Source organism: Cetorhinus maximus, chromosome 18 (genome assembly GCF_964194155.1).
Source record: "Cetorhinus maximus chromosome 18, sCetMax3.hap1.1, whole genome shotgun sequence".
Lineage (NCBI taxonomy): Eukaryota > Metazoa > Chordata > Chondrichthyes > Lamniformes > Cetorhinidae > Cetorhinus > Cetorhinus maximus.
The window spans coordinates 86,111,851-86,172,798 of record NC_135896.1 but is presented as its reverse complement, the minus strand read 5'-3'; the positions used below and the strand labels follow the sequence as shown (position 1 = coordinate 86,172,798).

At 44.8% G+C, this 60,948-nt stretch overlaps 1 protein-coding gene across 1 annotated transcript; it reads right to left on the bottom strand.

Moving 5' to 3' along the window:
• Positions 1 to 256: 256 nt before the first annotated feature.
• On the bottom strand, positions 257 to 43,486 carry ppp1r14d (protein phosphatase 1 regulatory inhibitor subunit 14D). The gene is made up of 4 exons (XM_078563115.1): positions 43,125 to 43,486; positions 6,689 to 6,769; positions 5,115 to 5,147; positions 257 to 1,487 (listed from the first exon to the last, which is right to left on the bottom strand). The coding sequence occupies exons 1-4, from the start codon at positions 43,302 to 43,304 to the stop codon at positions 1,419 to 1,421; spliced, it is 363 nt and encodes a 120-aa protein (XP_078419241.1). The 5' UTR covers positions 43,305 to 43,486; the 3' UTR covers positions 257 to 1,418.
• Between the last annotated feature and the right edge of the window lie 17,462 nt (positions 43,487 to 60,948).

Sequence of the window (60,948 nt, the reverse complement as noted above, 5' to 3'; positions counted from 1 at the left end):
AGGTCATCCAACTTGAGTGTGCACGATATGGGGACAGGAGCAGGACATTCTGCTCAGTCAGGAACTTGGCAGCTGGTGGGACTGAGTATGGGGAGGTAGGGGACAGCAGTGGGCTGGGTCACTGAGTAATGATCAGGAGGGAAAACTTTGGCATTTTTTTTTAATGCCTCAAGGAATGCTGAGAGCCAGGCACAGAGCTAACCATCCATCCCAAATCAGATCCACTCCCACAGTCGCGGGGCAGGAATCCCCAACTCAGTCCTGTATCCAGTGGAATATTCGATTTATTGACTACCAGTGCCCATGGGAGGAGGAACAACCCTGTGGCAATCCTCTCGAGCTAACGTGTGTTCACTGCCTTCTTATGTGACCTCCAAATAGTCGTTTGGTAGCACAGAACTTGAGTGTTGCTGAAAAAAGATGTTTTGTCGAAGCTTTTGGTCTTGCACTCATCAGGACAATCGCAAAAATACCAATGTCGGGGGTGAGCAACAACTTTACACTGTACGAGAGTGCTGATTGGTTGGCAAGTGAACGAGTCTTTTTTAGCAGTACTATGTGATCTCCGTTTCATTCAGTCAGCCTCTCAGATCTCCCTGTTCCAGAATTTTCTATATTTATCCCTCATATAGCTTTGGGTTTCACTCATCAGTTAAATAATGAAAGATCTTGAATTTCTGTCATGCCTTTCATGACTTCAAGATATCCCAAAGGGCTTTACAGCCAGTGAAGTATTACTGAAGTGTAGTCACTGTTATAACACAGGATACACAGCAGCCAATTTGTACAGCGAGCCCCCACCAACATTAGTTTGATTAGTTTTTTTTAGTTGTTTGATTAGGGGATAAACATTGGCCAGGACACCGGGGATGACTCCCCCTGCTTTTTTATTCAGAAGAGTGCCATGGGATCTTTTAACATCCACTTGAGAGGGTAGACCGGGTCTCTGTTTAAAGTCTCGCATGAAAGACGGCACCTCTGACAGTGCAGCGCTCCCTCAGTACTGCACTGGGAGTGTCAGCCTGGATTGTGCGCTCAAACCCCTGGAGTGGGACTTGAATCTCTGACCTTATGACTCAGATTCCATCAAAGGAGAGGCATACATTTTGAGAAACACCAAATACCAGAGGTTTAAAGCCCACTTCGCTTGAGCAGCAGCAGAACAGAAACTACACTTACACATCATATTTTATTAACATTTTAACCAAAAAAAAAATCCATAAATAGCCACAGACATATCCTGTTTGTTGTCTGATTTTGCTTTAAAAATCCGTGAATTTGACCCACAGCCTGACAGATATTTCAGTCCTGCGATTGGTCCCTTTTTAACCAAAACAAGGTCAGGGCAAGCCTTGTCTGACCACATGCTCATCAACTCAGTCCCGGCAATTCCATTCCATTGATGGTGGTACTCCGTGTCACTTCTTTTGAGAGACCGTCATTTTTCGAAGGCCTTTTATTCTAATTAGCAGCTCGTTAATAAAATCCTAGACCAGGGTGGGGTAAACAAAGGAAACAAGTTTTATTCTCAGAGCTTTTCGTTCTCAATGGGAACCATCAATGTTTATACTGCTGCGCAGTATGTGGACGAGAGAGGATAGCGAAGTGTTCAAGATTGTAAAAGATATGAATAAGTTGACCTTAATTCTCTGCTCCCTATGAATTCAAACTCCTGTAAAACTCTGCTGTCCAGACCCTAACTTACACCATGTCCTTGTTTGCCCATCACCCCTGTGCTTGCTGACCAAGTTGGCTCCCAAAAGCAACAACTTGATTTTAAAATGTTCATCCTTGTTTTCATATCCCTCCCTGGCTTTGCCCCTCCCCTTCTCTGTAAACCCCTCCAGCCCCACAAATCATTGCAAGGCCCGCGTTCCCCCAATTCTGGCCTCTTGACCATCCCTTCACTCCTCCATTGGTGGCTCCCAGGCCCTGAGCTCTGAAATTCCCTTCCTAAACCTTTCTACCTCTCTTTCACCCTTTAAGACTCTCTTTAAAGCCCATCTCCTTGACCAAGCTTTGAACCAGCACTCCTAATATCTCTTTCTTTGGCCTCGGTGACAACCTTAGCCTGAACATGTTGCTGTGTATTACCTCAGGATGTTTTACCACATTAAAGATGCTGTATAAATGCAGGTTGTCACTTATTATAATTATGAAGTCTGCACTCAGAGGCTACTCAGCCAGGCTCAGAATATGGAAGGCGAACAGATAGTTCTTATTTGTTTAAACAAAGGCCTGTCAATATGGGGTACTAGGGAAACGTGAAGATGGATATAGTGTTGTCAAATTCAGATTGACATTTGGGACAGAGAAGCATTGAGGCATGCGAGACAGAATATTAAATTCTTTGGTCCTTTACCTTTCTCTATTTCTCCAACAGGATAGTTACATTACACGTTTTGGCCTCACACTGATCTTGCACTGAAGCTAACAACAGAAAATACTGGAGAGAGTTAATGTTTCGAGTTCAATATGAACCCCCTTCCTAACAGCACTGTGGGTGTACCTACACCACATGGACTGCAGCAGTTCAAGAAGGCAGCTCACCACCACCTTCTCAAGGGCAACTAGGGATGGGCAATAAATGCTGGCCCAGCCAGCAACACCCACATCCCATGAATACATTTTTAAAAAACTACTCCAAAGAATACTGGACCCGAACTCTGTTTCTCTCTCCACAGATGCTGCCAGAACTGCTGAGTTTTCCAGCATTTCTTGTTTTTATTCCAGATTTCCAGTATCCGCAGTGTTTGGCTTTTATTTTAGTGCACCGGAGTTCCGAGGTTAACAATGCTTTGCATTTTAACGAGTGGTGGCAGGGTGCCTCCAGGGGGCAATCTTGCATCATTTGAGCCTCACACATTGCACTGCATCTGCAGCAGTTTCCGTTGGTTTTGTACATAGAATTATATAGCATTTACAGTACAGAAACAGGCCATTCAGCTAAACACAACCTACCTCCCATGTTACTTCACCTTACCAGATCAGCATATTCTTCTAATCCTTTCTTCCTCGTGTTTATTGAACTCCCCCTTAAATACATCTGTGCCATTCACCTCAACCCAATCCATGGGGCAACCAGTTCCACATTCTAACCATTCTGAGTAAAGAAGTTTCTCCTGAATTCCTTACTTGATTTTTCAGTAACTACTTTATTAAACTGATGCCCACCGCCCCGGTTTTGTACTCCCCACACGTAAAACATCCACCCTATCAAACCCTTTCATAATTCTAAAGACCTCTATTAGGCTATCCCTCAACCTCTTTTCTAGAAAAAAGAGCCCCATCCTGCTTCGTCTTCCCTATTAATTGTACCATCTCAGTTCTGATGTTATCCTTGTCAATCCTTTTTGCATCTTACCCAGTACCTCTTTATCCTTTTTATAATGCGGAGACCAGAACTGTACATAGTGCCCCGAGTATGTTATAACCAAGGTCCCATACAAGTGTAACATAATCTCTCTGATTCTGATAATACACTATCCCTCTAGTCTATAAAAGCAGTGATCCATCTCCTTGACAACAGAGAGACATGAAGCCAAACTTCCCTCCTTACTGTCAAAATAATAACATTACTGTGATGATTGTTGTAGTCAAGCTGAATTGATTGAGTGGCAAGGGTGGAATGATAACCATTTGTTGGGAGGAGGCTATCACTCCTACCCTGCAGCACAGTGAACATGAAAGGAGACAGTGGTCTCTGTATCTCTATCCCAACAACAGGTAGGTTGGTAATTAACCATTGTCCATGAAGGACTATTGACATCTCTCTCCCCATTAGAAAGAGAAAGACAATTGGTTATATAGCTTGAGGTGCACCTCTCCACATCAAGTGTGGGGCAAGCTAAGGAGACAGGCCTCCATGAACTACCACAGCCTGTATGGGGATTGAACCCATGCTGCTGACATTCTGCACCGCACTCTAGCCAACTAAGCTAATCGATTCCCCCTACCCCAACAAGATGGGCTTAAAGAAATAAAGGCTTGGATTTATCTATCAACTTTCTCAGCCTTGGGCTGCCCTGAAGCGCTTCACAGCTAGGGACATATTTATCAAGTGCTGTCACTGTCGCATTGTCAGAAACCCAGCAGCCAATTTCCACTCAAGTTCCCACCAGCAGCAAAGAGATAAATGACCAGGTCGTCTACTTTTGGTTGAGGGATAAATATTTGCCACGGGCTCCCCAGGTCTTCACATGGTGCCACTGAACATTTTTGCCCATCTCATGGGCAGACCAGGCTTTGGCTTAACATCTGATCCGAAAGGCGGCATCTCCAACAGTGCAGCACTTGCTCAGTACTGCACTGGAGGTGTCAGCGTAGACCATGTACTCAAGCCTCTGGAGAGGGGCTCAGACACACAAGTTTCTGACGAAGAGATACCACCTCAAGAACCTTCACTTCATTGCGTGAGATTTCTAGTCTGTGCTAAGTTAGGATAGTTTGTGTTGTTCACGCTAAGACGTTTAAAAAATTCATTCTCAGGGTGTGGGCATCACCAGCAAGGCTGGCATTTCTTGCCTATCCCTGGCTGTCCTTGAGAAAGTGAATCAAAGTGGTTTGACACAACTGAGTGGCTTTGCTGGGTTCACTTCAGAGGGCAGCTAAGAGTCAGCCATGTTGATGTAGGACTTGAGTCACATGGAGGCCCAAACCAGGTAAGAACAGCAGGTTTCCTTCCCTAAAGGCCATTAGTGAACCAGATGTGCATTTATGAGACTTTGACAGATTCGTCGTCATGTTGACTGATATCAGTAATTCTCAAAATCCTACAGTGAGATTTGAACTCTCATTCTCTGGATGACTAGACAATTAATAACCACTACATCATTGCTGTACTGCGCAAACTCATTTTGCTTCGAGCTTCTGCAGCCAGCCGACAAAGAGCTTCTTCATTGCACTAGAGTGACCCTGGCAAAATTCCTGTCAGACCGCCGAAACCGCCCCGGCCCACTCGCCGAAACCGCCCCGGCCCACTCGCCGAAACCGCCCCGGCCCACTCGCCGAAACCGCCCCGGCCCACTGAACCATCCAGCAAACCCTCCCTTCTGCTATTCCTCCAAGTGAAGTCATCATGAGGGAGAGGTCACCGAGCAGAAGGTTTCACTTACGTCTGTGGGTTTACAACATTCATGTAACATCTCCTGTGAGGGAAAAAAAAACTGTCAGTTTAAAGCATAGACATAAAAGATGCATTAAAAAGATCAGGCCATGTTCAGTGCCATGGTTCTGATCTTCCCTATAACCCACTTTCCTTCTTGCAGCCTTACTGAGAGGGCCAGACTGCCAAGAATCATTACAACATCAAAATAAAAGGAAAGTCCCCCTTTTGCCAAGATTTAATAGTGTCAAGGAGAAGACAGGATAAATCAGGATATTGGTGAAGTGTAACATGCTCTTTATTTTGTACAACTAAGCCAAGGTTCTGAATGATGTAAATTAAATGAGCCTAAGTACTAACTACAATACTGCATGTTCATCTCATGGAGAAATAAAGCAGCTCATTGATTTGTTGCTGGCCTCATCTCATCAATTACTCTCTCAGTCTGCGATCAGGGAAGTTTAAGACATTCACATAATTGATTGCCATCAAGACACACCATTTGCTACAACCCCCTCACTATGGTGCAGTTAGATACAGGGCTCTGTGATTCAATGCTCACCAAAACTAATAAGACCCCTGACTGGAACCAGTAGCATTGCTGAACCCTAGAAGGGGCCTCGGGCAAATCCAAATTTGGTACGGGGCCTGCATGGTGCCAGTGAGACTCTGGGCTGGATCTTCGTCACAGAGGCAGGGGACAAGAGCCGAGTTTGTTTTCAGGTCAGAAACCCGCCTCCAGTGAGGGTGGGGTGGGGAAGCTGGTTAAAGTTAAGATTTCCAGGTGGCCGCACCCTTCATGGGCATGGTGTCATCTTTCCTGTCCAATGAAGGGTGACAGACAGGCTCTCGAAGCCGGGGTGGGGGGGCCAATCAGAGGCCTTCCAGCTTCATAAGAGCTCCCTCAAGCAGTAAAAGGCAAGTAACTGGGAGGGTGTCTGGACAGGGAAGTGTCCTCTCATCCAGCTTAAATTTTTAATTAAAAAAAAACACACAGGAAAAGCAGCTTAGCCACCAGGAGAGGGGTGAGAGCTCCCTCTACAGAGTCATCTTTGGCTATACTCCCTCTTGCCCAAGCAGGCAGGGAGGGCCTGCAAGTCCTGCCTGAAACATTGGCTCCCCCCCCATAACCTGCTGCTGGGTACTCATCTCCAGGCAGTTGATTGCACCGCTCCAACGCATTAGGAAACCGGAGGTCAGCTGGAAAATCCTAGTTGACCTCTTAAACTTCCCGGGCCCTGAGCACGCCTCTCCCAAAATGTCTGCTGCTGAGGACAGCATCTCCAGCCTGAAACACAGGCCCCCTCCAACCTCCCCCCACCCCGCCTCCTTGGAGACCCGAAAATTAAAGCGCTCAACCTTTACTGTGGTCTTGGTAGGGAAATTCCGGTCAATGGGGTCATCATGGGAGCACTCACTATAATGCAGTCCTTAATGTGATTATAGTGTGGACACTATCTCTTTAACAGGGTCTCGGTGCAGAGACTCCCTACATAGAATGATTGAAACAAATGGAATGACGGAATTGGTTTGAAGCCAGGATGTTATCAAGTGGAAAATGGAATTCCAACAGTGAGCGGTTACCTGGAGTTTGGAACGCTGGTCTTCATCCGAGATTTCTAGCAGTTCATCAATGTCGATCTCAAGTTCCGGGATTTCTTCCTCCTTCAGAAATAAGGAAAGTATTTATGGAAAACCTCATTGCAGATCTAGGAACAGACAACTGGGGACAATGTGAGGATTGGAATCCAGTACCGGACGAGCAATGGATCCCATATAGATTGTTACGGCCAGTCCTCGGGTGAGGTCCCCCAATTTGTTATGATCCCGGACGAGATACCCCAAATTGTTAACCTCCCAAACGGGACCCCAATCTTGTTATGCTGTCGGGTGAGGAGGAATTAGCCGGCTCCCCTTCTTTATTCAACCCCCTCAGTTGGTCGCAACAAGGTTAATTTAAAAGGGATCCCTTCCCTCGTGGATACCTTTTCCCGGTCCAAATGTATTTATGTTTTAGAAGGAACCAATTTAACCAGGCTTTCTTCAGTCAAAGAAAGAGTAAAGTGTATTAAGTACTAATAGTCTGAGAAAAAAAATAATAAAAACCCAACACACATACACACAGATCAAAAAGGTGAAGTTGAGCCCAAAAAGCAAAGTTAAAAAAGATATACAAATCAGTCTTTGGCTTGTCCGTGAGGCGTAGATGGTGAAACTTTGTGGCCGTTAAGTTGGGTGATTCTGGTAGAGCTGACTTTGGCAGTTTAGTGGTTGATTTGGAGTCATTTGATTCTGCAGGTTAATTGAAGAAGCTGTCCTATTTCATTTTTGATTATGGCATTGCTGATTTGTCTCCAGCAACAGAGAGGGAAAAAAAACCTTCACCTGGTCTTCTGCTGTGACTCTCACAGCACACACTAGCACACCAGAACTAGAACACACATATCAGGTCTGTGGCCAGCTTTTTAACCCCTTTCCTTGTGTATTCCTGGAAGGGAAAAAACAAACATGTGTCTTTCGTCCAGAGTCTTTTTTTCCTTTTACTCAGGTCATTTCCACACTCTGAGATATAACTCAACAGGAGATGGTTTCTGCTGAGATGTAGCAATCAGTCTCCATTTCTCCACAATCACAGGAGATTAAATTCAGTCTTTTGCATTTCATCTCTCCCTCTCAAGTGTCTCTGCCTGAAGTGGGCCTTGACACATTTTTAGGTGTGACATCCCATGGTCTTTCTGGACTAGTCAACCAAGTATAATCCACAGAGGAATTTTCCAGAAAGTGGTTACTTTACATTCTCAGCCAGCTTTTGCTTGTGTATCTCTTTTAAAACAAAAAGTCTTACTTAAAAGTGCAATATACCCGTAAGTAATTTGGGGCTGCAATCCACTGTCATAACAAGGTTTGTGATGCTCAGCACCCATATCCTTGAGAGTGGGAATGTATTTCATTCTACCATATTGAGCCACACAAACCTGGGGCCCACGGTAGCCATTGAATGGCCATTGCTCAGCCTAGGCTGTTCTGCAGTGTCATGCTGGATTGTTATTAGTGCTGTAAAGAAGCACGATTGGTCCGACATCCACTCATACATCCTGGATTAGCTCCAGGTTAGCTTTGTGCACGGTGTGTAAAAAAAAATTAACAGGTTACTTTATGATTACACAGTGCACAGGGGAAAGGCTTCCCTTGCTGTAAGGGCTCAAACCTTTGGTTAATAAGGCAGCTCATGTGCTTAATTGGGACTGCAGCGATGTACTCTCTCCATGAGTCACCACCCACACTATCACACACAGGTACAAACACAGAAACACCAATTTCTATTGATCCTTTGGCTTCAGTTCAGGCCACTGACTAATTCCCAAGCCAAAGTCAACAACATAAACAGCTAACAGTTCACAATTGAAAAGTCTCTCCTTCGTAAACAACTCCAAGAGGGTGACCCTTGACCCCAATAACTTTGTACTGTCATGGGCGTCAACGACCTTGATTACAGCCCACGGAGATTACGGAACGCGGAGTGTGCTTCCTTGTCACTCTTGTGCTCTCATTTAAATATTGAAAATGACAGGTTATCTCAGTCTTTAATTTCAGTCTACGCTTGAATTCAAAACCAGCAGACCGCTGGTGGAGCACAGTCTTTCTTTTAAAGTGGTGATGAGGGTTTTGTCAATAGTAAGGATTTTTTGATTATTTTGCCATGGGAAGGAAAGTAGGAACAGAAGGAGGCCATTCAGTCCCTCAGGACTGCTCTGTTATCCAGTTCAATCCATGCCTCAATTCCATTTGGCAGCCTTTGTCCCACCCCCCTCTTTAGACTCATCCTTAACAAAAACCTATCATTCTGTCTTGAAAGTTCCAATTGTCACTCAGCATCCATAGCCTTTTGAGGCAGAAAGTTCCAGATTTCTTTCACACCATCGGTGTGAGAAAAGGCTTCCTGATGCCCCTCCTAAAGGGTTTGGTTCTAATTTTAAGCTTATGCCTCCTTGTTCTTGATTTCACACCAAGGGAAAGAGTTTCTCTGTATCTCCCGACAGAATCCTTTTAAAATGTTAAGCAGCCCGACCTCAGAATCATAGAAATGATTACAGCAGTGAGGGAGGCCATTCGGCCCATCGTTACTGTACCGGCTCTCTGCAAGAGCAACTCACCCAGTGTCACTCCCACGCCTTTTGCCCATTTCCTGGCAAATCTTTTCCCTTCAGGTGATGATCAGATTCCCCCTCAACCCTTAATACTCGAGGGAATAAAATGTGCAACCTGTCCTTGCGATTTAACCCCTCTAGCCCGGGCATCATTCTGGTGAATCTGTGCTGTGCCTCCAAGGCTAAGGGAACCTTCCTGTGCTGCCAAGACCTGAGCTAAGAGGTAAAGATGGAGCCTAACCAGAACTCAGTACAACTGAAGCTGGATGAGTAATCCAGAGACCCAGGGTAATGCTCTGGGGTCCTGGGTTTGAATCCCACCACGGCAGATGGTGGAATTTGAGTTCAATAACAATTTGGAATTAAAGTCTGATGATGACCATGAAACCATTGTCGATTGTTGTAAAAACCCATCTGGTTCCCTAATGACCTTTAGGGAAGGAAATCTGCCGCCCTTACCTGGTCTGGCCTACACATGACTCCAGATGCACAGCAATGTGGTTGACTCTAAACACCCTCTGAAATGGCCTAGCCAGCCACTCAGTTGTATCAATCTGTTACAAAGTCTCAAAAAAGGAATGAAACCAGATGGACCACCAGGCATCAACCTAGGCACTGGAAATTAAAACGGCAAGCTCAGGCCTGTCGAACTTGCAAAGTCCTCCTTACTAACGTCTGAGGGCTAGTGCCAAAAGTGGGCGAACTGTCTCACAGACTAGTCAAGCAACAGCTTGACATAGTCATCCTCACAGAATCATATCTTATAAATAATGTCCTTGACACCACCATCACCAGGAAAGGCCCAGCAGAGGTGGCGGCACAATGGTACGTAGTCGGGAGGGAGTTGCCCTGGGAGTCCTCAACATCGACTCCAGAACCCATGAAGTTTCATGGCATCAGGTCAAACACGGGCAAGGAAACCTCCTGCTGATTACCACATACCGCCCTCCATTAACTGATGAATCAGTGCTTCTCCATGTTGAACATCACTTGGAGGAAGCACTGAGGGTGAAAAGGGCGCAGAATGTACTCTGGGTGGGGGACTTCAATGTCCATCACCAAGAGTGGCTCAGTAGCAGCACTACTGACCGAGCTGACCGATACCTAAAGGACATAACTGCTAGGCTGGGTCTGTGGCAGGTGGTGAAGGAACCAACAAGAAGGAAAAATATACTTGACCTCATCTTCACCAACCTGCCTGCTACAGATGCATCTGTCCATGACAGTATCAGTAGGAGTGACCACCCCACAGTCATTGTGGAGCCGAAGTCCAGCCGTCATATTGAGGATATCCTCCATCATGCTGTGTAGCACCACCACCATGCTAAATGGGATAGATTTCAAACAGATCTAGCAACTCGAGACTAACCTCAGCAGCAGCAGAATTGTACTCGAACACAATCTGTAACCTCGTGGCCCGGCATATCCCCCACTCTACCATTACTGTCAAGCCAGGGGATCAACCCTGGTTCAATGAAGAGTGCAGGAGGACATGCCAGGAGCAGCACCAGGCATACCTAAAAATGAGAAGTCAACCTGGTGAAGCTATAAAACAGGACAACTTGCGTGCCAGACAGCATAAGCAGCAAGTGATAGAGCTAAACGATTCCACAACCAATGGATCAATCTAAGCTCTGCAGTCCTGCCACATCCAGTCGTGAATGGTGGTGGACAATTAAACAACTCTCTGGGTGAGGAGGCTCCACAAATATCCCCATCCTCAATGATGGAGGAGCCCAGTACATCAGTGCAAAAGATAAGGCTGAAGCATTTGCTAAAATCTTCAGCCAGAAGTGCCGAATGGATGATCCATCTCAGCCTCCTCCAGAGGTCCCCAGCATCACAGGTGCCAGTCTTCAGCTAATTCAATTCATTCCACGTGATATCAAGAAACGGCTGAAGGCACTGGATACTGCAAAGGCTATGGGCCCTGACAATATTCTGGCAATAGTACTGAAGACTTGTGCCCCAGAACTTGCCGCGCCCCTAGCCAAGTTGTTCCAGTACAGCTACAACACTGGCATTTGCCTGGCTATGTGGAAAATTGCCCAAGGATGTCCTGTACACAAAATGCAGGATAAACCCAACCCAGCCAATTACCACCCTATCAGTCTGGTCTCGATCATCAGTAAAGTAATGGAAGAGGTCATCAACAATGCTATCACTTGCTTAGCAATAACCTGCTCACTGATGCCCAGTTTGGGTTCCTCCAGGGCCAATCTGCTCCTGACCTCATTACAGCCTTAGTTCAAACATGGAGAAGAGCTGAACTCCCGAGGTGAGGTGAGAGTGACTGCCCTTGACATCAAGGTCACATTTAACTGAGTGTGTTATCAAGGAGCCGTGGCAAAACTTGAGTCAATGGGAATCAGAGGGAAAACTCTGCACTGGTTAGAGCCATACTGAGAACAAAGGAAGATAGTTGTGTTTGTTGGAAGTTAGTCATCTCAGCTCCAGGACATCACTGCAGGAGTTCCTCAGGGTAGTGTCCTCAGCCCAACCATCTTCAGCTGCTTCATCAATGACCTTTTGTCCATCATAAGGTCAGGAGTGGGGATATTCGTTGATGATTGCACAATGTTCAGCACAATTTGCAACTCCTCAGATTCTGAAGCAGTCCATGTCCAAATGCAACAAAACCTGGACAATATTCAGGCTTGGGCTGACAAGTGGCAAGTAACATTCGTGCCACACAAGTGCCAACAAATAATGACCATCTCCAACAAGAGAGAATCTAACCATCACCCCTTATCGCCCCTTGGCGTTCAATGACATTACCATCACTGAAACTGCCACTATCAACATCCTGGGGGTTACCATTGACCAGAAACTGAACTGGACTAGCCGTATAAATACTGTGGCTACATGAGCAGGTTAGACGCTAGGAACCGTGCAATGAGTAACTCAGCTCGTGACTCCCGAAAGCCTGTCCACCATCTATAAGGCAGAAGTCAGGAGTGTGATGGAATACTCTCCACTTGCCTGGATGAGTGCAGCTCCCACAACATTCAAGAAGCTTGACACCATCCAGGGCAAATCAGCCCACTTGATTGGAACCACATCGACTAGTTTTGACATTCAATCCCTCCATCACTGACCCTGCTTCCACTGCCTTTTAAGGAAGTGAGTTCCAAAGATTCACAACCCTACGAGAGAAAAAATTTCTCCTCATCTCCGTCTTAAATGAGCGACTCCTTATTTTTAAACCGTGACCCCTAATTCTAGATTCTCCGACAAGAGGAAACATCCTATAAGACCAAAAGATATAGGAGCAGAAATTAGGCCATTCGGCCCATCGAGTCTGTTCCGCCATTCAATCATGGCTGATAAGTTTCTCAACCCCATTCTCCCGCCTTCTCCCTGTAACCTTTGATCCCCTTACCAATCAAGAATCTATCTACCTCGGTCTTAAATACACTGAATGACCTGGCCTCCACAGCCTTCTGTGGCAATGAATTCCATAGATTCACCACTCTCTGGCTAAAGAAGTTTCTCCTCATCTCTGTTCTAAAAGGTCTTTCCTTTAGTCTGAGGCTGTGCCCTCGGGTCCTAGTCTCTCCTACTAATGGAAACATCTTCCCCACGTCCACTCTATCCAGGCCTCTCAGTATTCTGTAAGTTTCAATCAGATCCCCCCTCATCCTTCTAAACTCCATCGAGTATAGACCCAGAGTCCTCAAACATTCCTCTCCACATCCACCCCGTCAAGACCCCACAGGATCTTAAAGGTTTCAGTTATGTCACCTCTTACTCTTCTAAATTCCAGTGGATACAAGCCTAGCCTGTCGAACCTTTCCTCATAGACAACCTGCCCATTGCTGGGCAGTAAAGTCTAGTCTAGTAAACTTTCTCTGAACTGCTTCTAACACATTTACATCATTCTTTAAATAAGGAGACCAGTACTGTACATAATACTCCAGATGTGGTCTCACCAATGCCCTGTACAACTGAAGCATAAACTCCACACTTTTGTAATCAATCCTCTCACAATAAATGATAACATTCTATTAGCTTTTCTAATTACCTGCTGTACCTGCATACTAACCTCTTGTGATTCATTCACTAAGACACCCAGGTCCTTCTGAATCTCAGAGCTCTGCAATCTCTCACCATTTAGATAATAAGCTTCCTTTTTATTCTTCCTGCCGAAATAAACAATTTCACATTTGCCCACATTATGCTCCATTTGCGGATGATTTGAGGACGTAACTGGTAGAATAGATAATGGAGAACCAGTGGATGTGGTGTATTTGGATTTTCAGAACACTTTTGATAAAGTCCCACATAAGAGGTTAGTGTGCAACATTAAAGCACATGGGATTGGGGGTAATATATTAGAATGGATTGAGAATTGGCTAGCACACAGGAAACAGAGTGTAGGAATAAATGGGTCTTTTTTCGAGTGGCAGGCGGTGACTAGTGAAGCACTGCAGGGGTGAGTGTTTTGGCCCTAGCTATTCATAAAGATATTAATGATTTCGATGAGGGGACCAAATGTAATAGCTCCAAGTTTGCTGACGACATGAAACTTGGTGGGAATGTGAGTGGTGAAGAAGATTTTAAGAGGCTTCAATGTGATTTAGACAGTTTGAGTGAGTGGACTTATACATGGCATATGCAGTATAATGTGGATTAGTGTGAAGTTATCCACTTTGGTAGGAAAAACAGAATGGCAGAGTATTATTTAAATGGTGATAGATTGAGAAATGTTGATGTACAAAGGAACCTGCGTGTCCTTATACACCAATCACTGATAGCAAGCATGTAGGTGCAGCAGGTAGTTAAGGAGGCAAATGGTATGTTGGCCTTCGTTGCGAGAGGACTTGAATATAGGAGCAAGGATGTCTTACTGCAGCTATACAGGGCCTTGGTGAGACTACACCTGGAGTATTGTGTGAAGTTTTGGTCTCTTTACTTAAGAAAGGATATACTTGCCATAGAAGTAGTACAGCCAAGATTCGCCAGACTGATTCCAAGGATGGCAGGATTGCCCTTTGAAGATAGATTGAGTTGACTAGGCTTGTATTCACTGGAGTTTAGAAGAGTGAGGGGAGATCTCATTGAAACGTATAAAATTCTGACATGGCTGGAAAGACGGGATGCAGGGATGATGTTTCCTCTGGATGAGGAGTCTAGAACAAGGGGTAACAGTCTCAGGATACAGGGTAGGCCATCTAGAACTGAAATGAGGAGAAACTTCTTCACTCAGAGGGTGGTGAACCTATGGAATTCTCTACCACAGAGGACTGTGGAGGGCAATCACTGAATACATTTAAGAAGGAAATAGATAGATTTCTAGACTCTAAAGGTGTCAAGGGGTTTGGGGACAGAGTGGGAGTATGGCGTTGAATGGCGGAGCAGGCTCGAAAGGCCAAATTCCCTACTCCTGCTCCTATTTCCTATGGGCAGAATTTTGCCATCGGCGTGCAGGGGTGGGCCCGACATGCCGACACCTAAAATGACGTGCGATGACGTTGGGGGTGCGTCCCAATGTCATCGTGCATCATTTCGATATTTTGTTCCGCGGGCGCACGCCTACCGAACTGTCAACAGCCTATCAAGGCCATTAAAACGCTGTTAAGCTTGTTAAGAACGCTGCCCATCCAACCTTAATGTTGACAGGCAGGCGAAGAGCCCAGGCGGCCTTCGCGTTTTTCAGGAAACCTCATCCACGGGCGGGATGAGGTTTCCTGATGGTTTTATAAAATAATTAAATAAATGTTCCTAAATTCACAAACACATCCCAGCTCATACGGCACTGTCATCTTTAAATAAATTTTAACTTTATTTATTAAAAAGTTTTGTAACCCATTCAAATCTCCTTGAGGCAGCTCCATGCCTCAGGGAGATTGCTGCGCTTTTTAGCGTGCCTGCACGAAAGAGCGCAGGCCCCGACTCTCCCTCCTCCCCATGCCCATACAGGTAGCGCTGAGCGCTACTGGTCGCACGTTACGCTGGATGGGCCTTAATTGGCCCACCCGCATAAAATGGCGGCGCGCAGCCGATCGTGGGCAGTGATCGGCTCCACGCCCACCCCTTCCCGCTCCCGCCCAGCCCGCCCACCATAGGAAAAGTTCTCTCCTATGTTTCCCCATCTAGTGCATCCAGTAAGCCATATATTGCAGCTTAAAGTGTGTCCTGATTCTCAATTGGCTCAAATTAATTTGCCTCTTACCAAAAGCAAGATCTGCCATGAGCCAGCATTTATATATATATATATTTAATTTTGCTTTTAAAAATAGCCCTTGATCTAATAAAGAGTGAGTAAATTTGTGCAGTTCAGTTGCCAAAGCAAAAATTGGACCAATCGCAAAAATAAACATTTTTAATCAAAAATGTCTATCCACCAACTGTGTGCAATAGTTTTTAATTACTGAACTGCCTTTTAAAAATTATACAAAGCCATTTCCTAGTTAGATTGGGGTCCAGTAATCAGTACCTTAGAAAGTTACAACAGAAATTATTCACAACCTTTCAAATTGTACCTATTAGTGTCCTTGTTGCCAAAGCTCCAGCTTAATTTTTGAAGCCTCCTCAGGGTTACAAACAAGCACGATTGGTAGAAACTCCCAAACATAATTAATTCTGCTTGGCGGGAATGTGACCGATTTTGTAGAGTGGATTTGTTTCTAGTGCGATGATTTTTAAAGTGGCGCAAGAGATCACGGAAGCCTGAGTTGCACTGAACGCAAATTTGTGCCTAAAATTCCATGATTCTTTGAACTGGTTATTCGCAAAGAGGGCAACTGAGTGAAGCTCCTGGCACTTGCTTTGGTCAAGTCAAAGAAGCACTGATATGGGGTGGGGTGGCTTATTCTATATTTTGTATTGCTATGCAGAGACAAGTTGGGTTGATTGAATTAAGTGGATCCAATCATTGCTCTGACATCCGACGTGCTAATAATGCAGCTTAACAATTTGTCTCCTTGAAGGTCTGCTTTTAGAGAGATATAAACAATACACATGTAAAGGATATGAGGATCCCAGTCCTGCCCACAAGACGGTGCTTTGTCACAATGGACTGAGGAGATAAAGGGCAGAGTGAGTCAATCCCCGTGAAAGCCTTACACCACTGGAATTGAAAAGCTAGCCTCAGTAATGGTGACAATGCAACCACTGTTGATTGTTGTAAAAACCCATCTGATTCACTAATGTCCTTTAGGAAAGGAAATCTGCTGTCCTTACCTGGTCTGGCCGACATGTGACTCCAAACCCACAGTGGTTGACTCTTAACTGCCCTCTGAAATGGTCTAGCAAGCCAATCAGTTCAAGGGCAAGAAGGGATAGGCAACAAATGCTGGCCTTGCCAGCGATGCCTACACCCCATGAAAGAATAAAGAAAAAAAAGGTTATACCAGCAACTCCAAGCTCGTTGTGGTGTTTTGAACATCAACGCTGGGCCCCCTCAGTTTGGATTGCCCAGGAACCTCTGTGACAGAACAGCTTAAAGAGTCACAAAACCCCCCAACAAGAGGATATCAATTTTCGATTAATATTGGGGCGCCTTTTCCATTAAAGTCTAACTGGGTTCAAAACTTTGAACATACTAGAGTAGAGGGCCCATACAGCAGGGGTACCATTCAGCCACCTTCCTCGGGGCCAGCCATGGCTCAGTGATAGCACTCTCGACTTTAATCCAGAACAGTACAGGTTCAAGTCTATACTCCAGGGGCTTGAACGTGTAATCTAGGCTGACACTCCAGGGCAGCACTGAGGGAGTGCTGCATTGTCAGAAGTGCTATCCTTCAGATGAGCTGTTAAGTCAAAGACCCATACACCCTCTAAGGTGGATGTAGAATATCACATGGCACTGTTATAGGGGGGTGGTTTCCCCAGTGTCCCAGCCAGTATTTATCCCTCAAACCAGTATGACTAAAAAAGCAGATGACATCAAGATCCCCTAAGCTTTATAGCCAATTAACTACTTTGGAAATGTAAGGACTGTTGTAACTGAGGAACAAGGAAACCGTGTGATAGCCACATAATCTGTTTTTGGTGATCAAGAGATAATAATACCCAGAACATGAGATAGAACTCCCCTGCTCTCCTTCAAATTGTGCCATGGGATTATTTACATCCACTTGAGATGAAAGAAGGTGCCAGCAGCAATGCAACATGCCCTCAGCACTGCACTGGAGTGTATTACGACCGGTCCCTGGGCGAGGTCCCCCCAATTTGTTAATTTCCGAGTGGGACCCCAATTTTGATGTGCTCCTGGGTGAGAAGGAATGAGCTGGCTCCTCTTCTTTATTCAACCCCCTCTGTTGTTTGCAACAAGGTTAATTTAAAAGGGATCCCTTTTCCCCCATGGATACCTTTTCCTAATACAAATGCATTTATGTTTTAGAAGGAGCCAATTTAACCAGGCTTTCTTGAGTCAAAGAAAGAGTAAGTTTATTAATTACTAAAAACCTGGGAAAAAAAATCAAAACACAACACACATACACACAGATCAGAAATGAGAAGTTGAGTCTAAAAATAAAAGTTAAAAAAGATATATGAATCAGTCTTTGGCTTGTCCGTGAGGTGTAGATGGCGAAATGTTGTGGCTGTTAAGTTGGGTGATTCCAGTAGAGCTGACTTTGTCAGTTTAGCAGTTGGTTTGGAGACATTGGGTTCTGCAGGTTGGCTGAAGGAGCTGTCCTATTTCTTTTTTTGTTGTGGATTTGCTGACTTGCCCCCAGCAACAGAGAGAGGAGAGAGCCTTTGCCTACAAGCTGCAAAGGGGTGCCTAGTCCATCTTCTTCTGCTGTTTTTCTCACTAGCACGCACTAGCACAACTGAACTAGAACGCCCGTATCAGGTCAGCAGCTAGCTTTTTAATCAATTTTAACCCTGGAAGGGTTAAACATGTCCTTCACCCTTAGTTTGTTTTCTTTCAACTCAGGTCATTTCCACATTCTGAGATATAACTCAATAGGAGGTGGTTTCTGCTGAGATGGCAATCAGTCTCCATTGTCTCTACAACCACAGGAGATTAAAGTTCAGTCTTTTGCATTTTGTCTCTTCCTTTCAAGTGTCTTTGTCTGAAGTAGGCTCATAGATTCACAGACGTCTACAGCACAGAAGGAGGCCATTCAGCCCATCGCGTCCACACCGGTCAACGAAGATCTGACTACACTAATCTCATTTTCCAGCACTTGGCCCATAGCCCTGGAAGCTATGGCATGCAAGTGAACATTTAAATACTTCTTAAATGTTATGAGAGTTTCCGACTCAACCACCCTTTCAGGAAATGAGTTCCAGACTCCCATCACCCTCTGGGTGAAAAAATTTCCCCTCAACTCTCCTCTTAGCCTTCTACCTCTTACCTTAAATCCATGTTCCCTGGTTATTGGCCCCTCTGCTAATGGAAAAAGTGCCTTCCTATCCACCCTATCTATGCCCCTCATAATCTTACACACCTCTATCAGGTCTCCTCTCAACATTTGTTGCTCCAAGGAAAACAACCCCAGCCTAACCAATCTCTCCTCATAGCTCAGACCCTCCAGCCAAGGCAGCATCCTGGTAAATCTGCGCTGCACCCTCTACAGTGCAATCACATCCTTCCTTTAACGTGGTGACCAGAACTGCACGCAATACTCCAGTTGTGGCCTAACCAGCGTTTTATACAATTCCAGTATAACCTCCCTGCTCTTGAATTCTACACCTCGGCTAATAAAGTCAAGTATTCCATATGCCTTCTTGACTACCTTATGGACCTGCCCTGCTATCTTCAAGGGCCTATGGATATGCACACCAAGGTCCCTCTGATCTTCAATACTTTCCAGGGTCCTACCATTCATAGTGTAATCCCTTGCCTTCTTAGCCCTCCCCAAATGCATTACCTCACACTTTTCCGGGTTGAATTCCATTTGCCACTGCTTTGCCCACCTGACCAGTCCATTGATATCCTCCTGCAGTTTGCGGCTATCCTCCTCACTATTTACCACCCTACCAATTTTCATGTCATCTGCAAACTTCTTGATCGTACCCCCTACATTTAAGTCCAAATCATTTATGTACATCACAAACAGCAAGGGCCCCAGCACTGAACCCTGTGGAACCCCACTAGAAACAGACTTCCAGTCACAGAAACATTCCTCTATCATCAGCCTCTGCTTCCTGCCTCTCAGCCAATTTTGGATCCAATGTGCCACTTTGCCTTGGATCCCATGGGCTCTTACTTTCTTGACCAGTCTACCATGAGGGACCTTATCAAAAGCCTTGCTAAATTCCATGTAGACCACATCAAATGCATTACCCTCATCAACATTCCTGCTTACCTCCTCAAAATATTCAAACAAATTTGTCAAACACAACCTTCCTTTAACAAATCCGTGCTGACTATCCCTGATTAATCCGTGTCCCTCCAAGTGCAGATATATTCTGTCCCTCAGAATTCTTTCTAATAACTTACCCACCACCAAGGTTGGACTGACTGGCCTGTAATTTCCTGGTCTATCCCTTCCTCCCTTTTTTAATAATGGGACAATGTTAGCAGTCGTCTTGTCCTCTGGCACCTCACCTGTGGCCAGAAAGGATTTGAAAATTACTGCCAGGGCCCCTGATATCTCTTCCTTTGCCACCTTCAACAGCTTGGGATACCTCTCATCTGGGCCTGCAGATTTACCCACTTTTAAGGCCACTAAACCTGCTAGTACCTCCTCTCTCTTTGTTAATTTCCTCTAATATTTCAGGCTCCTCCACCCTGATGTCTATAGCTGTGTCGCCCTTTTCCATTGTGAAGACCAACGCAAAGTATTCATTGAGGACTGCACCTACGTCTTCTGGGTCCACACACAGGTTACCTCTATGGTCCTTAATTGGACCTACTCTTCCCCTAGTTATTCTCTTGCCCTTTAAATAAAACACCTTTGGGTTTTCCTTTATTCCATCCTCCAATGCTTTCTTGTGCACTCTCTTAGCTTTCCTAATTTGCTTTTTAAGCTCCCCTCTGCACTTTTTATACTCCTCTCAGGGCTCTGTCTCGGTATCTGCCATAAGCTTCTCTTTTTTTCTTAATCCTAACCTTTATGTCCCTTGACATCCAAGGTTCTCTGGACTTGGTCCCCCACTTTGTCTTTACAGGAACATATTTGCCCTGTACTCTTGCTATTTCCTCCTTAATGCCTCCCACTGCTCTGACACAGTTTTATCTGCAAGTAGCTGCTCCCAGTCCATTTGGGCCAAATTATATCTCATCTTAGTAAAATTAGCCTTTCCCCAATTTAAAACTTTTATTCCTGGCCCAACCTTATCCTTATCCATAATTAGCCTAAATCTAGCTGAGCTATGATCACTATCTCCAAAATGCTCCCCTGCTGACATGCCTCCCACCTGCCTGGGCTTATTTCCGAATATTAGGTCCAGAACTGCCCCATTCCTTGTTCGGTTTTCTACATACTGGCGAAAAAAGTTCTCCTGGATGCAATTTAAGAATTTTGCTCCCTCCCTACCTTGCACACTAAAACTATTCCAGTTAACATTTGGGTAGTTCAAATCCCCTACTATCACTGCCCTTTTATTCTTACAATTCTCTGAAATTTGATTACATTTTTGATATCATACTCCCACGTGCCTCTGTGCCCTCAGCTCGTCTGTCTTATTTCTCAGGCTCCTTGCATTAAAATAATTTCATTTAGCCTTGCTAAACTCACTTCTTTCTTATCTAGCCTATCTTTCCTCTGCCTTCCAGGCTCACTCACTAGCATTTTAACTTCTAATTCCATCTCAGCTTCTCTTCCCTCTTCCCTTTTCAGGATGCCATGCCCCTGCCAATTTAGTTTAAATCCACCCCGACAGCATTAGCAAACCTCCCCGTGAGGATGTTGGTCCCGTTCCTGTTCAGATGTAACCCGTCCAACTTGTACAGGTCCCACCTACCCCAGAAATGGTCCCAATGCCCCAGGAGTCTAAAGCCCTCCCTCCTGCACATTCTTTCCAGCCACACATTTAGCTGCTCTATCCTTCTGTTCCTATACTCACTACTGTGTGGCACTGGGAGTAATCCGGAGATCACTACCTTTGATAAAGTCCTGCTTTTCAATTTCCTACCTAACTCCCTAAAGTCTGCTTGCAGGACCTCATTTCTCTTTCTTTCTATGTCATTGGTCCCAACATGGACCACGACCTCTGGCTGTTCACCGTCCCCCTTCAGAATGCCCTGCAGCCATTTCGTAACATCCTTGATCCTGGCACCCAGGAGGCAACATACCAACATGGAGTCACGTCTGTAGCCACAGAAGCGCCTGTCTGCTCCCCTCACTAACAAATCCCCTGCCGCTACTGCCCTTCCACACTGCTTCCTCCCGCCCTGAGCAGCTGGATCACCCACAGCGCCATAGCCTTCGCTCTGCTTGGCCTCCACAGAGGAAGCGTCACTCTCACCGTTTTCCAAGGCCGAAAAACTGTTTGCAAACCTTGACACCTTTTTAGATGCGACATTCCATGTTCTCTCTGGAATAGTTGGTCAAGTATAATCCACATAGATATTTTCCAGAAAGTGGTTACTTTACATTCTCAGCCAGCTTTTTTTAAAAAACACGTCTTCCTTACAAGTGCAATATGCCCTTAAGTAATTTGGGGCTGTAGTCCACTGTCGTGACAAGTGTCAACCTGGATTTATTTTCTCAAGACTCTGGAGAAAGACTTAAATCCATGACACTCTAACTCAGAGGTGAGAGTGTTACCCATTGAGCTATATTGAGTGCTGCTGAAAAAGAGACATTTTTTGTCAAAGCTTTTTGTCTGCACTCATCAGCACAATATGCAAGAATACCAAATGTAAAGGGAACAACAATTTTACATTGGTATTCTTGCGAATTGTCCTGATAAGTGCAAGATGAGAAGCTTCGACTAAAAATGTCTCTTCTTTACAGCAATACTCAAGCTCTGTACCACAAAACGACTATTTGAGCTATAAAGCTAACACTGCTAATACAGATTCAGCAGCTAGCGTAGGATTGCCAAGCTTTCAGGATTGTCCTGGACCCTGCAGTTTAACTGAAGTTCAAACTCCAGGGCACTGCTGTGAGCAATCCTGGAGAAAATAATCATAGGGCCAATAAATAAACTGTGATTATTTTAATCCTTTGTTAGAAAAATATTGGAGGTGGAACATAGGCTATTTGACTGACAGCCAAGAAACATCCAATCAGGTAATAGGGGTCCGTTTGTTTCCCAATTGTCCACAGGAAGGCAGGGCGCCACAAGGGTGGACATGCTGAATGACCAATGGCAGAGCCTAGGGGAGAGGCAGGTGGTGGTGGGCAGTCAGGTGACAAAATCTCCAGGACTACCTCCAACCAGAATTGACATTCCTACACAAAGATAAAATAGGCGACTTTCCAGCTCTTTCGCTTGACCAGACCACGACCCGCTTTTAACTGATCATTAACATGGCCCCAGTAGTATAATCGATGAACCGCACCATCTGTGATAATTAATGTGGTCAGGGCAATGGAAGCAAGAAGCACTTACCGCAAAAACAAACAAAGGGCTGAACTGCATTGAGAACATTAGTGGGAGATTATGTATCTTCTTCTATATTAGAGGTTAGTTGGAGAGACAGTAATGTACGCACCCATGGAAATCATATAGCAGTGTAGGCCTCACTGCAACTAGGAAGTAAGCAGTCAACACTCTTAAGCCACAGAAGCCACACGGGAAAAATATTGTACTCTGAGTGGCTCAGTATCAGTAAGATCCACCCTATAGTAATATCACATTTTATAATGAAAAAGAACCCAAAACATTCTCATCGCCTTCACAGTTTAAAATATAATGGATGCAGGTATGAGAAGTGTCTGCAGTTATTTAGTTGAAAGAGCTCCTAAACTGGACTAACTGTGGCATCCTTGCAGCTCAGATAAGATTCAGTGAGGCAAAATGGAAAGTCAAGTCGAGAGTGACGTGACACTAAAAGTTCTCACATGTCAAAGGACGCAGTGTTGCCCTCACCACAGCGAATCAAATCACAATTACCTTTCCAGAGGGTTGCCCAAGGGAAATCTTGTTCATCCCCCAGAGGGTTAATTATAGTGAAATGTGCTTTAATTCAGAGTATATAGATATATAGGGTGAGTTACAGACTGGAATCTAATTGGGGGGTTCAGATGGTTTATATATAGAATAATGGATACCCGGGAGTGAGTTACAGGCTGGAATCTAATCGAGGGGTTCAGATGGTTTATTTCTACAATAATGGATATTTGGAAATGAGTTGCAGACTGGAATTTAGTAATCAAGAATCTAAAACTGAGTTTGAAGTGGTGTTATTGTATTTTGATGTGCCACGGGGTCTCAACGATGAGATCTTGAGATTTGTATATTTAAACATGAACTGTTTATTGTTAACCTTTAATTATTTACAGATCCCAGGTTACTGTCATGCATGGTGCTGTTACCTCTATGCAGGCTGGTTCCAGAGTGTTCTTTCTAGACTGTTCTCTCAGTCTATTACCATGTGACTCTATACATCATATTGTGGGTAGTGCTATTCTCCAGTCCCACATTAACCCTTACTCTGCTAAGCACCTTTACACTACAATGGCATGTAGGCACAACATACAACAGATGCCAACAGAAATAGCAACTAAATGAGCAAAGGTACGTCACTGATAAAGTGACTATCCAAAGCACATCACCTGTTTCGCAAGAACAACTAAAATATAATGAACACTAGGCATAAAATCCAATACGTGTCCCATCCAAGCTTGTGATTAAATGAGTCACCTGATGTTGTGCTGGGCCAGAAAAGTGACTTGGTTCATATCTGGGTTGTGTTAGGGAGGAGAGAAACTTCCAGTGTTCAGTTTAAACACACACACACAAATGAACACACACACACACACACACACAAACACAAAGACACACGCAGAGACACACAAACACATGCCCTATCAAGATTGCACAAACATGCATATGCTGACACGCACACATTTGGGTGTAATGTCAAACACACATGCATGCACTACTAAACAGAGGCATACGCTCTCAACAAACACAGAAACAAACACACACGCACGTCCTTACAAACATGCACACACAGTCACACACATGTATTAACTCACAAACACACACTAGAACTCAAACACTACATGCATAAGCACACATGCAAAAACATACACACACATATATTTACAAATGCACAGGCACATATATGCACTCTCAAGTAATAGTCACTCAATGGTGATCAGGGACATGAACTTTGAGCCCAAATATATTCTTATCCAATGCACACGTGTACTTCCTGGAGTCACAGGACTGTCATCAGGAGTGTGGATCTTATCTGGTTCTTTTCTCTACTCCCTGCCACCCGGAGATTAAGATCAATTATATTCATATAATAATAGCAAAATACTGTGAATGCGGGAAATCTGAAATAAAAACAGAAAATGCTGCAAAAACTCAGCAGGTCAGGCAGCATCTATGGAGAGAGAAACAGAGTTAACATTTCGAGCGTGTATGACTCTTCATCAGAGCTAAAGAGAGGTAGAAATGTGACCCTTGTTCTGATATTAACACATTCTGCTATCTTATCTTTATGCCACCATTAGCACCTTCTTGAGTCTTTAACACTACCATTAACATACCCCTTGTTTTGTGTCCGTGACATCTTTGTCAAATCTCTCCTGAGCTCCCGCCTATCCCTGACCTTTTGTTTTGCTCCACCTGCTCCACTCCCTCTTAAACACTAATAAATCCATCACATTTCTACCTCTTCAGCTCTGAAGAAGAGTTATACAGATTCGAAATGTTAACTCTGTTTCTCGCTCCACAGATGCCGCCAGGCAGGCTGAGTTTTTGCAGCGTTTTCTGCTTTTATATCAATTATATTCACCTTACTTCCATCCCAGCCGAGATCAGCAGTCTCTGAACTGATTCAAACCCGAACCTGGTTTGCTTGACTCAGTACCATACCAAGTGTTATATTCATCAGCTGAGGCTAAGAGATGAAGGGAAGCATATATTTTGAATAAAGAGAGTGGTTCACTTGTCCCACCTCCAAAGATGTCCCTTGTTTCCTTGCTGTCCTGGAAGAGGGAATTACCAATACATTTCCCTGTCCATCAGATTGCTGTGGTGAGGAGGGACAGAGACCCATCAACCACCAATGCCATTCACCACAGTTAACAACAAAACAGATCTGCTTACATAGGGGGAGACAGTGGTGCAATGGTAGCGTCACTGGGCTAGTAATCCAAGTGCTAATGCTCTGGGGACGTGAGTTCAAATCCCACCATGGCAACTGGTGGAATTTAAACTCAATTAATAAAACCTGGACTAAAGTGTCAGGAAATGCAGTACCATGAAACTGTCATAAACATCTGTTAGAAAAGGAAATCTGTTGCCCTTACCTGGTCTGGCCTACATGTGAATGTGGTTAACTACTTTCCTTGTTCAAGTGGTCAACTACTTTCCTAGTTGTTTTGCGGCTTGTGTCCAGAATCCAGCATCTAAAAATATGCAAGGCTGCAGTGGTGTCGTGGTCAGGTTATTGGGCTAGCTAGCAGTCAAATCCCACCGTAGCAGTTTGGGAATTACTGAGATTAGTAAAAATGAGCATGAAGCTGGTTGAACTGTTCTAAAGGCCTCACTCATTCACTAATGCCCCAGTTCCACGGCCAGGACTCTTAAATGCCCTCTAAAGTGACCTAGCAGGTGACTGACTTGTATTAAACCTGTAGTTCAAGAAGGTGGCCCACCACCAACCTCCTCAGGGTAACCAGGGATATTTGACAAATGCTGGCCTTGCCACACCCCGAGCACGAGAGAAATACGAGGCTTCCATTGTTAACGTTCTACTTGTTGAGCTGATGTTATCAAGGCCCCACAATGTTCCATGTCGTGTCAGCCACCGCTGGCATCATCCGATGGGGAAAACTGAAGGTCGCTGTGTTCGTCCAAAAAAATAATCTCCATTCAATATCAATTTCACACAGAGCCCTTTCATTTACAATGTGAAGGAAAACATCAACATCGGAAGGCTTTGCAGAAGGAAGCTTTGTTTGAAAATTTAACCCTCTGAGGGTTTAATATTTGGATTGAGCTGGACCCTAGTCACAACCTGGCTCTGCTCTGTTTCAATGCATTGTGATGGAGTGTCAGCCTGGCTCACCCACTCTCACCTCTGAGTTAGAACATGGTGCATTCAGGCCATGCTCCAGAGAGACTTGAGCCCATAATCCAAACTGACAACACCAGTGCTGTACTATCGGAGGTGTCGTCTTTCAGGTGAGACTTTAAGCCAAGGCCACGTCGGCCCTCTTGGTTAGATGTAAAAAAAAAAAATCAAACGGCATTCATTTGAAGAAGACCACAGAAGTTCTGCCAGTATACCGGCGAATATTTGTCCCTTAACACGTGGCACTGAAATAGATTATTTGGTCATTATCCCATTTCTGTTTGGAGGACTTTACTGAAAAAAATTGCCTGCCACATTTCTTAGGGCAGGATTTTGCCCTGGTCAGGCGTGTGCGGCGGGTGGGCCCGGGAGTGGTCATGAAGCAGGCCACTGCCCGCGATCGGACCCCAACGTCGATTCACGTTGGCTGGCCAATATCCGGCCGGCCAACGCGAAACGTGCGCTACAACACTGAGCGCTGCCAAAGTGGGGGCAGGAGGAGGGCGAGCGCAGAAGTTTGCGGGTATGCGCGGGTGCGTGCGACGAAATCTCCCTGAGGCACAGAGCTGCCTCAGGGAGCTGAAGATTTTTTTTAAATCCAAAAATAAAGAACTTAAAAACGTTAAAAACATTATCCCCTCAAGTGACTGTGTCACCTGTTGTAAATGACATTTCAACATTATTTTTTATTTTTAGTTCCTGTTGGAAACCTCATCCCGTCTGTGGATGAGGTTTCATAAAAAAAAGATCCAAGGGCCGCCTGGCCAATTCGCCTGCCCGCCAACCGTACGGTTGGACGGGCAGCGAAAAATTGAATTCAGTTAATACTTTAATGACCTTAGTGAGCCTGTTAACAGTTGGCAGGCGCTGCCGACTCCTGCGCGCACCCGCCAACCGAAATACCACACGAGTGCCCGATGAGTCGGGATGCTCGCCCGACGTCTTCGAGCATCATGTTATGCTCGAGTGGGTCGGGCACGCGCCCGCCTGCTCAGCGCAAAGTTCAGCCCTCGCAGTGCAATAGTGGCTTCATAACAAAAAGTGCCACCCTTGGGCTGTAAATCCCTCTGTGGGAGGGGTCCTGAGGTTGTGACAGGCGCTATATAAATGCAAGTCTTGCTCTTTAGTGGGGAAAACCAAGGTCTAAACATGCAGCCAGCCACTGCCAGAGGGAACGGGGAAAGGCTCAGCTCCTGAATGAATGGGGTCGGATTTTATGGGAATAGAAACAGAGATTTGGGGCATTGCTCCCAAACTCTGAGGCAGGCCAAGGTGCATTGTGGTGAATCACATTGAGCTTCACATGGAGGAGCAGCACTCAGCTGAAATGATGGTGGACAATGGACAAAGCAGAGCGCTTGGAAGCAAAGGTTAATGCAACGCGAGTTGTGTTAATCTCTTAATAAGTGGAGGGACGGAACTGAGGTACGTTTGGGATCAAAGGTATAATGGGGAATGGGTTGAAGAGAAGGGCAATATTAAAGGCATTATACAAATGCAAATTGTTATTGTTTTAGTATTTATAGTGCCCTACAGCACAGTTGGAGGCCATTCAGCCCAACATGCCCTTGCCAGCTCTTTGAAAGAATTATTAGTTCCATTGCCCCCACTGTTTCTCCATAGCCCTGTAATTTTTTTCTTTTTCAAATATTAATCAAATTGTCTTTGAAAGTTACTATTGAATTTGCTTCCTCTGTCCTTTCAGGTAGGTTCTAGATTACAGCACATTGCTGCTTAAATTTTTTTCCCCCCTGTTGCCTTTGGTTATTTTCCCAATTGCAATGTCAATTCCCCACCCCTCACAGATTTTTACTCTGTGTCCTCCGGTCACTTGCCTTGTTGCTTGTGGAAACAGTTGCCCCTTATTCATTCCATCAAAACCCCTCATAATTTCATAATTCGAGGACGATCGAGGCTGGCACCCACAGCATGCCGAGGTGAATTTAGAATTAGCAACCATTTTAAGCCTTGGCTTTGTACTTAGGGGGGATCACATTTACTTGGCTTATCCTGAGATAAACCAAACCGAATCTCCGAGTATTTCAGACCACCTTGGCCCCAGCGAAAGCAGTGACCCAGACAAGATTACTTTACCAGACTGAAGTTCTGACTGGTTTGTATAATCCCGTTCTCTCTCCCCTCATTTTGAACCACATCAGGCACCCTCTTCCCCTTGGTTATGCCACAGAGAAAAGGTTATAGTGAGGGTTAAGTTGCTACAGAAAAGGAGTTGTACTGAGGGTTGTATTACAGATGGTGTTATCATGAGGTTGATGTTGGGCAGGGGTTTAAAGAGGGTTGGATAGTTTCCTTGTTAGGAAGCTATATTTGATGTGCGTCAGCGATTAGCAGCAAAGCTTTGCTTAAAGTGAGGTTACGTGAGGGAGTAAGGGGATGTAGCAAAGAGTTACTGCAGGGGAGACCTTGACAAGCTCAAATGTAGCACTGGCAAATAAGTAGTTAACCTTCACAGACAAATCTCCAGCAATTCTCTTGGACTCACTCAGGACTGTCCTGTAGTAAAATTTAACAACACCTGGGAAATGCAACCAAAAAAAGACTCGTGGAAGGCAATAATTCACTGGTTAGACTTTTGCACCTTTGTGCGGAATAACTTCATGTGGGAAGAATCCAGGGGCAGTGACTGGAACCTATATGAGAGAGAATCCAAGCTAATAACTAACTTCAGTACCTTATCTTCCTGCATGCAGGAAGTAAATTTTACATTTGAGGTTTTTTGATTTTCAGTGGACTTTGCTTCTTTCCTCGTAAAATAAATGGTCACTTTTCGGGCCTCTTGAGCACCCCTGATTTCTCTCGCCCTACCATAGGTGGCCGTCGCTTCAGCTGCTAAGGCCCCATGTTCTGCAGCTGCCCTCCTTAAATCACTCTCATCCTTTAATGTGCTCCATAAAACCTCCCTCTATGGCCAGTTTTTGGCAACCCTTTCGTGGCTTGATTGTGATAATGCACATTGGGAGGTTTTACTGCATTTAGGTTTTATACAGGTTGCTGTTCCAGCTGCAAAATCCTAGCACTGGTATCCATTTTTTTATTCACTCATGGGATGTGGGCATCACTGGCTAGGCCAGCATTTATCACCCATTTAAGAGTCAAACAGATTGCTGCCTGGAGTCACATGGAGGCCAGACCAGGTAAAGACAGCAAGTTTCCTTCCCTAAAGGGCATTGGTAAACTAGATGGGTTTTTATGACAATGGGTTCATGTTTATCATTAAATTTTTAATTCCAGATTTTTATTACACCTATCTGCCATGGTGGGATTTGAACCCCAGTCCATTACCCTGGGTCTCCAGAATACTAGTCCAGTGACAATACCACTCTGCTTCTGCCTCTCCATTCTTCACCTACTGCCTCCAACAATGAGTACAGTCAATTGTGGGGCAGTATTGCAGCCGGCCCTATCCTTACCCTCTGTCCACCTGTGCGGGAGGAATTCACCAGAAAACATCAGGTGTAGGATTCTCAGTCACTTTATTCTCTACTCCCATGGCTTAGTGAAGGCGGGGGGCTGAGGACAGTTGAAATGCCGGTTACTGAGTGAAGGGAAAGACAGCTTGATGCTGGGCAATGCCACTTTAATACCAGAGCAAGATTGTGCTGGAAATAGATGTTACACTAAAATCTAAATCCGAACCTCTGACAGTGAGCATCTTGAATTTTGACAAGGATGAAGTTCCTTTCCAAAATTCTCTGCCACCAGTATATTCATTCTATTCCCTTTTGATCAAAGGAATGTTTCTCCCCCCTTGTTCCTAGTGGGCTGTGCCACTAAATGAGGTCATAATTTGTTCTGCACCTTATGACATCATCCAGTGGACCAGTTCATATGAATAGAGGGGAGCAATATTTAGTGGGGACTGTTGCCATGGAAACTGCTGATCAAGGTGAGGACATTAGCTAACTCACTACAGACTGGGAACTTCTTGACTCAGTGACATCCCAGCCTAGTGCAATTGCTCACTCAGCCATGAAGGGCAAATGAACTAGTTCCAGTTAATATAAAAACAAAAATAAAAAAAGACAAAAAACTGCAGATGCTGGAAATCCAAAACAAAAACAAAAAAACTTCAACAGAACTTGAAGGGTCATTCAGACTCGAAATGTTAACTGTGCTCCTCTCCGCAGATGCTGCCAGACCTGCTGAGTTTTTCCGGGTATTTTTGTTTTTGTTTTAGTTCCAGTTAATATTCAGGCATCAGAATTGCTGTAATTTTTGAAAGGGATGGGAAAGAAATGAGAGGAATTGAGAGAAGGAACAGGAAGGAATTTGGGGCAGGGAGGGAATGAGAAGGAACTGGGGAAGGGAATTGAAAGAAATTGGGTGCAGGATGGGAAGGAATTGGAGGAAGAAGGGAATGGGAAGGATTGGGGAATTGGAGGGAAGGAGGGAACTGGGTGAAGGGTTTAAGATGGAGGTAGGAAATACAAGGATATTGGAACGTGGGTAGGAATCGGAAGGAATCGAAGGGAGATAGGAAATGGGAAGAATGAGGAGGGAGAATTTGAGAGGGTAGAAAAAGGAATTTTTCTGGCAGGAGGCTGAGAGTGGGGATAAGGGGGTCCTTCTCAGGATGGTGGCCGGTGACTAGTGGAGTTCCGCAGGGGTCAGTGTTAGGCACAACTTTTCACTTTATACATTAATGATCTAGATGAAGGAACTGAGGGCATCCTGGCTAAGTTTGCAGATGATAAAAAGATAGGTGGAGGGACAGGTAGTATTGAGGAGGCGGGGAGGCTGCAGAAGGATTTGGACAGGTTAGGAGAATGGGCAAAGAAGTGGCAGATGGAATACAACATGAGGAAGTGTGAGGTCATGCACTTTGGTAGGAAGAATAGAGGCATAGACTATTTTCTAAATGGGGAGAGAATTCAGAAAGCTGGAGTGCAAAGGGACTTGGGAGTCCTAGTCCAGGATTCTCTTAAGGTTAACTTGCAGGTTGACTTGGTAGTTAGGAAGGCAAATGCAATGTTGGCATTTATTTTGAGAGGATTAGAATATAAAAGCAGGGATGTGCTGCTGAGGCTTTATAAGGCTCTGGTCAGACCACATTTAGAATATTGTGAGCAATTTTGGGCCCCGTATCTCAGGAAGGATGTTCTGTCCCTGGAGAGGGTCCAGAGGAGGTTTACGAGAACGATCCCAGGAATGAAAGGCTTAACATATGAGGAACGTTTGAGGACTCTGGGTCTATACTCAATGGAGTTTAGAAGGATGAGGGGGGATCTGATTGAAACTTACAGAATACTGAGAGGCCTGGATAGAGTGGACGTGGGGAAGATGTTTCCATTAGTAGGAGAGACTAGGACCCGAGGGCACAGCCTCAGACTAAAGGAAAGACCTTTTAGAACAGAGATGAGGAGAAACTTCTTTAGCCAGAGAGTGGTGAATCTATGGAATTCATTGCCACAGAAGGCTGTGGAGGCCAGGTCATTCAGTGTATTTAAGACCGAGGTAGATAGATTCTTGATTGGTAAGGGGATCAAACGTTACAGGGAGAAGGCGGGAGAATGGGATTGAGAAATTTATCAGCCCTGATTGAATGGCGGAGCAGACTCGATGGGCCGAATGGCCTAATTTCTGCTCCTATGTCTTATGGTCTTATGTAATTGAGAGGAGAGAGTGGAAAGGAATAGGGAGGAATGAGAAGAAATTGGAAGCAGGCAGAGAATGGGGATCTTAGTTCTGGGATTATCTGGAACATACTGCTCATAAGGTTGTTTTCTGCAACTTGTAGACACCATCCTAAAGTGTAAACAATGGATTTGTAGAAATTTTGCTTTTGTTTTTTATTCAATGAATAATGAAGCTTGCCAATGTGAAGCTCAATATACAAGGACATTTATTGCATCACTCCCCATTCACACCCACCACAACAAATCCTGTGCGTTTCCATGGTGACAATCCCCACTAAACATTGTTCCCCTCTCTTCACATGGACTGGTCCACTGGATGATATCATAAGGTGAAGGGCATCTTGTGACATCATTTTGTGGTACAGTCCACTAGGAATAAGGGGCAGAAACATTCCTTTGACCGAAAGGGAATAGAATGAACGTACTGGTGTTGGGGAATTTTGGAAAGGAACCTCATCCTTGTCAAAATCCAAGATGCTCACTGTCAGTGCTTTGGATTTAAATTTTATTGTCGTGTCTGTTTCCAGCACAATCTTGCTCTGGTTTTAAAGTGGCATTGCCCAGCATTAAGCTGTCTTTCCCCTCACTCAGTGATGGTGACACATTATGGATCATAAACCCAAACTATTTGTGGTTGCAAAGAACAAAATCTAAACTCAGCATTATTTTTGGAATGTATTCGTTGTGGTGATGTTCAGAACGAGTTTATCCACCACTTATAATAATAGAATATGTACCACAATATCAATGCCATGTATTCAAATGCCCTAAAGAAGAAAAGAATTTGCATTTATCTAGCACTTTACATAACCTCACGACATTCCAAAGCAGTTTACATTCAGTGAAGTACTTTTGAAATATTGTCACTGTTATAATGCAAGAAATGCAGCAGCCAATTTGTGCACAGCAAGCTCCCACAAACAGAATATGATACTGACCAGGTAAACTGTTTTTATAGTGATTTTGGGTGAGGGATAAATATCTATTCAATTCCCTTTGGAAAGTTACTATTGAATCCGCTTCCACCACCCTTTCTGTCAGTGCATTCCAGATCACAACAACTTACTGTGTAAAATATTGCCTCCTCATCTCCTCTCTGGCTCTTTTCCCCCATTACCTTAAACCTATGCCCCAGTCACCGATTCTCTTGCCATTGGGAACAGTTTCTCCTTACTTACTCTATCAAAATCCTTCATAATTTTGAACATCGCTGTTAAATCTGATCTTAAAATGATCTGCTCTGAGGCGTCCAATCACAGCTTCTCTAGCCTCTGCACATAACTCCTTAAGCAGTGATCCACAATCTCACAAACAGGCCTTGGGACTCAATGAGTAAGGCCTAACCTTCAGCAGCGAGATCGATCCTCAACCACGGCCTCCAGCAACCACCTGATCCAGGACCCCCACCTCTTAGGAACATAGGACTATAGGAGCAGGAGTGGGCCACTTCACCCTTCGAGCCTGCTCCACCATTCAATAAGATCATGGCTGATCTGGTTGTGGTCTCAGCACCACTTTCCTGTCTGCCCCCCAGAACCCTTGACTGCCCCTCATTACCCTTGACCCCCTCTTCATCCCCCTTCATGTACTCTTGTCACAAGGTGGGTATGAGCCTTTTCCACATCCCACCCTAGCCTCAAGGACTTGGATGAAAGGACCAACGGAATGGTTTCTAAATTCACTGACGACACAAAGAAAGGTGGGAAGGTAAATTTTGAAGAGGACGTAAGGAGGCTACAAAGTGACATAGACAGGTTAAGTGAGAGGAAAAAGATCTGGTAAATGGAGTATAATGTGGGCAAATGTGAAATCGTTCATTTTGGCAGGAAGAATAAAAAAGAAGCTTATTATCTAAATGGTGAGAGATTACAGAGTTCTGAGATTTAGAAGGATCTGGGTATTTTAGTGCATGAATCACAAAAGGTTAGTATGCAGGTACAGCAGGTAATTAGGAAAGCTAATAGAATATTAGCATTTATTGTGAGGGGAATTGAATACAAAAGTAGGGAGGTTATGCTTCAATTGTACAGGGCATTGGTGAGACCACATCTGGAGTATTGTGTACAGTACTGGTCTCCTTATTTGAAGAAAGACGTAAATGCGTTAGAAGCAGTTCAGAGAAGGTTTACTAGACTAATTCCTGGAATGGGTGGGTTGTCTTATGAGGAAAGGCTGGACAGGTTAGGCTTGTATTCACTGGAATTTAGAAGAGTAAGAGGTGACTTAACTGAAACCTTTAAGATCCTGAGGGGTCTTAACAGGATGGATGTGGAGAGGATGTGGGGGAATCTAGAACTAGGGGTCACTGTTTAAAAATAAGGGGTCGCTCATTTAAGACAGAGATGAGGAGAAATTTTTTCTCTCAAAGGGTTATGAGTCTTTCGAACTGCCTTCCTCAAAAGGTGGTGGAAACAGAGTCTTTGAATATTTTTAAGGCAGAACTAGATAGATTCCTGATTAACAAGGGGGTGAAAGGTTTTCGGGGGTAGGCAGGAACGTGGGATTGAGGTTACATTCAGTTCAGCCATGATCTTATTGAATGGCAGAGCAGGCTTGAGGGGCCCGAGTGGCCTATTCCTGCTCCTAATTCGTACGTTTCCATGTCCCTTGCACCCACTTCCTGTAAGGAATCTATTCCAGTTTCTTTGCTTTCATCGCATCTGTTTGGACAATTCAACCTTCCATATGAGCACTTCTGATACATTTTCCTTTTTCTTCTACTGATGATTCCCCCCGTGTGGTTGATAGGGCCCCACTGTGTCTGTTCTATTTCATCCCATCCCCTCCTTTCCAGAGCCACAATAGTGTTCCCCGTGTCCTCAGCTTCCACCCCAGCAGCTTCCGTATTCAATAGATCATTGTCTGCCATTTCTGCCACCTCCAGTGTGATGCCACCACCAAAGACACCCTCTCCTGCCCTCACCGTTCAGCATTCAGAAAGAACTGTTCCTTCCTCTACACCCTGGTTCACTCCTCAGTCATCCCCAACACCCCCGCACTTTCTCACATCACCTTACCATGCAAGCACAGGGGATGGAATATCTGCCCTTTTACCTCCTACCTTCTCATCATCCGAGGCCCCATACACTCCTTCCAAGTAGAACAGCGATTTAGTTCTACCTCTTTCAATTTAGAATACTGTATTTACTGATCACATTGCCATTTCCTCTACATTGGAGAGATCAAATGCAGACTGAGTGCTTTGCGAAATACCTCTGTTCAGTCCACAATTGACCCTGAGCTTCCTGTCGCTTGTCCTTTCAATTCTCCACCTTGCTCCCACTCTGAGTACTTTCTGTGCTTGGCCTGCTGCAGCGTTTGATTGGAATGCAACACAAGCTCGGGGAACAGCAGATCACCTTTTGACTCGGCACTTACATCCTTCTGGGCTAGACGCTGAGTTCAACAGCTTTAGATCATAGCCTGCTATCCAGCCATTCACACCTCACCTAGTTACGTCTTTTGGCTCTTTACTTTATCCATCCCCACTCCTGTCGGCTTTTGTGCCACGAAGCCTTTTGTCATTTAATCTCTCCTGCGCTCCACCCTATCGCAGACTTTTCTGTTTGTTTTACCTACCCTCCCGGATGCTTTAAAGCTATTCATTTCCATTCTTCCTTCGATGAGAAGGGTCATCGGCCTGAAACGTTAACCCTGTTTCTCTCTCCACAGATGCTGCCTGACCTGTTGAGTATTTCCAGCCTTTTGATTTCAGATTTCCAACATCAGTGTTTTGCTCTTGTCCTGGGGTGCAGTTCTAAGTTATTTTATCTCGCACACAAAGCACATCCAGCCTCCTCTTCTTCCCTCTCGTTGCTTGGGCAGCAACAACAAGGTGACGGTAAAGCCTTGTGCTGGCTCACCTGTATTTCCCTTACCCTTCTTCAGCCTCTATCAGGTCATAATAATAGGGAGAAACTCCCAATGTCCAGAAATCAAAAGCTCCCTTCAAGCCATCAGTAGTGCAGTTCACACCCGCCTTTTCAGGAAAAAGTCAAAACGTTTTATTCCTCACTCTTCCCTCCTGGCCTACACCCCTGTGCTTGCTGACCTACATTGTTACCCCTGCTGGCAATGCCTCAATTTTAAAATTCTCATCTTGTTTTCCAATCTCTCCACGGCTTCACCGCTCCCTAACTCTGTAATCTCCTCCAGCCCTATGATCTGCCAGGACCTCTGCACAACACCCCCCCTATGTTGGCCTCTTATGCATAGCTGATTTTAATTGCTCCGCCACTGGAGATGGTGCCTTTCAGCCATCTGGGCCCTAAGCTCTAGAACCCCCTCCTTAAACCTAAATTCAAAAGCAAAATACCGTGGATGCTGGAAATCTGAAAACAGAATGCTGGAACTACTCAGCTGGTCAGACAGTGTCCGTGGAGGGAAACAGAGTTGACGTTTCAAGTCGAGTTAATTCGGCTTCTCCCCACAGATGATGCCTTACCTGTTGAGTATTCCCTCCCTAAACCTCTCTGCTTCTCTAAGTCTCCTCCTTTAAGATGCCCCTTTAAAAGCTACTCCCTTGACCAAGCTTTTGGTCATTTGACCTGATAGCTCCTTATGTCTCTTGGTGCCAAATTTTGTCTTATGACACTGCTATGAAGTGCCTTGTAGCCTATTACTATGTTAAAAATGTAATATAAATGTAAGATTTGTTCTTTGATGTTTCTTGGGTCTTTGTGACATTTCCCCCTCGAGACTGAAAGGCTGTTTCAGCTTTCACTTCCTCCTTTTTCTTTTCGTATCTTAGCTTCTTCAACTCAAACTACAGTTTTGTGACCAGAGTCCAACTGGATCGATGCCCAATCAGAATCCAAATGGATTCATTCCTGATCAGTGTCCGATTGGATCCATTCCTGATTACCATTCGATTCGATCTATTTCTGATCAGCCTCTGATTGGATCAACTCCCGATCATCATCCGATTGGATCCAGTCGCGATCACTATCTGGCTGGATCCAATCCTGGTCAGTGTCTGATTGGATCCACTCCAACCACTGTCAGGTTAGATCCATTCCAATACCTGTACCTTGTTGGATCCAATCCTGATCAGTTTTCGCATTGGGTCAACAGATCAGTGAGTTGAATGCATGTCTCAAAGCAAACAGGAGTTTTGATTCATGGGGCTTTGGCACCAGGACTGAAAGAGGGAGATGTTCCACTGGAAGGGTCTTCACTTAAACTGGGCTGGGCTCAGCGTCCTGGCAAATGATATAACTAGAGCTGCAGGCAGGGCTTTCAACTAAAAATGGGGTTGGTGCAAGAGTTCAAGTCAGCAGAAATTTATAAATCTAAAGAGAAAATTCAAGGCTACAGGACAGTTCAGTAATTTGGGTAAAGATAATCAGAATGCGACAGGAAGGGACAAAAGGTTTAATGATAATAGCTCGTCAGTGAATAAGGTCAAATCAAGGAAAAATGGTAAAAAGTTAAAATTAAAAGCACTTTATCTTAATGCACAAAGCATTCCTAACAAGATAGATAAATTATGGTACAAAGAGATTTTTATCTAATTGTCATTACAGAGCCATGGTTACATGGTGATCAAAATTGAGAATTAAATGTTCCAGGGTACTAAACTTATTGAAAAACAGACAAAAATGGAAAAGAGGTGGGTAGTAAGTGGTTGGATCATTTGTCTTGCCGGCTTTTTGTGCCTTAAAGGAATGTAAAGTTTTGAAGCCATGTATTAATTCTTTAATGCCTGTCTACGATCATACCTTTTAATTTAGTTCCCCAATCTACCTCAGCCAACTTGCGCCTCAGACTTACTTAATTTCCTTTGCTTAGATTAAAGGTCTGGGCAGCGGAGCTGACGACAGAGAGAAGGAGCAGCTGGTGAGAGAGAAGGAGCGGGGCCAGGGAGTGAAGGAGGGGGAGCTGGGCCGGGGAGGGAGACTGGGGCTGGGGAGAGAAAGAGAGAGAGAGAGAGAGAGGGAGTGGGGCCAGGGAGAGAGAGCGGGGATGGGGAAGGACAGGGGGAGCGGGGCCAGGGAGGGAGAGTGGGGAGGCTGGGTATTGAATATATTCAAGGCAAAGTTAGACAGATTTTTGATCGTGCAGGGTTAAGGGTGGGGGAGGGGGGGGGGAAGCAGACGAAGAAGTAAAATTAAGGCCACAATCGAATCAACCATGACCTTACTGAATGGCAGAGCAGGCTTGAGGGGCTGAATGGCCTACTCCTTCTCCTAATACTTATGTTAAAACCCTAGTTTTGGATTGAAATACATCACTTTCAAACTTCATGTAAAATTTTACCATGTTATGGTCACTCTTCCCTAAGGACTCCTTTACAACAAGATTATTAATTAGCCCTTTCTCATTATAAAGCACTAAATCTATAACAACCCATTCTCTAGTTGGTTCTTCAGCATACTGTTCTAGGGCTCTGATAATAAGGAATGATGTAAGGACAGTAATGAACAAGAATCTTGGCTTAGAAGAACAGGAAGTAGATTCAGTGTGGGTGTAGATAAAATAACAAGGGGAAAAACGCTGGTGGGAGTAGTTTGTAGCCCCCCTAAGAATAGCTATACTGTTGGACAGAATATTAATCAAGAAATACGGGGAATTTGCAACAAAGATAATGTAATAATTGTGGGGGGTGTCAGTCTGATAGACTGGATAAATTAAATAGGCAAAAATAGTTTGGCGGACAAGTTAATGGAATGCATTCAAGATAATTTCCTAGACAATCAATATAAAACAAATCAGGGAACAAGCTATTTTACATCTAGGTTTGTGCAATGAGACAGGGTTAATTAGTAGTCTCATAGTAAGGGATCCTCTGGCAAAAAAGAGTGATTAGAATATGGTAGAGTTTCACATTGAGTTGAGAGTGGCATACACATTGAACTTAAAGTTCATTACATAGGTAGGAAGTGTGAGTTACTTAAGGTGGATTGGGAAATTAAATTAAATAATGGTAGATATGCAGTTGTGAACATTTAAAGAGGTTTATAATATTGCCAAGAAGAGATGTGAGCTTGAGGACTAGAAGTTTTACAGGCAAAGGATGACCAAAAGATTGATAAAGAGGGAGAAAATAAAATATGAATATAAACGAGCCAAAAATGTAAAAAAAACCCACAGGTGGTAAGAACTCATACAAGTCTGTATAAAGGAAAAGAGTATTGAAAGTAAATGTGGGTAGAGGTTGAGATGGGAAAAATTATAATGGGGGATAAGGAAATGGCACAGACATTCAACAAATATTTTCTGTGAGTCTTTGCAGTGGAAGACACAAAAAGAAATCAGAGATAGTGGGAAACCAAGGATCTAAATATAATGAGGAACTTAATTAATATCATTAAAATAAATTAATTAATGAGGTTAAAAGCCAACAAATTCCTTGGACCCTGCAGAGATAGTGGATACACTGGTTATGATTTTCCAAAATTCCTTAGATTCTGGAATGGTCCCAGTGGATTTGAAGTTAGCAAATGTAACTGATATTCAAGAAAGGAGGGAGAGAGAAAACAGGGAACTACAGCTCAGTTAGCCTAACATCGGTCATTGGGAAAATGCTGGAACCTATTATTAAGGAAGCAGCAACAGGGCACTTAGAAAATAATGATATGATTTAGGCAGAGTCAACATGGATTTATGAAAAGGAAATTTCGATTAACAAATCTATTAGATATTTTTGAGAATATAACTAGTAGGGCGGGTAAAGGGGAACCAGTGGATGTGGTATATTTAGGTTTTCAAAGGGAATTCAATAAGGTGCCACACAAAAGGTTGTTACTCAAGATAAGGGCTGATAGGGTTGGCAGTATTGTATTAGCATGGATAGAGGGTTGGTTAAGAAGACAGAAAACAGAGAGTAGGAATAAATGGTGCATGTTGAAGTTGACATACTGTAACTAGTGGAGTGCCACAAGGACCAGTGCTGGGGCCTCAGCTATTTGCAACATACGTTAATGATTCAGATGAGGGGACCATAGTCTAAAGTATTCAAGTTTGCTGACAGTATAAAGTTAGGTTGAAAGTTAAGACATGAGAAAGACACAAAAAAGGATATGGATGGGGTTGAGTGGACAAGAATGGAGTTTAATGTGGGGAAGTGTGAGGCTACGCACTTTGGTAGGAGTAGAAAAACTGAGTTTTTTTTTAAAAAGGTGAGAATCTATTAAATGTTTGTGCTCAGAGAGATTTTGCTGTCCTTGTACAAGAAACACAGGAAGTTAGCATATAGGGACAGCAAACAATTAGGAAGGCAAACAGTATGCTAGCTTTTATTGCAGGATCAGAGTAAAAGGAAGTCTTCCTGCAATTGTACAGGGTTTGAATGAGATTACACCTAGAGTACTAAACACAGTTATTGTCTCTGTATGTAAGGAAGCATACACTTGCATTAAAGGAGCAGTAATGAATGTTCACTGGATTGATTCCTGGGATGAGAGGGCTGTCTTCTGAGGAGAGATTGCATCAACTAGCCTTTAATTCCAAGATAAAAACAAAAAGCTAAAAGCTACTGCGGATGCTGGAAATCCAAAACAAAAACAGAATTACCTGGAAAAACTCAGCAAGTCTGGCAGCATCGACGGAGAAGAAATCAGTTAACATTTCGAGCCTTCATGGCCCTTCGGCAGAACTGGAGCATAGTTAGAAGAAGGGAGAAATATAAATTGGTTTAAGCTGGGTGGGGGGGGGCGGAGAGACACATTGAGGGTGTGGTGTGGTGATTGTGGAGATGAGCAGATAATCAAAAGATGTCACAGACAAAAGGGTCAAAGAGGTGTTGAAGGTGGTGGTATTTGTCTGAGAAAAGTGCTAATTAAGAATGGAAGACAGGATATTCAAAGTACAGCTCTAGTGGGGGTGGGGTGGAAAGACTAAAGGTTTTAGTTTTAGATTTAAAAATAATGGAAATAGGTGGGGAAAGTAGAATCTATATAAATTATTGAAAAAAAAAAAGTGGTGGGGGGGGGGGAAAGAAACGGGGTGGGGATGGGGGGAGGGGGAGTTTAAGATCTAAAGTTGTTGAATTCAATATTCAGCCCGGAGGGCTGTAAAGTGCCTAGTCGGAAGATGAGGTGCTGTTCCTCCAGTTTGCGTTGGGCTTCACTGGAACAATGCAGCAAGCCAAGGACAGACATGTTGGCAAGAGAACAGGGTGGAGTGTTAAAATGGCAAGCGACAGGGAGGTTTGGGTCTTTCTTGCGGACAGACCGCAGGTGTTCCGCAAAACGGTCGCCCAGTTTGCGTTTGGTCTCTCCAATGTAGAGGAGACCAATTCCTACAGGTGAGATGATTGTGGGGAGATCTCATTGTAACATAAAAAATTCTTAAGGAACTTGACAGGGAATAGATGACGAAAAGATTTTCCTGACTGGGATTCTAGGACACAGGGTCATAGTCTCAGAATAAGGGACCATTTAGAACTGAGTTGAGGAGAAATTGCTTCACACAAAGAGCTGTGAATCTTTGGAATTCACTACCCAAGAGAGTTGTGAATGCTCAGTCGTTGAGTATATTCAAGGCTGAGGGCGATAGATTTTTGGACTCTAAGAGAATCAAGGAATGTATGGAATGGGCAGGAAAGTGGAGTTGAGGTCAATTGTTAGCCATAATCTTATTGCATGGCAGAACTGGCTCACAGACCCATTTGGCCAATTCCTGTGCCTACTTCTTATGATTGAATCCATTCCCAATCAGTGTTTGATTGAATCCATTCCCAATCGGTGTCCATTTGGATCCAATCCTGATCCGTGTCTGATTGGATCAAATTATGATCATTATCCAATGGGATGCGCTCTCATTACAGACAGTCTGAATGGATTCAAAATCATTTCCAATTGCTCTGAAGCTATTTCCAATTCCGTTCACATTCAGTAATTAACTATATCCATTGCAATGCTGATTAATGCCTGACTGTTCCTGATTAATATCTGACTGTATTAACATCTGTTCTTGTTTCTTCAGTTATTCCAAGATTTTGTTTCCCAGCAACCTGAACCACAAATTACATGTTCACTATCTGTCATATCACATCTTATCATTGAGCAACTGCTAAATATTTTTTTAAAAACAATATCCAACTCCAAACTAACAATGTAAAACAGTAAACTGAGACAGAGAATCCTGTTAAAGATATAATTCAACACGAAAAACATGGATATGTTGCAGTCAACTGAATAGAATCTGGTAGTTCATGGAATTTTTTGGGATACTTTCCCATTGCCCTAGTTCTTATGAGTGGCAACTAACCTGACATGACCATAAATCTGTTTTGGCAGATCAGACACTCCTGCAGATACCTACAAATTTTCAAAGCCATACTCCCACACTCCCACACCCACATTCCTACACACGCACACACCTACACACCCACACAACCACACACTCACATCCACACACTCGCACACCCACACATTTGCACACCCACACACTCACACACCTACACACCCACACACTCACATCCACACACTCGCACACCCACACATTCGCACACCCACACACTCACACACCTACACACGCACACACCTACATACCCACACAACCGCACACTCACATCCACACACTCGCACACCCACACATTCGCACAGCCACACACCCGCACACCCATACACTTACATACCCACACACCTACATTCCCACACACTCAGACACTCACACACCCACACACGAGCACACGGACAAACCCACACACTCGTATTCCCACACTCCCACATTCCCCTACACCCACATATCCAAGTATCTACAGACGGACAAACACAGAGCTTTCAATAAGATTTCTCATTCATCAGTATGAACCTTGTAATTAAACTGATACATTAGAAGACGCAGTGGAACGCATTCCAAAACAGCAGCTTTGTGTTACAGATGTTTTACTCATTAATCCGATTTGAGGTTTTCAGATCTTCACACTGCTGTGGTGAAGGCACGTTATCAATGATTTGCATTTCCACATTTTAGATTAGGTCCTCACGTTAACACAGGCCAGCTGCTGAAAGATCGCTGGAAAAGGTTGGGTTTTATTCTCTGCAGCATGTCTCTGAAAAACCCCGCCAGCTGTTAATAATGAACTGGCATGAGCTGTTTAGTATCCAAGCACAGGGCACAACCTGAGTCAAGGCGAAGGATTAGCTGCACTGTCCACTCACCTCACACCCGTACAACTGGTGAAGCTGAAAGTCCAGCCACTCCTCGATGTCCAGTCTCCTCTGCAGGTCCTTCCTGTCGTACCGGACCGTGAATTTGCCCAGTTTCCGCTGTGACTGAGGCTCCTCTTCTTTGCTTGGGGACTGAAAGTAGACACGGGACTGTGTGCTGGGCTCAGCCATCGTGGCACTGGACTGACTTGACTGATTAGTGCAATAAAACACCTCGGCGGTCTGAGCTGCAGCAGCCCTGTGCTCGCATGTGAGATGGAGAGCTGGTGCAGCCGTCACTCCTTTTCCCCCTCCCCCTTCGCTTCACTGGCAGATGGGAGACACCAGCACACAAACACAGTCTGTCTGACAGTCTGGACATACAATACCCTGAGAAAAACAATGACGTAGTCTCAGTATTTCTAGCATGAGCTCCTGTTAGATTCAGTGGTTATTGTGGTCCTAAAAGCTATACAGATTAAAATAAGCCAATCAACATTTGCTTATGTGATATAGCCAATTTATCCAGGGCAAATAAAGCAGCTGACAGATCAGCAGTTTGAATGGGAGCTTTATTTCTAAAGATTTTCGGGAGTTTTATCCTTAAATCTTTATATATTTTGTCTTTTTGGATTATCTCTGATCAGGTTTTTGGTTACCTGTCCTAATATCCCCCTCTGTCAATTTTGTTTGATCACACTCCTGTCAGGCACCCTGGCATGTTTAATTATGTTAAAAATGCTATAAAAACACAAGTTGTTGTTGTTGCCGCCCCCCACCCCGCATGGGACACCCCCAACCACCCCACCTGACCCCACAACTGACCACACCTCCCACTGACTACCCCCACTGACCCTGACCACCCGACCCGCCCCCTCACTGACCATCTGACCCCCCCAACTGACCACCTAACCATCCCTCCACTGACCACCCGACCCCTTGACTGTCTACCAACCCTCCCCACTGACCACCCAACAACCCCCAAGACCAACCCCCTGACCAACCAAATGCCCCAGTGACCAGCCGACCACCCACTGCAGACCACACTACCACCCCTGACCAACCCCACTGACTGACTGCCCCCGGCCAAACCCCCCCACCAACCTCCCAGACTAATGCTCCTGCACTGACCACCCCCTCCCCCCCCCAGCCCACTGACTGACTGACCAATGAGTGTTACAAGAGTGCCTCATTTTGGTGAACATGGCAATTACTAATAGTGAAGAGAGGGGCTCATATAAATAAAGAGAGCTCCTCCTGTTGTTCAAAAGAGCAATTAGTATCGATGAAGGGAACTCCTCCTAGTGATGAAGAGAGCTCCTCCTATTGGTGAACAGAACACCTGCTATTAGTGAAGAGAGCTCCTTGAATGCCTCAGTTGAACCTGCCTCCACCACACTCAGGCAGTGCAGTCCAGAACTTAACCACTTGCTACGTAAAAATGATTTTCCTCAAGTCTCCATTAATTTTTTTTTGCCAATTAACTTAAATCTGTGCCCTCTTGCTCTAGATCCTTCCACCAATCGGAACAGTTTTTCTCTATCTGCGCTGCCCAGACCCCTTATGATTTTGAATACCTGTCAAATGTCCTCTCTGCCTTCTGTCAGGAAAACAGTCCCAACTTCTCCAATCTATGTACATAACCAAAGTACCTCATCCCTGGAAACATTCTCATGATTTTTTCTACACTCTCCAATGCCTTCGCATCTTTCCTAAATTGTGGCACCCAGAACTGGTTGCAATACCCTTGTTGAGGCTGAACCAGGGTTTTATACATGTTTAACATAAGCTCCTTGCTTTTATACTCTATGCCCTTTATTAACTCCTCTTTCAACCTGTCCTGCCAACTTCAATAACTTATGCACATGTACCCCCAGGTACCTTTGCTCCTGCACTCCCTTTAGGATTGCACCTTTTGTTTTATATTGTCTCCCTGTGTTCTTCTGACCAAAATGAATCACTTCACACTGCATTGAATTTCAACTGTCACTGGTCTGCCCATTCCACCAACTTGTCTATACCCTTTAGGGGTTCTACATTATCCTCCTCACAATTCAATATCACACCTGAAGGACAGCATCCTTTCACCAACACTGAGGCATCAGCCTAGATTTTACACTCAAGTTTTTTCGAGGGGGTTTGAACCCACAGCTTTCTTACACAAAGGCTGGAATGCTACTGTCCAAGCTACAGCCACCTGACATATCTAACCAAAGCCCAAGCCCTCCACATACAATGGATTTCTCAAGTATTATGAATGTTATTTCAGCAAGCACATGCATGTTAAGGAGATTAACCCTTATTAAGGGGGTGGTGTTCCTTAAGTTGTTGGCAGTAGAATAATTTAATTAAGTAAATTATTCGACAAATTGTTCAATGTGACTATTAAGCAATTGCCGTTAATTTGTGGGATAGCTTAATACACTTGCCATTTATTTCAACACAGGGGGTGAATTAGCATCATCAAGTGTCATATTTGTCTCTCTCTAATCTTTTCCACCTCTTCATTTCAGTCTCTTTTAAGACACTCCTCGAAAACCTCTTTCTCTAAGCTTTTGGCTACCTATCTCAGTGTCTCGGGCCATTTTACAATCTTAAATAGACTATAGAAGTCATTGTTATTGTTGGTGTAGTCCTCCTTCTGACTTTATCCACCTCCTCTTGCAATTGACATTCAATATTTATGCAGGTTACATGCTGGAACCCAAAAATAGGCAACGTATTTGCAGCCTGCTCGTCATAACTGTATTACATTGGGTTTGAACTAAGCAATGTAAGACTAATTTCCACTACGGTTTGTGCTGTATAATATTAATGAGACTATCATGTTACCAGGATAATGACTAATTAGAATCACACAGCTTAGAATAAAGCAGCAAAATGCAATTCTATAGCAGCCACACACTCAGAAACGGTCCGTTAAATTCATACCTGTTACACTTACGTAAGAAAACTGGTTAAACCTCAGCTGGAATTTTGTGGCCTGTTCTAGGCATAGCACTCAAGTGATGTTGAGGACTCAGAGAGGGTGAAAAGGGGACTTACCAAGATCATGCCAGGGGCGAAGGACTTTTGTTATAGTGGAGAGAAGCTGGGATTGTTCTCCTTAGAGCACAGAAGGTAAAGAGGCAGGGCTAGTAGAGGTATTCAAAATTTTGAGGGCTTTGATAGAGCAGAGAAAGAGGGAAATTGTTTCCATTGGCAGAAATGTCGATAGCCAGAGGATGCGCAAAAGATCTGGGGGAGATGTTTTTTTACGCAGTGAGTTGTTCTGATCTGGAACGCACTGCCTGAAAGGGTGGAGGAAGCAGTTTCAATAGTAACTTTCGAAAGGGAATTGGGTAAGCACATGAAGGAAGGGCTAAGGATAAAGAACAGAGGGAGTGGGATTAATCCAACAGAGCTGGCAGGGGCACAATGAGCCAAATAGCCTCCTTCTGCACTGTATGATTCTATGAGAAAGGGGAGAAAGTAACTTTTATCATCAATGAGTAAAAGGAGAGAGGAGAGGAGAATTAACAGACAAGAATTTGTATCTTACATCCAGCTAATTCATCATGGAGGTTGAGCATAAAATAGAAAAGTTGCTAAAAAATTAGAAATGTCCTCTGTCCTTGTGGAAATTGGGTGGTATGGAGGCTGTAAGGGGGTTTACTTACTGCCCCTTTCCTGCCCTGTGGCTATCTTAATATTGGGCATTTGATATGGCCCAGATTTTCCTGTCTCCGGATGGTCGGATGCCAGACGTTCCCTGGAAGATGCGCTACGGCGCCCGTCGGAAGTCCCAATGCACTTTCTCCTGGGGAATTGCCCTGGAAGTTTGAACTTCCGATGTGCAATTCCCCTGCTCCCCAGGACCTTCCACAAAAGTCTCCAACTTTGAGTTTGTGTTGGAGACTAAGACTTTGGATGGTTCCGACTTACTTACCTGGACAGTTACCCAGGAAATGTTAGACAGAAAAATCCGTGCCTAACACCTCAGTAACTATACAATCGACCCTAAATCACTTACACTGACCCCCCTCGACTTACCCCTCGACTCCTGACCACCCCAACTGACCCTCCCAACTCCCACTGCTGACAGCCCGACACTGCCCCAAACCAACCTGACTAGCCCCCACCACCTGATTATCCCCGACTCCTCGAGTATCCGCTGATCGCCCTTCTCCCTGCGACCCTCAGCTCCCCCTCCAATACAAAGAAGGGGCATAAAACTCGAAGCAGGGCAGGTCCAGCTAGAGGGAGGGCAGGCCAAGGGTCTCTGAGGGACGGTCAATGGATATTGAGGGCTGGTCAATGACGATGGAGGGAGGCTCCAGGATGACAGCAGGAAATTTGAGGGTCGAGGGTGGGGTGGGGCGAGGATGGAGATGGAAGGTCAAGGGTCACTGGCACTGAGTCAAAGGTGAAGGTTGAAGGCTCAAGGGTTATTGGGGGAAGGTGATGTTTGGAGGGTCAAGGGTGATGGGTGACAGAGCGAGGGTGGGGGGCTGATGGGCTGCAGCTGCAGAGTTAGAGTGTTAGTGGCCATCGACATGGCTGCTTAGAAAGTTTGAGTTGACAGGTCATTGTAGGAGGAGTCCACTAGGAGAGGGCTGGAATTCTGGGTGTGGCCCATGGGAGAGTCATGCATTCCTATTGGTCAAAAGCAGCTGCTCTAGGAATGAAGGCCATGTCAACAGAGGCGCTCATATCTTTGCCTGCCTTCTTCAGACATTCACTCTGTAGATTTTCAATGAGTCTCATATGTCCAACTCTCCTCTACCTACGGCGGAGGAGAGAATTCACCAGAGGAAGGCTGTGGCCAAACAACATCATAGGCCACAAGCAGAGCACAGGAGAGGGGGTTGCAGATGGTGCTAATCACCGGGCTCCATGTCTTCTGGTGGTTGGAGGGGGGGGGGGGGGGTGCAGGCATTGGGCCTGGGCTCGGACAGCGCTGTCCCCACTTTCAGGCGGCCACCTCATACTCCAGGGGTAGAGAGTAAGCGTGTGCCGCCTGCCCCCGGCGGGAGGGTCCCGTGGCCCTAGGCTCGACTCTCAGAGCTTTTCCTACCAGCAGCACCGCCCTTCAGCGCAGGCTGCAACTGGCCATATCCACAGGCCACACTGAACTCTGAAACCCGATTCGCTGGAGCTCCTGGACGCAGCATCCTAATTGGCCGCCTCAAGGATTATCGACCTGACAGGCGCACTAGTGTCAGTGCACCCCCTCTCCGTGGTCTTGACCAGTCCAGCCTGCTGTATTCAGAGTCCGCACTTAGCAGCTCAGGTGAAGAGGATTCAGCACTGCAGCTGTCTTGAACCAATGATGTAGATGAAGTGGGTAGATTAAAATTGCATGGCCTCCTCCATCTCGGTCTGCGTGGGTGCCGGTAGGTCATGAATATCCCACTCCACTGCCCAAGAAAGCCACAAGACCCTCCTTTTAGCCATATTTGTTGGAGGAACAAAATTGAGAAAATTGATTGGTTTGAAACTGTTGAAAGGGAGAAAAATCAACTTGAATTTCCAAAAAAGTGTTGATTAATTAGGCTCCAATGGCGGGAAGCGATTAAAAGGAAAGAATTGTTTCATCATTTAAAAGGTATTTACAAAGATTGAACTTAGTTCTTGAAGTGGAAGATTTTTTATTATCTCTGACCTATCTCTATGGCACATCATTTATGGGGAGGCCAGCAGATGATGCATGTGCAGCCATGTTGCATTGGCCTTGAGAAAGCAAATCACGTCACACACTTTACCGTCCAATAAAGACTGATCTCTTAACACACTGTCACAGTGTTGCCTACAACAACGAGATGTCCCTCAGTCCCCTTCATTCAGCAATGACTGCCAATCATGAAGCATGACAGTACAATATGCCCTCTGAATGAGGACATCCCAAAAAATGCACATGATGCACGCAATAATCAAGTGAACAACATATAATGTAATATATAATGCAGTGCCTCAACACCCACGCCAACATTGTGCCCTCAAAATGTCTTAATTTTTCGCTTACACCCACTATGCCTTCGTGCAACCCCAACATCCACAGCTGATGAGGAGGCAGGCAGCTGATGTGTTATGGAGATAGGTCAGAGATAATAAAAAATCTTCCACAGTGATGCTCTGTTGCATGTGATGACTTTGGTAGCCATCCTCTGGTGGTCCGAGGCCTTGGGAACCCCGGCCTACTGGAGGACTCCTGCGTAGATGTAGGGGAACCCTCCTCGGCCTCACCTACTGGAGGCTCTGGGGTCCCCAGCAGAATGGATGAGGAGCAACTGCTCACCCTTGGCTGATAGGGAGCCTCCCTCAGCTGCTGGGATGTTTCCATGAAGTGCTCACCAGCGTGTGCTCCCTACTCTATGCATAAACCCTCCAAGACCCATGTGACTATAACGCTGCTGTCATTGGATGAGGGAGTGGCAGATGATGGTGCATCCTCTGGGCACTCTTGATCTTCATCATCAGAGGTGGAGTCATCGCTATCCTCAATGGGCTTGGGCCCACTCAGCCTATGGTAACAACCTGCAGTGGAGAACTGTAGGTTCACACATGTCTCAAGTGTGCCCATGTCTCAACAACAGGTTGGAGGCATTCTCACCCTGCTGGCTGGCTAGTCCAGCCTCACTGTCTGCAATGGAATGCCTGCCCAGCTTGCCCATAACCTCCATGGCTTCCTCCTCGCATGGTGTTAGAACTTTCAGGTTGACCACTCCTCCCCTGGCCTTGGCCCTCCGCCTGGTATTGAATGTCTCTTTCTCCTACATAACAAAGTGGAGATTTTGTGGCATGTCAAAGGACACCTAACTCACTTGTCCCCATGCATCGCCATGTCACATGTTTAACTGATACTAATCGCCTTATCATCCACACCGTCTGGCCTTTATTGCTACGTGGTACTAAGGATGAGCACGCATTTCCCAGCCTGGCCTCTCTCCCCACTTGCAAAGTTCTTTGCTCAATACCCTCTTCAGGGCCTCTTTGATGTAACACCACATTGCCACTTACCTTGGAGGAGGGCATTCATTCGTTTGTGGCACTGGACCCATGTTTGCGTCTGGACCCCACGGTTCCTCACTCCCTCTACAATCTCCGTTCAGGCAGCTTTGGTCAAGTGGGAGGGTCTTCCATTGCCATCGCTGGGGAAGAGCACCTCCTGCTGTTCCCTGGTGACTTGGAGGAGAAGCTGTTGGGTAGCATCGCTGAACCATGAGGCCCCTCTTTGTCTGTGAGCAGACATGTTGCTCATGGTGGGGAGTGATGGGGGTCTAGGGAGATGACTGTTGTAGAGGAAAGGGGAGAGTGAGGGGCATCCAGGAAGATGATTGCTGCTATTGGGGCGGGGGTGGGGAGCAATAGGGGTGGTGGCGGGGGCTCGTGTGAGGGCGATAATTCACAAAAGCTGTCAAGGAGAATGGGGGCAGTGGTTCAAAATAAATTGCTTTATGGCCTCCAAGTGGAAGATCTTGAAGCCAACTTCCTATCAATCCTCTCCCACAAATCTCTGTGAATGTTCACATTTGGCAAAATAACAACAGACTTTATTTTTTTTCTCTTCTATAAATCAAGAGCGGTATCATTCCAGATTTGCACTAAGTGTGGTAGAGGGTGGGAAAAAGAGCATTTTACCTGCTGGCTGCAATGGCGGCTTTTCACGCTGCATTGCTCCAATCCCGCCTCATTAATCATACATTCCCAGGAAACACGCCAGGTCGCTGGCGGGACGTCCTCCCATTTCCACGCCCTGCGGTTACATCCGGCCTTCAGTAAACCGGGCGCCATATTTAAAGGCTGCCCCTGCAAAGAGCTTACGCTCTTCAAGGGATACGAAGCTGCTGGGAACTCATGGCTGACAAAGGGAGTAAACATGCTGCCCCCAGATTTAGCAACACCTCCCTTCAGCACTTACTGGACACCATGGAGGCCCACCTCGAAGCCCTCTACCCTCGCTCTGGGCGAAGGCCAGCAAGCAAGTCACCAACCCAGCTTGGGAGGTGGTGGCAGAGGTGGTCAGCACCAACAACCTGCAAAAGAGGACAGCCACCCATTGCCAAAAGAGGATGAATGATCTCCTCCGTTCCGCCAGGGTAAGTCACTCTTCTCATCACTCTCAACTCACACACTCACAAACCCATCACACATCCACAGGGATCTCACACCTCAAGGGACACCACTAACTCTCACACACACCCTCACATCTCCATCAGGTTCATATCCTTATCCCATCCATGTCTCCACTCACCGCACAACATTCCACCATGTGTCCTGCTCACACTCTCTCCATCTGTTTCCTTGCAGGAGAAGCTGGCCGACAAAAGCAGGGAGAAGTCCCAGACCCGGGAGTGGACTGGCCCACATTAGGCCCCTCACTCACTTTGAGGAGCGTGCCATCGCCCCAACTGGTGAGGACATGGACCATGCCTACGGTGACAGTGAGGTCGGCAGCAAACACCCTCGTGAGGATCCTGCGCCACATCATTCCCCTCTCAACGCAACTGTGAGTGCTCTCTCTCTCTCCTGCTTTTGACTCTGCTGACATGTACTAATTATCTCTACTTTGGTTCACAGGGAGCTCTGCCGAGTGACTGACACCCTCAGCCAACCAGTCCCTCAGCTCCATCCACATCCTCACCTCCAGCCAAGAGGACACCTCCTCCATTGAAGAGCTGGAAATAAGCAGCCTGGAAGACCGGTCACAGCGCTTACCCACACCCTGCACCAGAACAGAGACACACACCTCGGTGGGACCTAGAGCTAGAGCAGGCTCGGGTTCACACTCTGGAGGTCACCGCGTAGAAACGTGTCCCAGCAGGAGGAGGCAGGTTCAGCCGAGCTTCATAGCACTCGGGAGACTGTTGAGGAAGAGGTATCTGCGAGGTCCAAGTCAGATGATGGAGCTCTGGATTCAGCCTTCAGCTCACCATGGAGAGTCAGCAGAAGGCGGGAGAACATCAAGCAGAGCTTTTGGAAGCCATCAACAGAGAGGCACGCGATTTGGAGGAGTGCATCCACCTGCTCTCTGATGAACTGGTGCCCATATGTGGGCATATGGAGGTCTCCATGGGGAGGATTGCAGCTGCCATGGAGATCCTGGTTCAGCACAGTGTGGAGATGTGTGCAGACCTGCTCTCCATTGCAGTAGCCATGGGTGAACTCATGCAGTGGCAACACGAGAAGGAAATGGGACACCTCGATGTTCCTCCAGTTGCTCCTTCCCCTCAAAGAATCAGGCCACAATCCTTGGGCACCCAAAGAGATGAGGAGCAGCAGCTGGACACCCCTGGGTCATCCACTCAGTAATCTCAGAGGCTGTCCTCTCCCTCCGAGTCCCCTTTGCCTGTGATCCCCTTAGTCTCATCCTGTCACTGCTAAGGGAGCAGCTGGCCCCCTCAGGAGGACAGACAAATCAAGCCGGGGCTCTCAAAGCCATGGCTCTCTAAAGGACACATGCCGAGGTCATCAGAGGTAACAGGACTAACCATTGCACAGGCTGTCTCCAGCCCTGCTGCAGATGTCAGGGCAGCACCTTAAAAGTGTTAGACCTAGAACAGTTAGGAAATTCTGATCACAGCTGTTTGCACGTGTGAACACATTTTGTCACTATATAATCTGAAAATACATTCACTTTCGTTGAATAATGTGTAATGGTGTCTTTCAGCTTCAGCGACAGGCTTCGCAAGTCTTCCCATTGCATTCCCCCCTCTGCTAGCAGTTCACCTGCACACACCAGCCCCATGACTGATTCTGGAGGGGGAAGTGTGTGTGTGGCAGGGCCTTTTGGAGCCTTGTTCAAGCACTTTCCCATGTACATGGATCCTTCCTCCTCACACTCATCTCAATGTCCAGAGCATTTTCAATGCTGGCTGTTTGGGTTCGCTTTCAGTTGTCCGTCTGAGCTGATCTGCATCTCCGCCCACCCACTGATCACACTCCCATGCAGCACCTGTTCCTGCCCAACACGAGCTTCCTTTCACTTTTGATTTTAGAAGCAAGGTGCTAATAAAATTTGTCTTTGCCTCCTGCGTCCTTTAGTCACCCATGTCCTTTTCCCCATCACTGGCGACAGCCCCTGGCACCACCTTCCGCCTCCCCACCATCATCTACCAGCCAGAACCCTTTTCTTTCAGGGATACCCAGGTGAACGTGCATGTTCCCTATCTTCCCGAGAATCCCACCCCCATCCATATTGACCTCCCTGACCTCCTTCTGACACCCAGGGTTCATGTCTGCCTCTGAGGCCCTACCAATCACCCTCGCCGTCCCTTTTAACGCTACCGTTGCACTCTCATCCTCCCACCTTACCGGCTTACTCTGACCCATCTCATTCTCATCATTCCCACCCACCACGCCAACCCTCATTTCGCTCCTCAGGAGGCTGTCATTGACTCTACAGACCCCTCCCTTGCACATTCATCTGGACATTCCTTCACCCTTACTCCTTCCTTCACCCTTATTTCTTCCTCCCCCCGGGCTCCTTCCTCCCGCTGGACTCCTTCCCCCTTTGCAACTTTTTCCTCCCCTGGACTCCTGTCTCCCTCCGAACTCCTTCCTCCACTCGAAGTCCTTTCCCCCTCCGAACTCCTTCCCTCTCTGAACTCCTTCCCTTGCACCTTCCTTCCCCTTACACCTACCTCCCTAGTTCCCGTATTTTCCCCGTTACACCCTCCCACCCCATTTTCCCTTCCTCCTCCCAACCTCACCCCCTGACACCATCGTGACTCCCTCCCAACCTCACCTCCCGACACACTTCCTCTCCCAGTCAAACATAAACCTTCCTCTCCACCCCATCGACGATCATCCATATCAGACCATGGCCCTCAACAATGACCTTCAACCCCCCCTCCGTGAGCTGCTTCGCGGCAGAACCAAGTCCATGAGAATCCACCCAGCATGTGATGCGTGTTCCTCCAGGGTCCCCTTGCTGTAGGGTGCAATGTGATCAAGGCCCTGACAGTAAGTCCTGACTTCTGCACGCCACACTTACCAGGGCATGTTCTGTACCGGCATGTTTTCCCACTGGCGTGGGCGGTAAATTTGATGTGGGGGGATGATTCCGGTGAGCTGGGCTTATAATGATATGCAGACGTGTTAAAATTAAGTTCCCGATGTGAGGTGGTGGGAAATGTGGCTGGGCGGACGATTGCAAACTGGTTTCACGATATCGTGAAACTGACCCCTGGCCTTCCTGCCATAGTGTCCACTCATGCCAGCCATGACGCCCAACGCCAATGGGCATGGAAAATTCTGCCCCGAGTCACATGACTGGTTAATATCTTCTGTGTCCGATCTGCTGGGAACTTCAGTACAGTTGTTAAATGGGGGTGCCACATATTAATTGATTCAATACTACATTGAGCTTGTTGCATTATCTCGCTCCTGTGTATTTACAGTGAGTTGAGTTCATATCAGTCTGACCATAAAGTGCAATTTTGTTTACATTCAGATTGACGAGGAGACTTGGAGTGAATCTTAATCCTTTTATGCTATTGCAAAATAGGGTAACTGAATGCCATACTAAGACACAATCCCACCTCACAGAGGGCTTTAGATAACATTACAAAATGTCAAAAGTAATTTGCAGAATGATGGGGAAAGAGCACAGATGTGGAATTAATAGGATAGCTCATTCAAAGATCTGACTCCGACATGAGATGAATGCGAATTTCTCAGTACGAGGAGTCACCATCTTGAAAGGCCTTTCTCCGGTCTTGCTTTATTAATGTCAGTGACAGCACAGGAGATGGCCTCTCAGCCCATGGTGCTTGTGGTGGCTCTTAGAGCTATCCAATGAGTCCCATAAACCCTGCTCGTTCCCCTTATCCCTGCAAATTACTTTTGAAAATTTTGCAACAGATGTTTCAGTTGCTGCATGATGCCACAATGGATGTCGCTTGTTGCTATGGTCACCGTAAACAACAACAAATATTTTTCAGCTAAAACTCCCATTGGTCAAGCCAGGTGCTCAAAATTGCCTTATATGGTGCTGAGGCGATGCCCAACTGAAGCAGCCATTGTTATGCATTTGACATCACTGATTGTGATGTAGTTATACCTAGTGATAAATATCAACACGGCTGCAACACCAGCAGAGCTATGGATGGTGCGGTCTGGTTAACTTGCTCCCTCTCTCTCTCCCTTACCCCCTACCCCTCCCCCCCGCCCCCCCACCCCCAACTGGCTCCTTGATATGTAAATGTGCAATCATTTCAACTTTAGTGATTCTATTGTTTTATTGATCCAACCTGTTGATTTTTACTTTAGGCCTTTAAAGAAAAGATTTTATGAGCCTATTGTAAAGAGGTCCTTCTGGCGCCAAAAGAATGCATGGTTAGTATTGTTTCAACTGTTTAATTATGATGTTTAAAATAGTTTGGTTATAATCACTAGTCTTGAACATGTGCTTGGCAGATGATAGAGGAAATTATGTTGGGGAGAAATTGGGCCATGAGACAGTGGGACCAGCCTATTTTTTATGGCACTTTCTCTAGCCCCCTCCCCATTTTTGAGGTGAACGGGTTATTCTGAAGAGTACTGCTCAGTCACAGATGCTGCTGTGCAAAGACACCTCATTGCGACAGCCCAAAGTACATTATCACGCAGCCCGTTGTGCAATGTCTTGTGCAATTAGTCCCAGAAACCCTGCTCGCTCCCCTTATCCCTGCAAATTACTTTCGAAATTTTTTTGGAACAGATGTTTCAGTTGCTGCATGATGTCACAATGGATGTCGCTTGTTGCTGTGGTCACGGTAAACAACAAATGTTTTTCAGCAAAGGCTCCCCTTGGTCAAGCCAGGTGTTCAAGATATGACACAATTGCATTATATGGTGCAATAAGGCAGCCATTGTTATGCATTTGACATCACTGATTATGATGTAGTTACACATAGTGATAGCTATCATAAACACAGGGCTACAACCCCGCCAGAGCTGAATGAGGTGGTTAGATTAGCTTGCTTATCTCTTCTTCTCCCCCTTACACCACCCCCACCATCCCTTTAGAAATTCCACTGTTTACAACCTGCTGATTTTTACTTTAGGTATCTAAGGAAATGACGTAATGAGGTCTCCCGGGAGGCAAAGAAACAGCCAAGCAGCAGATATAGAAGCTATGTATTGTTTTAATGTTTAAGACATTTTTTGACTTAGTATATTTTAAAATATGAAACATAGTTATAGTTCTCATACCATTAAGAAATATTTTACCTGTTTTGCTTAACTTAAGAATTTTAGAATTATTTACTATGTATTGTTTTAATGTTTAAGACATTTATTTTTTGACATAGTATATTTTAAAATATGAAACATAGTTATAGTTCTCATACCATTAAGAAATATTTTACCTGTTTTGCTTAACTTAAGAATTTTAGAATTATTTACTATATTGTTTTAATGTTTAAGACATTTATTTTTTGACATAGTATATTTTAAAATATGAAACATAGTTATAATTCTCATACCATTAAGAAATATTTTACCTGTTTTGCTTAACTTAAGAATTTTAGAATTATTTATTATGTATTGTTTTAATGTTTAAGACATTTATTTTTTGACATAGTATATTTTAAAATATGAAACATAGTTATAATTCTCATACCATTAAGAAATATTTTACCTGTTTTGCTTAACTTAAGAATTTTAGAATTATTTACTATGTATTGTTTTAATGTTTAAGACATTTATTTTTTGACATAGTATATTTTAAAATATGAAACATAGTTATAGTTCTCATACCAATAAGAAATATTTTTTCTGTTTTGCTTAACTTAAGAATTTTAGAATTATTTACTTAGATTTTACATTGAGCAAAAATGATTGATTTTAATAACTAGGGATGTTAATATGCTTGGCGGACAATAGAGGACTAAATGTTGCACAAACACAGCCCAATGTACATTGTCACATAAACCAGTAAACATTGTCACACACCCAGCACACATTGTCACACATTTGGCATACATTGTCACACATCATGTATACATTGTCACACACATGGCATACAATGTCACACATCCGTAGTACATTGTCACACACCCATTGTACATTGACACGCACTTAACGTACATTGTCACACACGGCATACATTGTCACACATTCGGTAAACATTGTCACGCACTCGGTAAACATTGTCACCCACTCGGTAAACATTGTCACACACTCGGTAAACATTGTCACGCACTCGGTAAACATTGTCACACACTCGGTAAACATTGTCACACATGGCATACATTGTCACACATTCGGTAAACATTATCACACTCGGTATACATTGTCACACACTCGGTAAACATTGTCACACACGCGGTAAACATTGTCAAACACGGCATACATTGTCACACATTTGGTAAACGTTATCACACACTCGTATACATTATCACACACTCAGTAAACATTGTCACACACTCGGTATACATTGTCACACACTCGGTAAACATTGTCACACACTCGGTATACATTATCACACATTCGGTATACATTGTCACACACTCGGTAAACATTGTCACACACTCGGTAAACATTGCCACACACTCGGTATACATTGTCACACATTCGGTATACATTGTCACACACTCGGTAAACATTGTCACACATTCGGTAAACATTGTCACACACTCAATATACATTGTCATACACCCGGTACACATTGTCACACACTCGGCATACATTGTCACACAATCCGCTGTCATTGGTGCACAGCCCAATGAACATTGAACATTGTCACACAGTCCGATGAACATTGACACACGGCCCAATGAACATTGAACATTGTCACACAGTCCGATGAACATTGACACACAGCCCGATGAACATTGACACACAGCCCGATGAACATTGTCACACAGTCTGAGAACATTGACACACAGCCCGATGAACATTGTCACACAGTCTGAGAACATTGACACACAGCCCGATGAACATTGAACATTGACACACAGTCCGATGAACATTGAACATTGACACACAGTCCGCTGATCATTGACACAGCCCGATGAACATTGACACACAATCCGATGAACATTGAACATTGACACACAGTGCGATGAACATTGACACACAATCCGATGAACATTGAACATTGACACAGTGCGATGAACATTGAACATTGACACATAGTCCGCTGATCATTGACACACGGCCCGATGAACATTGACACACAGCCCGATGAACATTGACACACAGTCCGATGAACATTGAACATTGACACACAGCCCGATGAACTTTGAACATTGACACACAGTCCGATGAACATTGAACATTGCCACACAGCCCGATGAACATTGAACATTGACACACAGTCCGATGAACTTTGAACATTGACACACAGTCGGTTGAACATTGAACATTGCCACACAGCCCGATGAACTTTGAACATTGACGCACAGTGCAATGAACATTGACACACAGTCTGAGAACATTGACACGTAGCCCGATGAACATTGACACACAGTCCGATGAACATTGAACATTGATACACAGCCCTATGAACATTGACACACAGTCTGAGAACATTGACACATAGCCCGATGAACATTGACACACAGTCCGATGAACATTGAACATTGATACACAGTCCGATGAACATTGAACATTGACACACAGCCTGATGAACATTGAACATTGAAATACAGGCCGATGAACATTGTCACACAGTCCGATGAACATTGTCACACAGTCCGATGAACATTGAACATTGACACACAGCCTGATGAACATTGAACATTGATATACAGGCTGATCAACATTGTCACACAGTCCGATGAACATTGTCACACAGCCCGATGAACATTGAACATTGACATACAGCCCGATCAACATTGTCACACAGTCCGATGAACATTGACACACAATCCGATGAACATTGAACATTGACACACAGCCTGATGAACGTTGAACGTTGACACAAAGTCCGCTGATCATTGACACACAGCCCGATCAACCTTGTCACATAGCCTGATGAATATTGAACATTGACATACAGCGCAATCAACATTGTCACACAGTCCGATGAACATTGACACATACAGTCCGATGAACATTGAATATTGACACACAGTCCGCTGATCATTGAACACTGCCTGATGAACATTGAACATTGACAGACAGCCTGATAAACATTGTCACACAGTGCGATGAACATTGACACATACAGTCCGATGAACATTGAATATTGACACACAGTCCGCTGATCATTGACACACAGCCCGATGAACATTGAACATTGACACACAGTCCGATGAACAATGAACATTGACACACAGTCCGATGAACATTGAACATTGATACACAGTCCACTGATCATTGAACATTGACACACAGCCTGATGAACATTGAACATTGACACACAATGTAATGAACATTGACACACAGTCCGATGAACATTGAACATTGACACACAAAGTAATGAACATTGACACACAGTCCGATGAACATTGAACATTGACACACAATGTAATGTACATTGACACACAGTCCGATGAACATTGAACATTGACACACAGTCCGATGAACATTGAACATTGACACACCAATGTAATGAACATTGACACACAGTCCGATGAACATTGAACATTGACACACAATGTAATGAACATTGACACACAGTCTGATGAACATTGAACATTGACACACAATGTAATGAACATTGACACACAGTCCGATGAACATTGAACATTGACACACAATGTAATGAACATTGACACACAGCCCGATGAACATTGAACATTGACACACAATGTAATGAACATTGACACACAGCCCGATGAACATTGAACATTGACACACAATGTAATGAACATTGACACACAGCCCGATGAACATTGAACATTGACACACAATGTAATGAACATTGACACACAGCCCGATGAACATTGAACATTGACACACAATGAAATGAACATTGACACACAGCCCGATGAACATTGAACATTGACACACAATGTAATGAACATTGACACACAGCCCGATGAACATTGAACATTGACACACAGCCCGATGAACATTGAACATTGACACACAATGTAATGAACATTGACACACAGCCCGATGAACATTGAACATTGACACACAATGTAATGAACATTGACACAAAGCCCGATGAACATTGAACATTGACACACAATGTAATGAATATTGACACACAATGTAATGAACATTGACACACAGCCCGATGAACATTGAACATTGACACACAATGTAATGAACATTGACACACAGTCCGATGAACTTTGAACATTGACACACAGTCCGATGAACATTGAACATTGCCACACAGCCCGATGAACATTGAACATTGACACACAGTCCGATGAACATTGAACATTGACACACAATGTAATGAACATTGACACACAGCCCGATGAACATTGAACATTGACACACAATGTAATGAACATTGACACACAGCCCGATGAACATTGAACATTGACACACAATGTAATGAACATTGACACACAGTCCGATGAACATTGAACATTGACACACAATGTAATGAACATTGACACACAGCCCGATGAACATTGAACATTGACACACAATGTAATGAACATTGACACACAGCCCGATGAACATTGAACATTGACACACAATGTAATGAACATTGACACACAGCCCGATGAACATTGAACATTGACACACAATGTAATGAACATTGACACACAGTCCGATGAACATTGAACATTGACACACAATGTAATGAACATTGACACACAGCCCGATGAACATTGAACATTGACACACAATGTAATGAACATTGACACACAGCCCGATGAACATTGACACACAATGTAATGAACATTGACACACAGTCTGATGAACATTGAACATTGACACACAATGTAATGAACATTGA

What these genes read in the sequence shown, in the direction of transcription:
- ppp1r14d (XM_078563115.1), bottom strand. Translation starts at nt 43,304, where the DNA reads ATGGCTGAGCCCAGCACACAGTCCCGTGTCTACTTTCAGTCCCCAAGC. An exon ending in ACCAGTTGTACGGGTGTGAG is followed by an intron (nt 6,770 to 43,124) that starts GTGAGTGGACAG and finishes TTATTTCTGAAG; the next exon opens with GAGGAAGAAATCCCGGAACT. An exon ending in AATGTTGTAAACCCACAGAC is followed by an intron (nt 1,488 to 5,114) that starts GTAAGTGAAACC and finishes ACCCTGGTCTAG; the next exon opens with GATTTTATTAACGAGCTGCT.